Below are 72,089 nucleotides of genomic sequence, written 5' to 3' on the forward strand. Positions count from 1 at the left end.
CAGAGTATCTCTGAAGCTGACTGATGAATTCCCAAACATTAGAAGTATTAATTGTGCCAGGTTTTTATCTGGAATTGCTCCATTTTCTTTCCCTATCTCTTGCTGTCGTGTGGTTCAGATAGCTTTTGCCACCAAGAACATTTGGTAAGTGAGTGGTCCCGCTGAAGGAAAATTATCAGGCATGAAGTACAGTGAGAATATTTTAATCCTCATAAGATTAAATACTGTGTGGCTCCCAGAAAAATATGAAGCGGGCATAGCGTGAACTTAATTTGATGTACACTAGTCTTGCGTGTGGTTTGCAACTCCAAGTGAGCAGGGGCTCCAAGGATCACACACCATGGCAATGGTGTGGGGCCATTTCATCCACCCTCTGCTCAACCCAGCAGCATGCTCAAAAATCAGTTGTGTCAACATAAAGTTACATGCATACCCAAGGAACTCGCTACAGGATCTGAACACCCAGCTCTAACGCTTCTGAAAATTGCCACGGAATCACACTTTATAGGTATTGTATACTTCTTAAGTATACCTCCATAAAAACAGAGCAATCTTTATCACAGTAATAAAAGCATAACTACAGTATCCTGTTTTGCTTTTGTGTCATGAAAGAAGGAATTTGTAAACACTCCCAAAACTTTCAGAAAAGCTTCAAGAAGTTCCCCAAAAGCTAAGCATTTAAAATGTTTTCATTCCTTTCTGGAATCAATTCCTTTTGCCTACAAGATTAAACAATCTGAGTTATCAAATATATCTATATTGGCTGTTTTCACAGTTGTATATAGTGCTCTTCCTAGTGAAAGAGTGGCAGCAAATCTGAGAAGGTTTTTGTAGGGAAGCCTTACAGCCAGATCACCTTCACTGCAGTTTGTACAAGCGCTGAGCAATAGGTGGCTGCACCTCTGACTATAACACACGGAGTCAAGGAGGCAGATTTAACAGTTTTCTCTGGATTTAGATATTTTTTACAAAATGGACCTACGTGCTTGGCTAAGGAGTTTTTACAAGCAGCTGTATGAATTTAATCTCTCTTCTGCGGATATTGTGAAAAACTTGGCAAGAACTTAGACAGTAGCCAAGGCAAGCGTTACAGAGCACTACTGTGGGTCAGGGATTATATAGCTGCTGCTGGTGGCCAGAGACAAAAGATGTGATGTTTTAAGAGTTAGCCCCGAATAGAAACCACCGTGCTTCCATTATTATACAAACAGGGCTTAAAGTCCTTGTCTTTCTTCGTGATGTGTTAAAAGCAATTGCACTGATTAATAAAATTCAGGGACAAGTTTTGTTTTTCTCAGAAAATGGAGTGGATGGAGCCTCTTCAGAAAGCTGTATGATGTAATTTTGCTAATATCTGAAACTTATAGCTAAGAAAACTAATTCACATTTCCCATGTTACAACCAGAATGGCCAACAGAGACTTTATAAAAGAGGCAAAGGGACAAAAACAGAGGGGAATGTATAAAGGAAGATTTTGCTATGGGAGCAACAGCTTTAATATACAACACACACGTGGCCAGCAAATCTTCCTTTTTTTCTTCCACTTTACTTTGATTCAGTGACCTGACATTTATTCCTAAACCTAATCTGCTTCTCTTGTTCATGATATCAACTACAGAATAAATAGATCAATGTCGGGAGTCGGCGTGATGACACGGGAGCAGTGCTTAAAGTGGTGGGATTTATAGGTGGTCAACAGAGGCAGATATACAACGCGCAAGTGAGGATGTCAGCAGCAATACCAATGGGCTGGGAACACCGTGACTATGAGGCACCTATGAACCCACGATAATGTAAGGAAGAGCATTTTCTGTTCTCCTTCTTCAGATACCCCGAGACACAAAACCAGCAGAAATTGCTGAAATCATCTTTTGTTGTCAAACTTACAATGTGAACAGCCTTGTGCAATAATCCTTGTACACATCTGAAAGAAGGTTGGTTTGGAGCTGTGCAAAATGATTGCCATAAAATCTAAACAGTGCCAGTTTTGTTGGGGTTTGGATTCCAGATAACAAATTAGGCTCAGTTCAGTGAGAAAACTTTTGAGGTTTTAAATGAATTCATCATTTGCTTATGTTTCTGTGTTGAGAGTAATGTGTTTTTTCTGTTTGGCAAAGAAGCTTGTAGACAAAATGTTTAGTGTCAGCTTAATCATTCTGATGTTTGAGAGTCATTCGTTTATGAAATCCTCAGGTTGTTCATATCCTGCTCATGCAGAAGTTACTGCAAAATTAGCATGAAATCTCCCAACAGAAATCAGAGGTTTCATGGAGCTTTTGCTATGAAAGAATAATAACGACGATCATTTCTTGAAACCTGTTCAGAATGTCATACTAAGTTTTGGATGTGTTACAAAATCGAATAGACCTTACCTGTCATTCAGTTCTCTCAGAATAAATGGTGAGAGCTCCTCTGGTAGCCTAATTCAGAGCTTGTGTCTTTTTTACCTCTCTTACATTTTGGTGTGCTCAGGCAATAAAACCAATAATCTTCCCCATGTAAAAATGTGTTCAATAAGATATAAAACTACATTCTGTTCCCTCTTCCCTGTTATGGGGATCTTTCAGCACCAACACAGAACTGCACATACAAAAATGTACACAAACGGAGGCTGCAGTGAAAATCAGATTTACGATCTTCTTTCACAAAGAATCATGTTTTTTCAGGCTGTCTACAGATTTGTCAGAATCCATTAAAAACAGAGGTCCTCTTTTACCATCCATGGTCTTTAATTTTTCAAACGTGAGTAGAGTGGTTGTGCCTTCATAATAACAGTTGCAGTAGTTGTTTGGAGGGAAACTGCACATTTATGCAGACACCTTAATGCAAGTTTTTATTCCCAGTTTATTAAAGACATTTTTGAAAGCACACTTCTTAAGAAAAATGGTCTGTATTTTAGTTGTCCATGTTAACAGTTTCTTTATTTGCTTATTTATTTATTTCAGCTGCTGATCTCTCTCTAACTGTTGCATTCCCAATCACTTTTCTTCCATCAGAGGAGGCAATCAGAAAAAGCTGTCATTGCCCCTCAAGGTTTCTTGTTGGCTAATTGGAGTTTTTGGCTCTTTATCCTGATGATTAAAAGAACAGCTGAGTGGAAGTCAGAATGCATTTACAGAGCTGACACACCCAGCTCTGCTCTTTGGTTTACTCTGATTAATTTAGCAAATGAAACTCCTGTAAACTCACATAACTTTTTGCCTATACAAAACTACTGTTGCTCTATAGTTTAAGTAAGCCCTGGGTAAACTACCCTGCAGATAACCAAATCAGTATAACAAAAGCTTTTAAAAAGCTTTTTGTTGGAAAGTTTTTCTGTAAAGTAACATTTTGTGCTGGGGCATATAGATTGTATGAAATGAAACGGCCCTTCTCCAGAAGCTGCCTTTATTTTAGTGTATGAGAAAAACAACTGTTACTGTTTACACTCCTCAATCAAGGTAAGCATGTTTGTCTAAAGTATTACTACAGCTTGGCTTGCAAACACTTGAAGATTGCTTACCATTTTTCTATATATAGACTGCTCTGTGGAATTGTCTTTATCAAAACTTTTGGGAAAATCTTTAACAGAATCTGAGAAACTTGCCTAATTTATGCAGCCATCTATTCTCCTTCTATTGATTCCCTCCATGATATATGTTTATCCTCCCCGCCTGTGAAAACCTAGAATTAAAACTGAAGCATTTCTATTTTATGCCTGTAATTGCTGGTAGAAAGGAGATGTTTTTTACGGGTAAAAGCTGTAATCTGTTTAGTGAGCTTTAAACAAATCATCTTGTAAAACGGAATGCAAAACTATCCCAGGTTTACAAGAAGAAATTTCCAAACAGTAAAGCCTTACTTCACCGCAATTTTTAGAAGCTGCTTTTAAAGAGCTAACCATTCCCACACCTTTTGTAATGAAAGAATACAAAGTGGACCAGCCAGCTCCCTGGTTTTGAGAGGGGAGAGAGTGTTGGGGACCTGGTCCCCACATCAAAACTATCCTGGAGAGATCAACCATTGATGATTTAAGTCTTCACTACTTTATCTCTTTGTTTGCTGCTTGGAATGCTATTGATACCTTCTTTGTCTTTGTAATTGTTTTAATTAGCCACCCAGCATGGGCCCCTGACAGTGCTTGTGATAGAGTATTATGGACAACCCAGCAGGACAGTGAGCCTGTTAACATGAAACACAGACATTATGGCAAGCTTAATTTCTTTTATTTGTGTCATTTTTTCCCTGTCTTCTTTGTTTGTGTGTGTGCGTGCGTTATTCCTTGGGAGAAGGAAAATAACTTCCCGAGTACTTTGCTGTTTAGAGGGGGAAAGAAGCGTGAAAACGCCATCGCAAACATTTCTCGGGGATTGTACAATTAAAGCTGATATTACCACGTATCATTTCTGGAGTCAGACAAAGAATGAAACATTGGCCATATTGATTAGTCTTTTCATGCATCGTGTCTTCAGCAATTAGACTGATATTTATGTCATTTACTGTACTCTCGACTCTGCAAATTTCTTCTTAACTATTATTTTTTTGGCTCTGTAATGTTATTTGTTCTTGTTGACCACATCCTTCTTTTGTAAATGGAAATCTGGATGTTCAATTATGATGCAGATCTGCAACTCATTAGCAGTAAGCTTTGGTACTGTTGCCATTTGAAGACAATTCTGTCATTTAACTTGTGGGAACTTTTGGCAGTGTGTATATTCTGGAAAAAAAAGCAAAACCCAAAAGTTTGGTTTTAGAGATAAACAATTCAACATCATCAAAACCTCAGATCCTTTCTTAGTACAGGAGTTTAATAAAAAAAAATAAAATTGTGCTTGGGATAGAGGAATGTGAATAGAGAGAGAGGTGCTTCATGAAAGCACAAGTTTCCTTTGAATTTGGTTTGTTCAAATTAGCCCAAGGTCAGTCCCTGCCAATTATTGCCCCACTTCAGCTGTTCTCGGGACATTAATAAAAGCATCTGCTTTATTAACCAGGAATCCAGTTTTGCACTCTCAAGGCAAGGAGTTTGGGGATTTTTTCCCCCCGCTGTGTTGAATTTCTAGCTCGTTAGCCTATTTGTTTCATTTTATTTGCCTCCTTGAAATATATCTATGACAACGTATTAGTCTTGATGGACCAGATTGAAATAATTCTCTACTTTGACAGAGTTCAATGTAAATCCTAAAGGCCTGGGAATTCCTATGTTGTGTTAACCTAGAGGCACTGCTTATTTTCAGTGTTGGCAACTCTTGCACTTTTTCACATCCCTCAGCCAAAAGGAAAAGGTGTGCAGTGGGGGAGCCTTGTTTCTTAAGGAAGATTTTAATCACGCCTGTTTTGAAGAGAAGCTGAAATACAACCTGTGGTGCCCACTGGAAGCCAAAGGGAAACGCGGGGGGAAGGAGGAGAGGGAAGGGGGCTGTGATACTGGGTGGCTGTGCTGGGTGCTGGCAGTGAGCTCAAGCACCGTGAGAGGTGAATCACTGTACAGTGAACCGAAATCTTAAAATCAAAGAGCATCGCCCCAGCGCGGGGGCGGCCGCACAGGAAGCCTATCTGCTTCTTCCACAGTTTGCAGCTCCGCAGCTGAAGGTAAATTCTCATCCTTTTCTGTTTATGTTAATCCAGCAGCGATGACTCTGAGAGGTGGAGGGCTCCGAGTCCTGGCTGGATGAGGCCGCAGCAGGAGCCTGTTCAGCTTCTGTGGGGACAGTAAATCAAAGGCATATTAGCTGTAACTCCATAATTCAATATACTAGAAAAATTACTTAATTTACAGTGGGAGGATGAGAAATCCCCGTTGCCATTAAAATAGTGAAAGACGATTCTTTGTTACAACAAATAGACAAATAATGTTGCCTTATGTAGAATGTGAGGGATATGGGTTCCTTCAGGGAAGGAAGCAGTAAAATATTCACTGGCAACGTTTTATCCATCTTCAAAATAGCCTAAAATGCAGTATATTAAGTTTCTGTGCATAACCACCCCATTTCCTTTGCTGGCAGATACGAGGGAAAGAGACACATATAGTTTTTCTCCGCACAGCTCCCTTGCATTAGCAGGGTTGGGGTATGGCAGAAATCAAGTTGTCTCGAGATTTCCTGATTTTTATTCGAAAGGTACAAGTCATGCAGCATATTGTCTTGGCCACAGATTTCTTGTTTGACCTTGGGCAATGTGCACAGCCCACGGTGTGCTTCGGCCGCCTCCCCCATGAAGGAGGTGCGGCTCCTTTTGCTTTTCTAGAATGGCATAGGGCTAAAAAGCCACTAACGATTGCAAAGAGCTCAGAGCCCGCTTTAAAGAAAGCTGTTGGAGCTGAATGGAAGAGAACTGATAGTATCTCTGATGCCAGTGCTCAGCCATCCTTTACAGAAAAATAAATAATCTTATTTATGTCTGTTTATGTCTGTTTCTCTTCTTCAAATAGAAACATAACTCTTTAGTAGCACTCAGATTGAATAGCTGTGGCATGCCATGTTTGCCAAACTGATACTTACGGTTATATGTGATATTTTAGTATTTTAATCAAAAATAATTACGCTAAACATTGCAAACGTATTTGTGCCATGAAATCGTTCACTCGCAAACCTTGATTTTTATATTTCTGAAATCTCCATTCTGATTACTTTGAATTTGGATGTGCATTTACTTGCAAGTAGCAGTGGTGGCACTGCTGATTAAGTAATTACACTTAGGTTTTGATTTACTCATTTCCATATGTATTCATGGAAAATGCATGTACAAATTACATGCATGTACAATTTGGTGTTTGACACTTATTATATCCCAAATACTGTGCCTACTCTTCTTGATAAATGTGTCTGATTGTAAAGTAGATACTGCAATTTATGTGATACCATAAATGCAGCTGGCTGTGGGCAGCATGAGTTCAGTGACATGGCAAGTTAAGAGCCAGATCATTGCTTTAATTAGCTCAGACTCAAAATTACTTATCCAGAACCCTCTAAATTCAGTGGTGCTCCTTTCACTGATCCCACTGTTTTTCTTGTTGGCACCTGATGGGTGCTGAGGCTGCTCGGGGCACCTCAGCCAGTGCATGGGCACTGCAAGGGCAATGGCAGCTTCATCAGCTCCTGCTTCCCCTTCCTCCACTAGCCTTTTCTGTCTCGCTGTTGTGTGCTGGCTTCTCTGGTAGACCAATATAGTTGTTGGGCTGCTTTGTGAAGTGGTTTGAGGGGAATAATTTGGTCTTAAAAATGGTTGTTTTTTTTTCCAGTGTCTTGGTTGGGTTCATAGTGCAGCTGAATGGGAGGGATGGAAAGCTCTGGGGCCAGGTCCAACACAAGAGACAGCTGGGGTGGCAAGGCTGTAAGCTGCTTTTCCTTGCTGAATGCTTTGTAATACTGGACCCCAATTTAAGGTGGGCATCCTTCGCAGGGTGAAAGTTGAATGCTCTACAAAGCCAATGGGAAGAGATGGATGCCCTCAGGGAAAGTGGTTGAGCACCTGAATTAGATGCCTACCTTCTAAAGGCATAAGCAAAAACAGAACAAACTAAACCCCTTGCACTTCTGGAAAGAGGCAGAATTCCTCCAGTTTAAAGGAAGTTTGACATGTTATTAGGAGATTAGTGTACTCTCTGTGACTATGATGGAGCCGTTGGTCTGGAGTTGATTTTATTTTCAGATCAACAAACCTTGTTCACTGGTTATTAACTAGATGATGAAGGCTCCTCTAAAACAGCAGTAGAGAGCTTTTTGTGTCCCTCAATCTGACACAATTTATAAATAATAGCTGTGTTTACAAGTCAACCATGAGCAAAACTCTCCTGGGTGAGGCAGTGTCTAAACAGAGACAGTTTAATTATTTCTTACTCAACATTTGGTAGGCAACAAAGGCTCATCCCAATGCCAGCGGAAATTGGTGGCTGTCTTCATGGGATGCTGGATTAGTTATCTGATTTGACCACTTTGGACAAGGAATTTTATTTTTATGTTGGAATACTTGCATGGGAAAGCTTTGTAAGTTATCTGTAAACTCCAGACATTGGCATGCAGTAATGTAGCCTGAATCACGTGGGCTTCTCCTCTCCCCAGGCAAACTCGTGCGTAGTAGAATTTAAAAAGAAAAATAGTATCTTCTGCATCACGGCTTGAAGTTCTCACTGGCAAAACCTGCTAGAACATATTTAATTTTATATCCATGGTTTCATACTGGTTAATATTCAGGCCCCACTGCACAGGCTGCCAGTGGCCAGCCCTGGACTGGGGACATGGAGATGCCCTTCATGGGGGTGCGTGCGTGGGGAGCCACTCTCGGATGTGGGCATGGAGGGGTGTGCACCTCTTGGAGAACACACCCCACCTTGGAGAGACCAACGGTGTAAACCCATCCTGATGGAGATGCCGTGGTGGGGAGGGGATTTCTTGTACCTCAAGCAGTGAGGAAGGTCATTGTAAACCTGCCAGGGAGAATGGACTCATGTCTGAAATGGAAGAAATACATGATGTAGATAAAGCTATTCATTTCTTACACAAGAATTCTTGTAGTAACGCATTTACCAAAAGGCAGCTTGAGTGTAAACAACTAATTGTAAAGGTCGAGTGATTATTTTCTAGTTTTCATTTTGAACTAGATGGTGAAATGTTTACATCTCCTATAGATATGATTGATGTGGAGAGCAAACAAGAAAAAAATCCTTTACTGGGTCAACAGGTTACTTAGAAATGTGTGGAAAGGTTAATCCCAAAGTTTCTGTCCTTCTTAAATGACCATTGTTATTTATGTATTCATAACCCTGGAAAAATCATAAAGACCTTTCCCCCCACGCCAGGAAGTTATACTCATGCATTTACCTGTTACAAATGACTAACTAAAGTAATCCACAATTTTTATGACCTCTCACTGCACTTTCAAATGAGTTTGGCTTTCTTTTTTTCTTTGTGAGAGCTTGGTGAGGTATTACTTTCTGCTCAGGTGTAACTGAAATCCTGGGTCATCCATTCAAGAATGTTGTTGCCTGCAAGATATTAATTGCTTCTCAAACCTTAGAACTATTCCAACTTCCAAAGGTTAATGGAGCAGATAGATTTAGGACATGTTCCTAACCACACAGGTTATCCTCCCTTCCAGAAATATGACACTCGCTGGAGATGGGTCATTCATTTTTATTGTTTAAAATGTAATGAAGCATGGCATTTATAATCCGCTGGCTGGGAACATCTTACTTGTGAAAAAAGAGGCCACGATATATACTGCTTTTATGGATGTTAGCACATCCATCTTTGTTCTCATTCTGTGGAAACTGGCCACAGAGGCACATGTTTTAGTTAAAGATGCAGGTTACCCTTAAAGGGCAAACCTGGTGTGCCTCACTGGGACACCGGTGCCCACAGCCCTTCCAGGGCTCAGTGGTTCACAAAGCCGCTGAGAGCTGCAGAAGCTACGCTGATGTGAGTAGCTCAAAAAGGTACAATAAGAGAACGTGCCACCTAGTTGGCAGCAGTGAGAAGCAGCTGGTTCAGCTTTGCAGATTGTGAATGCGGTGAGTCATGTGCTTTGTTTATGCGTGAAGTCCTCCAGCATCGCTCTTTCAGAAGTTCCCGAGTTTCCTTGGAATAGCCTCACACCGAACAGTAGCATGCTCTGGGTTACATTACACTTGGTTGACACAAGCTTGCTTTTCTGCGGTGTAAAATATACTCAGCTGAAATTTGGAGTGAAATGTTAGTTTCTTTAAATATCAGTAGGCCAGGACCCTTGAACTCTGTGCCAGACGACACTCTTGAACAGCAACAACAAATTCCTCATGTGAACTTCATTATCCACTCCTAATTTTCAGAAGTTATCTAAATTCTATCTATCATAAACCCTTGGCAAAACAACAGCTAAGTTTTGATAAATATTTGATAAGCCTCAGGATTTACTAGGAAGATTCATGAGAGTTTCCTCGTCCCTCCCACACACACTATGGGCTTTGGAATTTTAAAAATATTTGCACAGATTGTGTGTGAGCAGTGTGTGTGGACACGTGGCTACCCATAGCATGGATAACCTCCAGCTCCTCCTCTTTGTCTTACACAAATGGATGCAGTAGTTTGGCTTGCCAGGTTCTCCAACCTACTAGGTACTGAAAATATGACTGAGGAGGTCTAAATCTCTTTTGTATCAGTTAAGAACTATGTCTCTTTACCCCAGTTAAGGTTTTGACTAATAAATATAATCAATGTTCTGTGCAAAAGGACAGAAATACTTCTTCTGGCTTTCTGGTGTACGTCAATGAAGTCAGATATTTTAATAGGTTGAAATTGTGATATAAAAATGCCATACCTGTTGCTGTTATAACAGGCTGTATTAAAAACAATGATGAAAGATATGTTCAGAATGGTAAGGAAAACAAAAGAGAACTTTGATCTTGGTTTGGGAGAGATCCATGCAAGCATTAAGCTTCAGTTGCCATCCCAGGGAAATCAGTCAAATTCTTTGCAAAGGCAGATGTCATCCAGACTTTTTTCTTTCCTTTAAAGATGAAGGCTCAAATAAATACTGCCCTCAAAGCTGTCAGTGATTTTTCCTTGGGAGCTAGTGGAAAACTTTATGCTTTAAGTTTTGATCTTGCAGAAGAGCCTGTCCAGCATTTCTGAGTGCAGTGTCATTGCACTCCAGGCTGCTTTACACTAGTCCCAGGTTCTAACTATCTCAAGATAGTGGCAAGAGTTTTTCATGTATTACTCAGTAAATCTCAAGAATATTCAGTGGAGTCTTACTTTGCAAATTTAATTTTAAAACTTTTGCTTTTTTTTTTGTTTAATTTCTTTAAATTTCTGAGTTCTGAGTGTATTCACCTTTTCCTCTCAAAAATAGGAGGCTCTATTTCTTTCCTCCAGTTTCTCAGTAGGGCTCTTATGGAGCAGTAGCTCAGCAGGTTGTCAGTCAAATATGCATGCACATTGCCCACCACTTCAATGCTAAACTGTAGTGGCTGGAGACTGCAACGTCTGTTTTTTAAATTCTGTAGCAGTTTACCTTCTGCACTGTTGCCAAGCATCTTTAAAGACTCAGGATCACTTTAAGACTCCATCTCTGTTGTAATAAATCTAGCATTTAAGGAAACTCCCAAGGAACTGGGATTAGCACTGCAATTCCAATATAAAAGAGCCCGTAGACTTTTTGCTGGGGAATATCTGCCCCCAGCCAAGGACATTACCAGTAGCAAGACCGCAGTGATCTCATTTGCCCACAGAGAGGGATGGTAAATTATGTGATGCTCCTCATGCTGTGGAAACTTAACTTTACAGACTGCAGAGTTGAGTACCGCACTCCAAAATATGAAGGGGGAAATTTTACAGCTTCATTACAGAGTGATATTGAGGATGAAATGATTTCAATACCTAGGACAAATAGCAAGTGGGAGGTCAGTAGATAAAGAGATTAAGAGCACCCAAAAGGTCAGCACATTTTACTGTGGAGCCAGGAAGAAGGCAGATGAAAGAGATAGGCGTGCCAAAGAGCGAGAGGTTTGCTGGCTCCTGATACAGTATGGGCTGCCTCTGCAGCTGCTTAAAACGCACTCCCGTCAGGCTAGTAAGGGGCTATATACATCACAAGAAGAGAACAGTTGTTTAACAGAATTTCTTCACTACTGCATTTGGATTAATTGAATCCTGTGCGAGGCCTTATCAGGAAGAGCTGTCAGCAAAGAATTCCAATAATCCAATCAGGAGGTCACGAGTGCAAGAATAAGCATCTACAAATCGGATTGAGAGAGCCAAACCTGAAGCCAAGCAATATTCCAGAGATGACAGAATAGATGATTTCACCACATTGCTGATATAATTAATGGAGACTGATAAATTCATCACAACACTCACGTTTTGTTTGTTGTGCTGGAAAGGTGATAATCTAAAATCCTGATTAAAAAGGCAACAGAACAAAACAAGAAGTGTAAATTGGGTGATAATAGTAGCTAAACAATCATGTCTGCCATGTTACAGTTTGTGCAACATTATGAATATCAAGTATTTTATGCAGGTGTCCAATGTTAACCACCACATCAAGTACAAAGCCAGCTGATAACCGTGAAACAGATGAGTTAGAGGTTGTTTTAAAAAAAAAAAAAAAAAATCATTGGTCACAGGACTGGTTGTGTCAAACAGTCGCCTAAAACAACTATTTTGCACTTCAGATATTCAGGAATATTATCTGTATCAAACTGTTCTCAGGAAGAAATATTTCAAGTGGATGACGCAAACCTTAGTCACTTCTTGTTGTGTGTTTCCCATTGTATTTATCAGAGAAGTCTCTTAACACGAGCTGTCTTATATAAAAATAAAGCTGTCTATAGCTACGGGAAAGACAGTAAGTCCAACTTTCACCCTGGTTTCACATCTCAGTCTATGGATTTAAGTTTTTTGGTTGGTGGTTGTTGGGTTTTTTTTCTTGCAGGAAAGCATAGTCTCAAAAAGAGCAATGCAATGTGTGCTTAGGACTAGGTCTTGACTAGGACAAGCATTGCAAATGCGTGTATAATTTTTAACACATATCTTGGCCCAGTTGGAAGCTGGTATTCGGCCAGGACAGACCTGGGGACTTCTAATTCTCCAAAAGGAAGGAGTCTATGAGCTCTCTCATTCAGGGCAACATTAGGGCCATGAATTAGTAATGTGAAAGAAAATGCCATGATATGTGCTGTGAATAGGTCTTCTCCCACTCTTGCTGAAGAAGTATAAAGTACTGTTCTTCAGTTTTCTGACTAGTGGTGCAGAGGTGATATATCTACATATATATATATTCTTTGTTTTATTTCTGTTTCAGTGTTATAAGATCTTAAAATCTGCATATACCAACAAAATAAAAATGAACTGAAGATGAGAACAAGTGAAACATGCTAAGTTCAACTTTCCTACACAGGAATGACTGAGGGTAACTTTGTGATTTAACCCAGTGTGACTGGGAGTTGATTTGGTCTATTGCTGACTTCATAAAGGCTTTCCTGATCCAAGAGATGCCTCTGTATTGTAAAACCTTGTATTTCTAACCTTTAACATCTTACCAAGTGTACTGTCCATTGCTTTCACATCATTATCTGAGTTTAAATACCTCTCATCTGAGCTTGTTCTTCCTTAATCTTTAAACCTTGCTTAGTGCTACCTTCAGACTTAATCATTCTTCTGCTTTGCAAAGCACTTGGGGATCATTCCGATGATAAATTTCAGCTTCATCAGCTACTGACCCACATATGCTCTGCAGCCAGACTGCAACTGCTTGTCCCTATAGGTCCTGGGGTAACGTTATAATTAAAGAGCAGCTGCTGGCTTATATAGGCTCCATGGACTCTGTCATCAAAGGGCAACTGATGTCCCACATTAACTGAATGGATCTCTACGGAATTTCAGTGACAGAAATCAACTTTCCGCCCCAGCAGAAATTACAGCACATCTGCCTTGTCATAACTAGACAAGACGCTGCACTTGTCCTGATGATTGTGTCCCATCCAATACTACAGTCGTGCCTACAGGTGTGGTGACTGAGGTTTTGACAGTACGTCGGGACCTCCGTCCATCTTGCTAGGGTTCCCCATGAGTACCAGAGATGCTTCTGTGCATGTCACACAGTAAAGTTTTGTGGTTAATTACACTTATTTACCTGTCTGATGATTAAAAATAAATGGCAGTCAAATTTAAAATTTCCTTTTATATGTCAACAAAAATGGATAAAAGAAAATAATCTTGTGTTTGGTATATGATTAACCTGTGGAATTTACTGCAGTAGGATATTACTGAGGCAAATAGTTTAGTAGGATTTAGGGATTAGACACATGAATAAGGACAGCATTTACTAGTTACCTTCTCTAGATTTAAGAAAGGTAATTTCTTCCCGGTGCAATTGGATACATAAGGTCAGCAAATGATCGCTAGCATAAGGATGGGCAATGTCTTCTCCAGCCTGTGACTCCCAGCAGGTCTCCAAGACAAGGTTCTTCCTTCCTGGAGAAGGATAAGGTATCAACGTGCTTGTCAGTCAGGGCAAAATACTGTACTGAGTGCACAACTGCTCTCCTCTGTTGAGGGATTATTTTGTCCCCGTGGGTCAGGTCAGGACTATTTCACACCCTCAGCAGTTTGGGGTTTTACCCTGACACCTTTTTTATTCCTTTCTTAATATCAGAAAGCCTGACAGTGTGGCCAATGCCCTTCCGCAACAATCATTATAACTAATGGACAGGCCTATTTATTATAAAGTCTGTTAAAGAGTAGTTAACAAGCCCTGATTTCTATTTAACAGTCACTCTGTAACCTGCTTGAGAGCAGATCTGCACTCTAAACATAATCACCTCTTAATGCTTCTTATTTATTTATTTAGAGGCAGTATAAACACCGTAGGCCAGAACCTCTGCTGATACATCGGCATGCCCCCAGCAGCCAGGATGTGTTGAAATCAATGGGGCTTTACTGATTTACATCCCCTGAGAATCTCCACGTAAAATAAATTCCAGCCAGGAGGTAGGAGATATATGTATATGCAGAAGTCAGATAAATTGGTGTGTTTGTATGACACACAGACATTTCAGGGTCAATAGTATGTACAGAAATCAGAGTTCCTTTAAAAGAAAACTTAACAACTAATCCAACTTATTAAACCTGATTTATGTTTGTTAAAAACCAGTCAGGTGACAACTAACTGATGCATATCTTTATTTGCTTTGGTGTAATCCTGCATTTTTGTTTTGCACTCGTAGATATGATGTTTCACTGTTTTAAGGTCAGAGTCTAATTTCAGATGTCACAAGAAAGGTAGTGTACAAAGCAGCACACTGCTGCTTTGTGTGCATGCAAAGAAAAAAAACAGATATTTTGCAACACTGAACTCCTCTGCAGTCACAGTAGCTATAAACTGCCCCGTCAACTTTAAAAACAACAAAATACCTTTAAATCAAGAAGTTGCAAAACGCTTTTCAAACTGTCATCCCACCCAGCCAAGTTTTTACTAAGTTGTGATAGTCCTAATTTTTTTTTCCCTTGTGGAGGTTAGTCTTCAGAAAACTATGCGCAGTTTTTGCTCCAAGTGAAATGAATATGCACCCAGTTTTCTGAGGCCGCAGTCCATGGTGTGTGCACAATGGGAAGTTGGATTAAGCTGAAATAGGTGGATTTCTATTAAGGAATGCTAGTATTGCATATTTTAAGTACATAATCTTAACTAACTCATTTCTCTGCCACTTTTCCCTCTCCCCCAGGATGGAAGAACAAACCAAAACTTTTGACACAATTATTTTTGTGTTTTTAAGTGAAGTAGCCTTGTCCCTTAAGACATGACTACTGTACTATCACTTATCATAATGCTGTGCCATGAAACACCTCATAAAAATAATGTTATTTCCTCTGCTTTCTTCTGAACCTTTACAAGAAAATTGCTTTCAGTCTGCTTAAATCCGGTTACTTTTCATAACAACCTCTTACAAATAAAAGCAGTATAGTTAACTAGGTTGATATGAACAAACCAGAAAAATAATGTTTAATTTTTTTCCCTCTGGTTTGTTTATTGCTTTGTCACTTACCAAAAGTTGGAAGAAAAAAAAAAAGTAATTGGATGTTTTATAATTTGTGACCATTTAAAAGAATAAATGACCTGAATCAAAGGTCAAAGCCTTTGTGCTTTCTGCAGTAGAGAGGTTTTTGTTTTGTTTTCCCCTGAATCTTTTTATACTGGCAAAAAAAAAAAAAAAAAGAAAAAAATTAAAGCAGACTAAAATAAAAATCTCCCCGGTGCATTTTCACACAGAAGACGATTCCTAAAGGATCTTTACAGCTTCTGATTTAACTGCCTTTTTCCTTAAAGCTTGCAAATATCAACAACATTCCTGCACACTGTAATCAAATACTTTCCCAAAAAGCCATGGAATGTGCCATAATTTGTCAAAGATCCTCACTGACAAGTTTTTAGTAAAGTCCACTACAGCAAACCCTCCTCGTCCCCCTTGACCCACGTAGCAAGAGACCTTTGACCCTATTTGGGCCTCTTTTATGAGCTTCTTTCACTCTGACCAGATGGCTAAACTATCAAAGGTTTTTATGAGTAAAAACTGCTTTTCAAACTCACAAGTTGTATATTTCTCTCCATGTTAATGTGAACTATCAACCCAAAGGCTTTAAATTGAAAACACAAAAGGTGCTCTGCAGCTGCCGGCTCTGCAGCGGCACCTCGCATTGTGCCGGCTGGGTGGGGATGTTTGCAGAGTAAACAGCTGATGTCCAGATGAAGACAGTTTAAGGCCAAATAGTTTAAAAAACCACCCATCGAAACCCTAATAAATTATTTTTCCCCAGGATATTGTTTTGAGCCTCTCATGTCATGTTTGCATATTCATTCACAGCTACTGCCAGCCCACCCTCCCTCTTCTGCATGGAGACCACTAACCAGAGTGGCAAATTAGGACTAATTAGACCAAATCGTGTCAGAAACAAAAATAGAGAGATTACAGACATCTCAGTCAGTTTGAATTTCAGCGCAAACATCTCTGTACACCTGGACATCACTTTCTTAAAGCCAACTGTACTGTCTTGTCCCTTGCTGTCCGTGTGCTGTCAGAGTAGCACTGGGGAAGATTTTTGATCTAAGATCATTAGTGGAGATTTGTTGTTACTGTATATTTCATCTATGCAACATTTTTTTTTCTTTACAGAAAAATTCAGTAGTTTTTTTATGTAATATACTCCTGTATATATCTTTTATATATAAACTATTAATATACTACATGTATTTCACAGCATTTGCTCTTCCTATTTTTAACAGGTATTTAATAACTTTCAAATCAAGATACTATAAATCACAGAGAGATTAATAAAGAAAAATCATACCCGCATAGGCTTTCCCAAGAGAGCTAGGGAATATAATCTGTTCTTCCTCCTTCTCGCAGGTTTCCAAGAGCTCTTTTTTAACCCTTCACATTCTGGCATGCCATTCTCGCCATGGCGTATTTGTTTCATTAATGGAAAATTGTATATTGTCAAAGTTGCAGAACTGTGCATTTGGGAACAACTTTAGTTTAACATTAATAATCAAATGACTCTTATTCAAGGTATTTCTTTAATTCAGTTTGAAATGAGAGTCTTAATTGGTTTTGTATCTTTTTAAGTCAAATATCCTTTCCTCTCACTTTGTTTAGAGGAAAACAATGGTGTCCAAGTAGGATAAAAGATAAATATTGGCAAGAAGTCTCTACTTTAGTGAAACCAGGATGTCAGTTAAGATCAGGCTCATAGATCATACGGTGATCCGTGCGTTCTGAAATCACATAGGCCAGGGCTGTGTCTTCTCTTCAGTAGTCGTTCAGACCTACTGTACTTACAGCTGTCAGTCATGCCGGTGCATGTTACAAGTGAAGATAACACACAGAAAAATAGATGTAAAAATATATCAATTTTTCTCTTACCTCAGAAAAAAAAATTCAGCTTATCCTTACCTTCTGTCTAAAGCTTTTCACTTTCTCAGATTTCTTTACATGTGACTTGTTAATCCATCAGTCTTGTTTATCCAACCAGGTTTATTAATGACAAATGTTGCTGGCCTTGCTGAGTTATGACTGTAAACTGAAAGAATATGAGGGCCAAGGTGAAAAGGTGATTTCTTTATAACAGCTGTAATTTATCCTGGGCTTTGGCCAGGCCTTTGATTTTGGACTGGCCCTGGATATAGTATTCCTACTGATTGCATTAGAATAGCCCTCAGGGGTCATGCTGAATTCCAGGGCCCTGGAACCAGTTAGAAGAATGGAAGATGACCATATGTGCAGGGTTAGAGAATGATAATAAGGTGCAGCACAATACAAGCCCGGGTGTTGTGGAAATCCTCTGCTATGCCTTCTGCATGCTGTCATTCATATAAGCATTGCATAAGAAATGCATCCCAGCTTGGTCAGGAGGAGGAGAAAAGAAAGCAGGAAAAAATAAATTAAGTCTTTTAGTTAGTCCTTGGGTTCATTAAAGGTCTCCTGCAATGAGAGGGTTTGAGTGTATCTTGTTACTTCTGTTTAGATTTTGAAAGGACAGGAGAGGCCAGTGCCATCTACAGCAGCTTCAGCAATTGTTGTTTCCAAGTATCACTTCTTGTGCAAAAGCCACCTGGTCCTTGTCCCACAAAGCAGGACGAGATGGAGAATATGAGGGCCTCATCTGTGGTTTTCACTTAGTTTAGGAGTCCTGAAGTCAGGTCACGCAGACAGGCCATGTCCTGTTCTATTGCCAGCGCTCATTTCGGAGACAGGGTCTCAGTCTGTCCGGAGGTGATCCTCCCCTCCTTCCCACCTGTGGTCTCTGGAGTTGGAGCAGTCACCCAGGTGTAGGAGACCTCTTCATCTGTTCCTTTTTCAGCCCAGGTGAATGGCGTATCTTAATCAGGAGCGAGTTCTCAGTCTTTCCTGTTGAAACTGTTTCACTTTTCATGGAATAATTAGAGTTTAAAATGGAGTTGTAAGGAAAGAACATATACATATAACTTTCCTAACTAGGGGTTAGGGCACTGTCTTGGGAGAGGTAAACGAGTATGGGGCTCTGCTCTAGCAAATATTTGCATTATTTTTATTAAGCAGTCATAGATGAGTTACCACAGGAACTTTATTTGTCTTTTAATGTTCCATTCTGAACCATAAAATCATAAGAAACTACAGGAAACAGGAGGTCTGGGCTCACCTGCCCTCAAGTCAGCTGGATCGCAACTTTGTAGGTGCAAACAGATGATTATACTGCAATAACAGTTGTACAATTCAGTGATACATACTGCTATAGACAAGTTTTCACAGGTGCAAGATTGCCTTTGAAAAGGGATCAATCCAACCTCTTAAAGTAGTTTTATTAACTGTTGACAATTCCCATTATTTTTGAGGCATGGCTGATTACACTGTCACTTTTGGCAAATGCTAAAATAGCTCATGATCTCTGCTGACTTCAAAGGCGTTGGAGTAGGGCAATACTGTACCTGAATTCTACAAAATACGTCTGGCATCTCAATAAGGGCAAAACTGTTAATTGTAGGAATACAGGTCTGGCTATCTGGCTGCACATAAAACTGTACCTAGTACTGCTAATCCTTCTACCTGCCACCCTGTCATTAAGTGCTGAAACTGTGATTTGCAGCCAGACATGCTTGCCATGACTCAAGTGACCACTTTCACGTGAGATCAGTACCGCAGTCATTCTCTGTTAAGACACAACATGGCATTAGTTCTTCCTTGTATGTGTGCCTTTTGGCCTCTGCAGTGTTTTATCACTATTATCACACATTAACTTATTAATGGTAGAGATTTTACCTAACAGCAATGTGAACCTACTCTTTGCAAGTTCTCATGTTGTTCATCTTGTCAGGAAGCATCTAAGCATCTTCCAGCAGTGCAAAAAGTGATGTGCCTAATCAATGTAGTACACGTTTGTCCTCCTCCCTCAAAGGAAAAACCTATGTGGTGGAGCAGCTTGCTTTCAGCGGGGAGAGACTGGAATTTTTTGAGAGGTGGGAAGGAGAGGGTGAACATTCATAAAGCACGTACTGCAGTAATTTAACGTACAAAGGCATTCAAGCCTCTGGACAGTTCCTAAAAGAAATAAAAAAGCAAGCTGCTGCCCACATACCGCTCCAGCTGCTATTCTGGTCTTGTGATAGGTGTCAGTAAATGACAAGACAGAGATATGAGTGGGAGAGCTGTACTCCGAGAGGCATGTGATTGCATGGGCAATTGCATACTTCATTTGCACAGGATGACTCTTTCAGCTCCTGGCAAAACGATCGCTCTTGCAATGTGCTGGTGGAGCAATAAACAGCTGAGGGAATTGTTTGGGCCAAATGCTAGCGTTTTGTTGTTCTTCACGGCCAATATTTCAGAAAATACAGTTTTAAATTCCTTCATGTTCAGATGGCAAAATTAACAGGAAGGCATCAGTCTTCATTGGCAGAAGCCCTGCAACTTATTTGAAGTTTCATTATTAAGTATATAGAGGCTATGGGTTTTCATCTCAAAAAACACTTCCAATTTCTAATGAAGGAAACTAGAAAAAATAATAATCTTTATTATACATCCTTGTTTCTCTTCTCTCTTCCATATCATTGTCTGTAGTGCTCACAGCCTAAAGGCAAGGCTATAACGTATACCTGAGTATTTGGGGAGTGGGCACAGAATGGTCCTGCTAGAAATGCTAGGCAGGAAAAATGTATAGCTCATCCATACCTTATTAATTCAGAAGCATTAAAATCTCAAGTCAAGCATCATTTTAAATCATGAGATTTAAAAAAATGACTCAATAGTCCTTTTTTTTTTTATTTCTCTTACTCATTTTTGAGCGCTTAGATGACATATATCAGAGTTTTTCTTTCCATCAGGTTTGTGTAAAAAAAAAAAAAAAACAACACAAAAAACAAAAAACAAAAAAAACAACTTTTTTTTTTTCTTAATGAAAACTAAAATTTTAAAGTCACTTCACGTTTGCACCAATTCTTAACATAACTAGAGTTGGTAGTGCTTTGGTATAATGCAGCTATATTGCCAAACCATTGCACCTTTGTGGCATAAACAAAAAGTACCTGAACAAGAGCAGGCCAGGACGGGATGAGAGCGCTGCAGGATGTCGGCACAAAGAGTGGCGACTGCCAGATTCTTGCAGGTCTGGCTACTGCAGCTCAAGAAGTTCCTGCCTGCCGCTGTTCATTACTGACGCTGGGTTGGTGATAACTAGTTGAGAGGTGGGAGCAAACAAGCAAGGGTGGTAACTTAAATTGTTCCAGGTAGATCCATTTACAAAGTGTCAGCCTGCATCCTGAGGTGTGCTCAGCCTATTGAGACTGCTTCTTGTTCGGCTAAAATTTTGGTGCTACTAATTTAAACACAGGCATTAAAAAGAGCAATAATAAAAATGCATTTCTCAATTTGGGCCCTAGGAGGGTTGGGCAGAGCACTGAAAGGAATGAAACGAAATGAAACCCCTTCACAGGTAACTGCACCTTGGGCTCGCGTAATGCAAAGCTGTGGTTTTATCTTCACATCTGACATGCCACTGGCCTTATTTGCAGAAAGCTGACCTTGTGTCAAACAAGATGATCTGACTGACATTTTCTATTTCTGGAAATGATTAATCTGTTTATAAAAAGTTCAGTTAAGAAAAGCCTTGAAGTTTCCTTCTACATTTTCATTGATTTCTTAAAGACGGAGTTACATTTTCCATTTGTTAGAAGACATAGATCTTGCTATTCAAAGAAATGCTGATCCAGGGCTCTGGCACGAATGATGACTGGGCAGTTGCACTCTTATGGGTTACTTACCCAGAGCAGCCAGCTCGTTTCAGCACCGTGACACACCTCTCCATAACCAACAGAAGCTTTGGGGTTCTAAACCTGTTTGAAAATTTGGTAGTGAAATACTAACAAAACCCATTCCCCTTCCACAGACTTGTACAAACCCTACGCAGGAGTTTCATTTGTGTGAGCCTGTTGGCTACGCTGAAAAGTTCACAGGCATAGCTAGATCTCCTGGACCACATCCTCTACAGAGAAGCTCATCTCTTGTCTGAGGCTTACAGACTTGTGTAAGGCACAGAGCTCTTGCAGTATTTGTGAGCAACTGTAGCTGCATTTTTACCTTCATGTACAGTCTAGATAACAATCGCAACAGCCATGCGATGCCTTCTTTGCCCCACAGAATGGCAGTATGGCTTCTCTTCAAATTTGTTTGCCTTTTTATTTTTTTTTCAGTCTGTTCTGAGCTATAAATACTCTCAGGATCCATTAGGCTCATATCAGATACATTCATATTTCCCCTTCTTTTGGCATTCCAGTTCCCAGTCGAATCTGATAAGCAGATCAGTCATTGCTATGTCAGCAAAGAGGAGCAATGTTGTACCTTAATATTTGTCATCATTACCCAACACACCCATGCAGAGCAAGCTGTGAGGAATGCAGGTTTTCATGCTTTATCAGCTGTAACTAAACATCTGGTTACAAAAAAAAAAAAAAATGAATCACTCAAAGTTAATGAAGGTTATGATTTCATCTAATCCTTTTCAAGCAAAACAAATTCCATTGGAAGAATATAATAGATTAACTGTGGAACTGAATCAATTGAGGTTTTGACATCACTGTTATTTACAACCCATCCATTTTCCATTCTAAGCTCAAACTTTGTTTTGTCATTGCCAGCAGGGCTTTTGCATTTCTTTTTAAATGCACTCTAAAATGCCTTCATTCTGTAGTTTCCTAGAAACATAACCACTCCTCTAGCTGTGAGTTCAAACAAATTAATTCAGTTTGTATTACTGAAACGCTGATTTAACAAATGGAAAAAAATACATGTATTCTTTAAATTCAGGTATCATATGCATCATATTCATTCTTGATGTAGGGTCCAGCTGCAGAGGTGGAGTAGTGTGGCATTCAGCAGATCTTAAATATTTCACAAACGGTAGGAAGATCTTAGCAATGCCGTGCCGGGATGAGGAAGGAAGTCTTAATTTCCCTTCCGCGGATGGGGGAACTGGGGCACACACTGCAAGTGGTGTGCAGTGCTGCTGGCGGGGCTGGGAAGAGCTGAAGCGAGCAGTGCTGTGCTAGGCAGGAGGACATCATCCCCAGGGACACACTGTCCCTGAGCAAAATGCCACCCCGCTCCCCGGCCAGGCACTCAGGCATCCCCACAGCTGTGCCTGCTTTTTTCCGTACAGTTCCCTGGCCTCGCTGGCTTAGCCCGATTTCCTAAGGAAATGAGGTTTACTTGATTATACTCCCTACGCCTCTGTGTGCCTCTCTCCTTCATCCCCCTCCCCACTGCAAGAAATTGTCCAATTTCAACCAAATTTGAGAGCCAAGTAGAAGTCCCAAAGGAAGATCCATTTCCCAAAGTTTGTGTGTGTGGAGTGGAGGGAAGGAGATAACTCATTAGTGTGCTGATGGAGGCAGGAGCAGCTGCCTGGGTTTTCCTTGGTAGAAATAGGAGAATCCATGCAGGCAAAAAGCAATGGAAAACCAGCTGTATTCCCTGTTTGTTTGTTTTTGTGTTGTCTTTCGTTCGTGACATTATAATGTTTTAGGTGCTGGAGGAGGGAATGAAAGGCAAAAGCCCAAGTGACTATTGACCAAACCCATCCTCCAACTCTACCCTATAATTCCATTCCCAACCATTGATCCTCAGTCCAGGAGGAGCTGGGAATAGGCAAATTTGTCCAGACATCTATCCTTGATTTTATCAAGTAAAAGGAGATTGTTGTGAGATGGAGGCAGGTGAATGTGCAGAAGTGTGGTAGAGCACCAAGGAAAAAGTTCCTATGAATGCACACACACTGCTGGGAAGCCAAGGGCACCCCACCATTACCAGCTCTTCAAGCCATCAGCAGAAATAGTGGTGCATAGACCACTAAACGATGGAGCTTCTCTTTGCTACCCATCAGTACAAATGGGTAAGGGAGGGAGATATTTCATGCTGGTCCTCTCTAGGAGATGGCTGGAATTGGTGAAAGAGCAGAAGAGACGACAGGCAGTCTGACAGCACTGCCCTGGCCTGGGCAAAAACAGTAAACCATAGCAGAGCAAAATAACAGAACAGTTGTCTTTTGAATTGAAAAGGGATGCACAAGTGCTTTAAAATCACTAAACAATTTTTCCTGGCACATGGATGATGGAATTTTTGGAGGCATGGCAGGGAAAAAGTGCTTTAATGCTTTAATGAAACCCCTGACTTTTATTCACTATCAAATTATGATTTACCTAAATGTAACTTAGACTATTAATTTCATTTTTAAAAGCAAAACTAGAAAAAAAAAACCCTGCCTGTTTTTTAAGAATGCTGCTCTCTGCACCCCTGAGTCTGGGATTTAGCAGACTAATGGGATCAGTCATCCCCTACTTAAATACATCCTGGACAGCATTCACAGGAATGTTGTTGTTTGTGTCCAAAATGCGCTGTCATTCTCTTTTTAATGTCTCCAAAAATAAGTGAAGATCATAGCAGCTCCAGACGGTGCCAGGTCTTGCTTGGCAGGCTGTGCCGTCCTGGTGTGCCTGCAGGGACATCTCTCCCATCATGCTGGTCCATGTCCTAGGAGGATCTGCTCTCCTTGACTCATCCCTCTAGCTCCTTCTAGGCTTGCGATTTAGTGACCCACGTTCAATGTGCCCAAACTCCTCCCTGCCCATCACTAGTGACAGTCTCAGGCATCAGCCCTGCACTATGCTGGTCCCAGTGCTCTTGTCACAAGGGGGTCGTGCCAGATCCGCTTGTGTCGGGGTGGGCAAATGACAGTCGTGAGCGCCTGGGTTAGGAGATGGGCAACAGGCAAAGCCTCCCTGGGTAGCAATGGGAGCAACGCGTTGGCATCCAGCCTGTTAGAGTCTGCTTCTTGAGTCTCACAAACTCAAGTCAGCTGAAAAGACAGATAATTTATGTTAAAAAACTGTTAGTGTTGGACACACAGAAATTCAGCTTCTGACCCCTAGTAGTAAACTGAAACTCCTAAGTGGACAAATCCCACTGGGCTCAGCTCTGTCCTCTTGTGCTGTGATATAAATCCAGGATAGTTTGCTTTAAGGAATCTGAGGACAGAATGAAGCTATTGAACAGTAACTGAAATTAATCGTTTAGTGGGGAAGTACAAAAATAAATGGATTCAGGATCTTTCTGGAAGTAGACTATGAGCCACAAAAATAGAGACGCTTTGGCAGCCACCTTTTTGCTGGATAAAGTTTCACATCCTTCCAAATGACACCTAGTTGTCTTCTCTGCGTAGCAAAGATCTCCCACTTCTTTTACAAAGCTTCCACAACTTACCCATTTTTGGTTTTTCCCAGCTGTTGTTGTAAAATCTGTTATCTTTAATGTATTACCCTGAAAAACAACACACCTTTGAGAAGGCCAGTGGACTGTGACATAATTAGATGCAAAATGCACATCTAAAAGCTGTTTACTTCCTGTAACACTAGGATAACTACTAATGAATCACTGACTCTGGGGATTCTCAGTTTGTAACTGGATACTCCACAAACTTCTTATCAGATCAACAATGATTTCTGTCAAAAAAGGGAAAAAAAAAAAAAGAAAAAGTGGGGGTGGGCAGGGTTTTTTTTCCCCTGAAACCAGAGTTTAGCCTATATGCACCAATTCTAAAGCATTTTTAGCATGTCAGGCGGAGTAGTCATGGTGAGTTTGAAGGGATAAGGGAAGATAAAGTGTATCAAAGCAGGATCTGACACTCGTGATGCTATGCAGACCTTTCTTTCTGAGAGCATCTCGCAGACTGGACTGACAGCAGGGATTAATCCATGCAATGGCAATAAACAATAGTTGAAGTGGGGTTGAGGCCTAACACCTGGATGTTATGTTACCATCAGCAAAGAAGCCTGTTTCATGCTGGGGATGAATATATATGATTCTGACACTGTTGCTTCCTCAGCGACAGGTAAGACTTCTCAGACCTCTTTTGTGAAAGGATTTTTTTTCTTTTTGTATGTGAGAAAGCTGCAGGCTGTCTGGTTCAAATTAAATGCCTTTTAGCATGTTTTGCATATGATCCTTGTTGCCAGGTATGAACAGCTTAAATGCATGGACTGACATTTTATGTTTATCTATAGAAGCATATTTATTCTTTCTAAATCAGTCCTGCTAAATCAGAGGACCAAGTTTTCCCTTGCTGGCATTGACATCTCTAAGTTGTTGAGGTCGTCCCAAGAGGTATAGCTCAGTTTCCCACACAGGATGGCGGGGACGTCCTCCCAGCAGCTCAGCGGTGCCAGCAGAGGGGTGAGTCCTGCACCAGGAGCCACCAGGGCCATCACATTGCATTGTCCTCAGCAGAACCGAGTTTGTCACGTCCGCTCAAGCGTGCCGGCACCACGGAGGGGCAAAGGAAGGAGAGCATGAGGAAATCTTCCCTTATCGGCCTCTCTCTAGGGTTACCCTTTTTGGCAATAAACCTTGCCAAAAAATTATGTAAAGAATCTGGAAGGCCTTTAAAGGACACAGAGAGGTTGAAACTTATCCGTGCACCGGCCGGTTCTCTGGAAGTCGTGGTGCAGCTCAACTGTGCTAGGAAGTTCACCGTCGGGGCTTTTCTCCATTATTGACCTCATTTACTCTTGTGTATTATCTCTGACTCCTCAGGGTCAGCCTATGTAGGTCAGGGATTCATTGACACAGATGTTCATCTCTCTTTTTTTCCACAAAAAAAAAAAAAAAAAAAAGGCAGGGGAGAGAAAAGAGAAAGCGGGTTGGACAGACTGACAGAAGACCCGAACAGCCGTGTCCAGAAAGCTGCCTAGTGAGAGGCCATGAGTGCAGGCATGAGAGGGGGCATGAAGGAAAAGAAAAATGCTTCAAGGGACCCTTTGGGCCAAGTAATGGAAAACCACACATGTGGGAGCTATCGCACTGATTTGGAAGTATTTCTCCTTGGTCTTCCCAGTACAGACCTGGTCTTACCAGCCTGAGAGCAGAGAACTGGAGGCATGGCATGCAAAAAGCTCCAGCTCTCTCCCCTTCTTCACTTGGCAGACTCTGAATTGCTTTACAAGTAAGACTTTATCAGCCAGAGAACTTCCAGGCAGAAGTTTCTGTGGAGAAGCAGAAATGTCATTGAAGGTTTCTCAGTGAAACACTGCCTCCTCTTGGATCTGGATCTGTGTGCTGAACTGGGAAAACCGAAAATGTTCCCACTTTGAGTGCTTTGACTCAGATGAAGAGGCATGTATCTGAAGGTGCCATAGGGTTTGAAATCTCAACAGCAGGCACAGAAATGGCCTTAAAAGGACTTGTCATTTTACAGTGTGTTTTCCAGGCAACAGAAAGGAAGCTGATCTCCTACAATGTGCTTTATGAGATTACTCAAATGGTGGACTCTGGTCCACATCCAGACTGCACCAAATTCCCAAATGTAATTTCTCATGTAGTTCATTTCCCAGTCTCTCAGCAATGAGCTGCCACTAATCCTGGCCGTGGAGGTGGCACTCCCTGCCTGGCTGGCCAAGCAGACCTGGGGCTAAAGTTCTTCCAGCTAGCTGGCTTCAGTAAAGTTACTTGGAGAATTTAATTATCCTAGTCATGTACTAGGATATCCCCTGAGAAAATAAAGGGAAACACGATGTATTTACCAATTCGTGCTTTGTTGCAAACATGTTTTGCATTCAGCAGCACTAGACTATATGTATTGAAGGTCCGATTGCTAAGTCACTTGGCCAAGACCAAGAAAGATTTTGCTTCGGAAAGCAGGGAATTAAATCCAGATTTCCCAAAGCCATATGCTAACTCCATCCTGCCATTCTGGACTCATCCACACTGAATATAAATCAACATTTAATAAGGGACAAGATCACTTTTGGCCATAGTTATCAAGAGGTACAAATAGCTATTCCACTTCCACCTATCTTATCTAGCTCTTTATAACTACACAGTCCTTCATCAAAAATAGCAAGGGGGAATATCAAATGTGACTCCTTTGTGAATTAACTGTTCTGTCTGTGTCAGCTCCTGTAGAGCCATTCATTTAAATAAGTAGCTATGATTTTTTTTTTTTTCTTCTATCCCTTTCTCTGCCTAGACAGATACTTAACACAATTCTGCCTCCTTCCTCTGCTAGTTGGCTGGTGTATTTAGATGTTACAGAAGAGATTTCATACACTTTGAATGCTTGCAAGGGCCAAAGTCTGAGGTTGGTAACCGGTGAGGTATCTGGAATACAGAAGTCAGTCTGTCTGATTCAGTCCCTCTCATGTGTTACTGGAAGCCTTTCTGCTAAATTCAGGCTTACGATCAGCCTGTTAATGTTTACAATGTGGCTCTTTTGGAATAGATGGGAAGGATTTGCAAAGTGAATGTGCCTATAAAATCTCTTATTTACATGCATCATTTGAGTGATTGTGTGTGCAGAAGGACAATGACGTGAGTTGTTTCCTATGCAGTGTATTCAGCAGTCTTTTTCATGCAGCAGCGTGGGCACAATGGGTTTTTAGGGGCATTCATCAGTGCCCTCCTCTGTAACCTGCCTCACAGAGTTTACAGCAACTTGATTTCAGAGAGTGTTACATTTCCAGAGGAAAAAAAAAATGCATCAAGCAAGGCTTGGAAATCTGGCCAGGTAGGGGATTGCTGTAGAACCTGGGCAGCTGCTCAGCCTGGCAAAGAGTCTTTGGAGCAGCGAGGAGTCCCATCCACTGCTCTCTGTCTGATGTTTGCACCTCTTCTGGGTGTTGGGGTATTTTTTTGCCCAGGTCCTTTAGGCATTTAAAAACCTGTTTCTAGAAACAAAGGCCACGCTTGGGAAGGGAATGTCCTTTCTATGGTTATGAACAGGGAAATATCTGCTGCATGAGAGCCAGATTCAGCTACAATTAAGTAGGAACCATATTGTGAAAAGTCTAACGGTGAAGCAGAAGGGGGACCCCGTCCATGTGGGGTTTATCCTTGGCTGTTTACTAAAACACACCATAGCTTAGGTACCAACTTGTGCCTTCCTCCTCTCCTAGGCTTTGCCTGTCCTGTTCTTCCATGAGGACATGAGGTCGGTGGCTTTTTCTCATTTACGTAGGCTGAACAGTGCCCAGCGCTCACAGGCTGATCTGAAAACTCTAGAAGCTACTGCAACAGATAATGTATTCACTATGTTGGCTGAATGCATAAAGCCGTTAGGCTAAAGAACACCTAGCAGCAGAAACATGCAAATCTTGCTCACAAAATTTTATATATGATTTATTTCTTCATCCAATAATAATATTGCTTCACAGGTCTACAACATCTTTTTATCCAAGTGTTCCAAACCGCTTTCAAAATATTAATTCCTAAGGTCTCACAGCAGCCCTGAATGTTAGCTACCCATCTCGTTCACTTATGTTAATTAAAATACTAGATTAAAAAGAGCAAAGAAAATCTGCATTCAGTTTTACTCAGTGATGAAACCCGCTTGTCACTGCAACAGAAATTAACCTTTTGTCAACAACTGTTAACGGGAGGTTTGCAAAGACCCTGACTTCCTAAACTGCGGAAATAGCTAAGAAGCAGCAGTACTCTGACATGTGAATTTTAATACACTAACCCCTTAGGAAGCTTATCAGAAGGGTAGGGGGAAGTATTTGTGCAAAATGCTTTTATTTGACTGTTTTCTCCCCATTCAGGAAGAGTAGTTGCCCTAACAATGGCATGAATCTAGTGTATCGGTGAGTTGTATCCCTTGAACTCCAACTTACAGAACAAAAGACTTCTAAGAAGCATCCATGCAGCAGATGTTTAGTTATCTGAAGTGTCAGAATGCCAATTAGATATTGAACATGGCAGGAGGAGGGTGGAGTTTCCAAAACAAATGAATGATGAATAGGAACAGTTCCCGAGTTTGGTCTAAAGTCCTGCTGTTCTTTTGTAAAATGATTTGTGGCAAATTTGTTTTGTCACTGAGGCATAGTTCCCCTTCAGGATTTAAGTGATTTTTATAATCACTCCAAGGAAACTTTAAAAAAAAAGAAAAGGGGAAAAAAAAAAAAGAGAAAGAATATGAGGATAAAATGCCCTATTTGTTATGAAGAACAGGCTCTAAAAATGAACATGATTTAAAGTGTAACCAAATAATCCTGTCTTCCATGTGGCTCATACATAGGGACTACTCCCCCACAGTGAAATCCTAGCCTTGCATTGAAATAGAAAGGGGATTCTTTTTCAGGGGGGAGCGGGGGTCAAAACATGAATGAACTTAGTGAAAATTGTTTGTTTCAGAGATTAAATTTTAAATTTTGTTGTTACTCAGTGTCAGAGTAATCTTGTACACGGCAGCATGAAGGGGGTTAAAAAAAAAATCAGCTAGGTTACAAAATGCCTCCATAGCTGACTTGCATTTTTATTGTCATTGACCTCAGTAAATCATTGTTAGAAATTAATATAACGTGGACATTTTTAGTTCAGCATTTTACATGGCGTTATGTTTAAAATAGTCATTTTTGACTTGCAAAACGCTCTAGGTTATTCTTGCTTAACAGTTGCACGCAACTTGTAAATGTACTTAGGACAACTGATTCTGTGTGTGTGTCTGTCAAATAAGAATAATACTGGACAGTATAAAATACCAGGCAAAACAGCAGAGAGGAAATTGGACTTGCATTGACTTAAATAAGCAAGTGCTGTGACAAAATTGTTTAGTTCTCTTTTGACCTTTTGAGGTCACGTTTGACTATTTATGCTATCTCCTAATGCTCTACTTCTCCCTGCCTGGTAACAATTATGTGTTTATGCTGTTCTTTGCCTTCCCAGTTGGTATATTAAACAATCACTAATTACTGCATAAAAATATACATTCCTATTTTGGAGCTTCCTGTAAACACCCATCTACTTCCAAATACTCTATTTAAACAGCTGAATGAAAACCCGCATGTTTTAGCCATGTTGGTTAATTTGTTTAAAACAAAGGCATAGAAACCAAAATATTAAAAATTGGCATTAATTGTTTTTCCATCCAGATATGGGATATATAGAGTGAATAACAAAAACTGTTTTGGGGAGGAGGGAGTTGAATGATGTAGGTAGATTGAGAATTTGTTTACAGTAGTGTTAACAGAGGAAAAGCTCAGCTGAACACAGTATTAATAGATGTTTTGTGATCGTCTTTAGGTGTAGTATTTGGCCCTTTTTTCTTAGGTGGGGTATTGCTAAGAAAACTGAGTATAAGACCTCTCCAACTGTCCTATGTACAGCAATTCTTGTCAAATTCAGTGGAAAAGGCAATAAGAATTAGGAGTCTCAGGGCTGTCTTTAAGAACTTGATGTTATAAAGTGCTGAGTGAGTTCTGCTGCTTTCAGAGCTTTCCCCATCCCCACTGAGTCCTACAGATGTTACTTAATTCAAAAGGCCACCAAGCCAAAGTGTAGCTAATTTAAAGTTGGATCCTGATGCTCATATCTAAGTACTTGAGTGAAAGAGATTTGATATTTAAGATATTTGGAGATTCTGTCTTCTACTAACCAGCAGTTACCAAATACTTTCAGCAAATATTGATGATAAGTTTTCATGGAAAGTATCCAGCCACTGTAAAACCTGTTTGATTTCTTTTTTTTTTTTTTTTTTTTTTTTATTGTATGTCCTCTAGTTCAGTGCTGCAACTTGAAAATAATTCAGGCAATTTATTGTTGCTACCATTGAGAGCCAGATTGAGCAATTCCACCCAACTCAGTATTTCAAAGCATTTCAATAAGGCTGTTAAGCACCAAACAGGTCATGCACTTTGCCCACCTGGTTCTTTGTTGTAGTGCTTAAAAGCATTGAAGTCTTAAGGAAAATTATTGTTTATGAAATACAAATTCTTTTCTTGCACTCTTAGTTTATGAACTCTATTTCCAAACTGAATATTCCTTTAGAGGAATTAGTTTGTGAAAATGGAAATGCCAGTTGAATCATCTGCTTCCTGGGTAGACTTGATCTTTCTGCTTTTACTTTTAAAAACGTATGCAAGGGCAGATGGTTCAAAGTGACTGTTAATTGTATCTAACTAGCTCAAACATGTCTAGTTTTCCAGTTAACCACATAAGTGAATAACCATTGAAATCTGAACATGTTTCTTGCTGTCTTGTACTGAAATTATATCAACACTGTATCCTTTAATAGATCTTCTTGGTACTCCAGAAGCAGAGAACAAAGCGATATGGCATGCACACCCCAAATTAAGGACGCCAACATAAACTGACAGAATCTCTGCACTCGATGACGTTACAGTACGTAAAGCAGTGAAACGGGACAGGAAAGCCATTTCCCATGCTATTTCCTGATTTCCTGCTCTCTGCATTCCTGCACATAAACCTTTAATTCATTTCAGAATGCAGAGGTCATGACAAAAAGTCAGAGGATAAATATACCCTTTTGACAAACAGAAGGTTGACAGCAATTTTTGCCCAAATGTTTCTGAGGCCAGGTGTTTCCCATATACTGTATTGAAATGTGTACCTCTAAATGTTTTGTTAGTATTTGAACTGTAAACATTCTTAAGCATTATGCTCGAAAATAATTTCGTTGTGGCAAGGCAGAAACATTCACATCTGTATTTGTGCAAGACCAATGGTCTGTCTAACCAAAGAGATTTGGGGTTCCAGTAACCTAGGGACTCCATGGTGTAAAACAAATGTCACAGCGAATGGCAACTAATGTAGAAATTACTTATTTAATATTCTCTTATGATTGCATAATGCAAATATTTGCTTTTTAGTAATAGAGCAGCCAAAGATTTAATTGAGAAATCACAATGGAGAAACTAGTGTTGAAAAAGAAAACACCCTGCTCCGCCCCAGCATCCTACCATCCCTGGGATCCACAGGAGACAACGCAAGCTCTAGAGCAGAGTCCCACAAAAGTGGGCTCTCTATACCTTTGCAACCTGAAAAGCCTCGTATAAATGCACAGAAAATAAACTTTTAATTGTGGAGGTTGTAGTGGCTACAAGGCTTCCCTGGGTGTGTTTGGGAGGCCAAGGCTGAAAGCCATCGGGAGAGTGTGCCAGAGCCTGGAGGCAGCGAGGGGCACTGCAGGGTGTCCTCCTCTGCAGCCAGGTTGTTCAGCCTGGACCTCCACCCATTAAATCTTCCTTCTCTGTACAAAATTTTGGAAACCTTTGCCCTCGTGTCCTCCACAGCTTGATATCTCATCAGTGCTGCAGATAACTGGTCATTATAAAACCACATTCACCTCCCCCGGGAAAATATGGCAGGGTGAGAAAACATTCATTTTGTCAAGACTGCAGGTGTGTATAGGACACGTGTGTTTGCAGGTGTCAGCAGAGACTTGCTAAAATGTTTTCTCTGTCCTTTGCTAGAAGCAAGCCAAACCCTGCCTGTTCCTCAGATGAAGAGGAATTATACACCTTATTAATTTCAATGTGTGTACTCTCATGTTTCTAACGGTCCGTTCAGAATGAAATCTTCAAAACATAGGAATGATCAATCTGTGTGTGCAGGAGTGGCCACAAAGCAGGTGTGATTTCATTTGTATATAGCCAACTCTTCTGTGGAAAAATTCTCAACTCTTCAACCTTTGCTCTGTTTGCAGAATGTCCATGGATTTAATTACACTTCCCTAAATTAATTTTTTGTAGCCAATTCCTAGAACTGGAGCCAGTAGGTTTACTGGAAATATTCTTTTTCTGTGATATCCATATTTAATTCTACTAAGAGCAACTGCAAGACATGCTCTCCTCAGTCTTTAATTTTCTCCCTGTTTACAAGCTCTGGTACTGTCCACACCTGCAAAGCATGAGTGAAAAATGGGTATACTAATACCAAATCCAAATGAAGGAGAGGGAGCAGGTAAATGTCTGCTGAAATTGTCTCACATGGCAAAGAGCTACCAAACTCTTTTAGAATATTGATCTTCTACTGAGTTTCAGCATAGTGAAACAGATTTAAAGAATATAATGTGGGATCCCCGAATCATTATATTGCAATTCTTTTTTGTCACTTTTTATTATAAGAACAGACGGAGCTTCTGCCTGAGAGGAGTTTTATCACCTGTTGTACAAAAGGAAATAGAGGGCTCATAAATGAAGGTAGAAAATCTAATGGCTGGAAGCTGGCCAGTGGAGCCCGGAACAAGGTGCAAACTCCTGACTGATGGCAGTTCATTGCCCAGATAATCTGCCAGGGCTAAATACTGCAGTATTCCTTACAGATATTTTAAAAATAAAGATTTGAACTGTTTAAATGATGAAACAGAAGCATGATGTGCACTGTGATGTGCTGGGAGTCGCGCAGTGAATCTCCCAGGATGCAATGGAGAGCGGCAGCAAAAACTCTGCAGTGAAAATGCAGAATACACACACTTTAGTAACCGCCCAGGTAGACTGCACCCCTAGATAATAAATGCTGCATTCCCCAAGGGTGTGGTGGTGGTCCACGAGTCCTAGCTCAGACTAGCAGTTACGTGCCACAGTCCAAGTCAATAAAGTGCATGAGTTTAGTTTAGCTAAAGAATCTTCAGGATTAGATGGCTCAACTTCAAATGATCCCCTGATAAGCAGAGAGAAAATACACACCATCAATTTGCTATTATTTTGAAAAGAAGAGCCTAAAGAGAAAAGGGATAACTGTAAGTGACAGGGAGCAGTTGATGTTCAGTGGTATTACAGATGGTCCTTATAACAGTAACAGCCTACAGGGCTTCCCTGCTGAGAAACTCTTAAAATGACTTTAAAAATATCTCAGTGTACCTTTACCTTTTGGTTTTTTTCCCCAGAGCAAGAGGAAGATTTGATCATTCAAATAAAAATAGAATAGGACCTGCCTTTAAATAAATCATGAAAATACGAGGACAGAAGGTCAGCCTCCCTTCTGCAAGTGCAAGATTTTGTGTTGTACTTTGACTTGCATGAGGTGTGGGACTTGGCAATGATTTGTTGGTCCAAAAAAATTCTGGACTGCTAAGTGGGGATAGGAAATAGCAAAAAATTGGAGAGAGAATGGATGGGAAAAGAAAAGTCAGTTTACCTTTTTCTGCTCTATTTAGCTCCCTTTTCAACCCTCGCAGGCATGTATGTTTGTAATGCTACCCCCACGCCGAGGATTTACAGCCATACACAAGATACAACTGAGAAACATACACCAAGGGAGGGGTGGGTGGCACTGAGGAGCTGTTACTGCTCAGATCAACGTTTCCTGCAATCCAAACCACTGTACTTTTCTTGAAATGAATTGATTGCAGTTGTCCGGATGTCATTGGCTCCCTGGCGTTAACCCTCCTAGCATCTTCCAAAGTGACTTCTCCCCTTGAAAAATTAAAGACTATTATGTACTTAGCCTCATACATTAGGACTCCCAAGGGGCATCTGTGCATTACTATGCCTTATTTTGACAAGGGTGCTTGCAATGGCTGACCTACACAAACGCGCTCTGCAGAAGGTAAATCCTATGTATAACCACAGCCTGTTTCAAAAATTGTTTGATAAAACCTGGAAAATACTACTGAAAAATAAAACAATCCTCTTTTTGCACATAACAATTATTATTTGCTTTAGAAGTCAACTTGGTTTCATTAGATACCAAAGTTTGAAAGCAACCTTCAAAGACAACCCTCCTTGCCCCCATCCCCAAATAAAATGTGAAGTAGATGATAGATAAATAGATTAGGGTCCTGTTTGCATATTGATAAGAAAAAGTACATTACATCAATGTAACCAAATATCTTATCACAGCCATTACAGACTTCAAGGTCTCTATTAATATGAGGGCAGGGAAAAACTTTAGTGGTGAAATCAGTTCGTTAACAGGGTGGTTTTGGTCTCCTTCAGGTTTTATGATGTGATGTGAACTACTATGCCTCATGGATTTAATGAAGTCGTGGTATCCTCTCAGATTATTCAGCTGACCTAAAGCTCCTTAAATTCCTCATGTGTTATAAAATGACTCACGTACAGAAACGTTTCCCTTGAATTGTACCAAGAGCACTCCGATGTCTGCAAGATTGGGCCTGGTGTTTTGTTTGTGCTGTAAGGAAGAACTCAGAGCATGTTCCCACAGTGGTGGGCTTTGCTTTTTAAAAGATATTCAGCTAGTAGGTGACCAGAGATAGACAGAGGAAACATATATGATAGTGATGCCCGATATGAAGTTCTTGCATGTTTCTGGCAATTTTTAATGGACTCAAGTGACTGTAAAGCAGGAGGTGTAGTGTTATTTTGGTTTTCTTTTCTTTCTTGTCTTAAGGTTTAAATCCAGAACATTGAATCGTGATGGAATGGCTTGAAAAGTATTTTTCTAGTGTTGCGTCAACTTCCATGACACTGGGCAAATTAGAGAGGGAGAAGACCTACTAGATTAAGAATTTCCCTTTCCTTTCAACACCACCTCCAGTGACCTGGCTAAAGAGGTTTGAGGGGATACGAGGAAGAGAACTTCTGCAGGTGGTTTTCTGCAGCCTCCCTGGTGATAGCGTTATGCTGAGGGCTAGGAAATATTTTGTTTTCTTCAAAATATCTTCCCAGCTACTTAGACCCAAGTCCTTCAGGTTGCTCAGACTCACCAAGCCGCTCCTGCAGCATCCTGGCCAGTGGTGGAGATGCTGCCTGGAGGTGGCCCCTAAGCTCCTGGCAGAACTGCTGTGAGAGATTTTTTCGCAGGCTCTGCAGAAGCCAGCACACTGGGTGGAGATGTCCAAGTTAGTCACTAAGAAAAGCCACCTTCCTCTAGGGACCAGGTGCCTCCCTAAGCACTGTTTGCATCTTGTAAAACGAAGAAATCACTGTAACCTCTTTCCTAAAATATGACATTTATAGAGGAACAAGTCCAGAAGGGAACTTCCTGGTATTATGAGGTCTCTAATGTGAGTTTGCTCTGGGCATGCAGCAATCCCTGACAGCCATTCTCATTTGCTTACTGTTTAACGGTCTATTCTAAGACATTGACAGTCTCACTCTAACTCCTGTGTACTATATTTTTATTATTGTTGTTGTTATCGGCAATGTTATTAAGGAGTTTCTGGAGTATTAAGCAGCTTTCTTCCCAGTGCAGACCTCCCTGGGACAGGACAAGTCAGACTGACCTTATGGACCCTTGTTATTTCTAGGTACATAGTGCAAGTTCCATCTTTAAGCTGCCAGTTTAGCATCTTTCATCGCCATCAGTTACCAGCTTTTTTTGTTTGTTTGTTTGTTTGAAACGTCTGTAATACAAAATACAGTTACTATCGGACCCCAAGCACCTCTGGAGTAATATGTAATTCAAAGATAGTTACAGGCTGTGAAACAGGTCTGCTGATGCACACTGGAATAATAACAAAAACACAGGGAACGCAAGTCTGAGATTTTTTAGGTACTACCTGTAAAACTGGCATGACAAGGTGGCATTTTTCATGATTGGAATTTGATGGCTTGAATGTACCAGTGCAATAACACTGTCGTGAAAATTGTGCCAAGGGCCCACTTACCGCAGAGCATTTGTTCAGCTCCCAAATTGGCTGTTAACTATGAATAAACCCCGGTGTTTGCCCCTGGCAAACAGCAATTTATGCCCTTGACATAAACCATGAAGCCCTACCTGCTACAAAGAAAGGCAAAATAGATTTTCTTCCCTTCTTCTGCAGACTGAATTTGGGGATCTGCTTCCTTCTCTGTCTAGCCTTCAAAGCAGAGGTGTTGGCCCAGTTGCTGTAACTTCATAAACTATTCTAGTGCTGAGGACAGTTGTCCTGCAAGGCTAAAAGGAGTAAAATTGTCTCTTAGCCACTGGAGTAATCAGGTAGGACTTTAAACATGTACCAAAAGATGGATCTTGTCCTGGACTACATTTTGTCAGGAATAATTGTGCTGCCACCCATGGAAACCCACTGAAATGAGAACACCACCTTGTATGTCTGAATCAGGCCCAGGAAGCAGACCTGCATGGCCCAACAATGCCTTTTGCATGGTCACTTCTCAGAGTAGAAACCCTGTAAAGCAAATTCTTCTGTTAATTTGTGCAATGCTATAAAGTAATGTCTGGTACTGGGTAAGTCCCCAATACTGTAATTTAATTTCAAACTGCATTTGGTTTATTTCTCTGTAGGAAAAGTATCAGCTGTGCACAGCTCTCATCCCACTGTCACTAGGGCTAAACGCAACAAATTATCTTCTCAAGGAATAAATTTAGATTTGCTTTACATATTAGTGCATTTCAGATGATTATCACGTCAACAAAAATTCATTTTGCTGCACAACTTGTGTTGCTTCTGTTGGCTCCAAAAAAGTCATTGGGGTACTGTCTCCTTCACAAACTCTTTAAAGGAAATACTGTGTCATTCAAGAACAAAAATGCATGGGAACTAGCAATACATGAGTCTTCACAAGCTCGGGGCTTGTATTCACTGTAGATAAGTGTGTTTTTCCCAAATCTCTCAACCTCCTGAGTTTGCAGAATTGGGACAGAAAATCTCGTTTGAAAACAAAAACTTGTGATGTTTGGGTTTGTTGTTTTATTTAAGTTTAATAACATGTTTTAGATCCAGATGAAGTAGCTTTCTCTCATCAAGTTTCAGAGCATGCATAAACGTGAAAGCGGCTTATACATGGGCTAAACCAGAGCTGACTGAAATTGTGAAAGCATGACAGCAAAGACTGATTGTCTTCAGAGGGCGTTGGGATGGCGCTCTGAATTTTCAGACCTCCAGGGTAGGCTGGCAGTTTCCTTCCCAAACCATGTAGACATTTACCAGACCAGTAAATGGGGAGGGAGAAGGGGAGTGCAAAATGTTGTTCTAGTTCAAACTACAGAAAGCCAAAAGGGGGACAGGGAGAGAATCTCCAGTTCATTTCTATTTCCCTTTCCCTGCTGAGGTCTGTATTATTTTTGGACAACCACTCTGTGAGTCTTGGCATCGAGCGTCTGTAGCTCCAGGGCAGACCTACAAGGCAGGCTGTAGAAGGACTAGGGTGACCAGTACTCCCAGCTCCTTCCCAGCTAGCTGGGAGCCAGGATGATCCCCAGATCAGAGCAGTTGTCTCCCAATCTCCTTCCCCTTTGCTAGAAACCAGGAGTATTGCTTCCACCTGAAAGGTGGCCTGCAAAGCAGCATCTCTTTCATTCAGCAGCTACTGGGGACTAAGGGAGCATATTTACACACTCAGGATTTCTTTTTTTTTGGAAGCTGAAAGGAATTAAATTGCTTTGAGAAAGGAATTTCTAAATTGAGGGTGTCAGTGTTGCAATGAGGAAGCTGCGAGTTTTGTTCAGCGCTTCACCTGACTTGGTTTTCCTGTCCAGCCACCTCAAAGGCTTCTGGTTTTGTTCTTGTCTCTGGACAGCAGCAGATTTTGGTGTCCTTTTTGTGCATTATCTTAGCTTCAGTGGTGCAAACTTCATGCAGCATTTCTATGCAGATGCTATTTTGTAATGTCAGCGATGATTTCTTTTAGTCTTGATTGTCGTCTGCCTGGACCAGCCACTGGGGTCTGAACAACGGCAGGTTTTGTGGTGTGATATTCAACACACAGGCTGTAAAGAAACTGCAATCTAAGAAATGGTCAGGCACGAAAGTACGCTTTGTGACCTTCTTTCTTCCGCTCCTCTTCACCAATTGGGTAACACAATGAAATTCAACTTGGGGCTTGCACTTTATCCATTTGTAATGGATTTATCCATTTCCAAATTTTCCCTGGAAAATAACAAAGAGAGCGTAGGAGTGTTATGGGATCTGACACAAAGAAAACCTGCAAAATTGCACTCAGGTAGAGGACGGAAAAATATGTAAAAGCAAAACTTCTCTACGTTTAACAAGGATCTAGCTGAAAATGTAGAGACCTAAAAAACCCAAACCCCGTGTACCAGCTGTGAGGCACTGCCAGCATGTCCTTCCCAAAATACCTGTGAGTGAGGAGCTGTCCTGGGGAACAGCAAGGCAATGTTTTCAAAGTTTCTTTTTTCTTTCCCTCCTCAGAAAATCCGGGACTCCAACCTGAATGATTGTTTCATGCTAAATAATATTAGCATTTAAATAGCTCAGCATTGTAGTTAACAACTGGGTGAGAGTAATGGGAGGATGGCAGTGCTGGGTTCACACCTCTGGCCCTGGCTCTTATTCGGCTGGGGACCGCTGCCGCCTCCTACCCTCAACTGTGTTAAGAGGAGGCAGCCCTTCTGCCCGCTTTGTTTAAGATCTTTGCAGGGGTAATGAAGGTCTAGCAGCAGCTATAAAATGGTAAAATCCTAGGCCTGTCTTCTTGGTTTTGCCTACAACTGCGTATAAGCCCATGTCTTCTGCTTGAAATATTACCCTGATCAAGTAACTCTCAACAAACTGCTTGAAACACATTTAAAAATTCTCTTTTTGTTTCATTTAATAAGCTTGACATGCTTTCGCCTATAAGGAGACTGCACAGAATGTGTGTATACTCAGGTGTCCTTATTGTCCCAGTTGATATGTTGCCATGGAGGAAGGCTATTAATGAGAGGAAATTAAATTAGATCACCTCTGTGCGCATTTATCTGCACACAGCACAGCTTCAGTCTTAAGGAGAGGGAGTTCTTGTGGGAAAGCAATTAATAGATGCAGGTGCACAGAAAAAAAAATGCATTTCTTATAGACCTCTGAAAGATGCAGATGGTATTCAGGCGTATGTCGCTCTTTGGCATGCTAATCACCAAATTTCACAGATACGAGGTGATTTATTTTGCACAAATTTCATAATTAGCAAAATTTATTGTTTTTCCGGAGTTCCTTTCAAAAGATAACAGAGATGCAGTTGTGTAAGGTAGGGGATGTACATCATTTGCAGCTCATGTAGAAACCTGTTAAAGATATAGTCTTGCCTGATGCAGTGTCCCATAGCAGTTTGTCAGATAAAAAGGAGGTGTCCTAATGTCAGAAAATCCTGGGGTCTTGCTGCAGCTAAGGGTGATGAGAGGCAACCTAGGTAAGACGAATGTGTGTGATTAGCGGGAGGAGAAAAGGCTGTATTTAAAAGAAAATGATTTTTCTGAAAGAAGGACAGGAGGCCATGGGAAGAAGGGCCTTTGTGTCAACAGGAACTTTCTGCCCCAGATCCATGGAAATTAAGAAGAGGAGACATGGATAAAATCTAAACCACATCCTCAGTACTGATAGATTTGTTGGTGGGTAGAGTGGGGGTTTTTCCTTCTGTTACATCTTTAGCAGCATCTCAGCCCCTAATACAGAAGTGTAAAGCACTGGAAGAAGAATTTATCCTGTAAATGTACCAGTTAATGGGCTAAAGCAAAAGATGACTATCCTGGTGCCTGACCCTGAGAGCAGAGGCTGGGAGCAGATGTTGTGGCCACCACTGGGAGAGAAGTGTGGGACAGTAACTGAGCACATGGCTGTGTATTAGGGGTTTTTAGACAGTCTGGGTAACAATAATCCCTGACACAGAGATTAAAATAGCAAAGATTATGGCAATCATTTCTTTAATTATGTATTTTTTAGTTACTGAGCCCTGATTAGAGTCCAGTTTCAGATGACAGCTAGGCTGGCCGGACACTGGCAGCCATGGGAAGAAGCTGAAGTGTGACTGCAAGGAGTCACGGTTCCACAGGGACCACTCTGGTGGGTACTGGGACAACCAGCAGCACATCCCGGTCCCCTGTGTTGGGAGGAGGGGGCTATGGGGTGTCCAGACTACAAACCAGATTGGGAATTGCCCCAAGAAAACTAACCTGGCATTAGTAAGAGTTTTAATATTTTTTTGCTGTCATACTGTAATTACAGGTGCCGAGGTCTGGGCTTTTGCTGCACAGACTTGCTCATGAGGTCTCCGCATTGCCCCCCACGGTTTTACTGGAGTTGGGTTTTATGCCAACTTGAAGGAGTTAAATTTGCCCCTGGAGGAGTCCAGAGCCAGGGCAGGGTAGGTGGGCAGGAGCCGGCCCTGGGGAGCTGGACCCTCATGAGTACGGCATCACAGCCTCTGGATTTCCCTCCTTTTGATTCGGTTAATGAGGAAGGGAGACTAATTATTAGCCTTTTGAGTCTCTGACCAATCAATTCGGACTCCGTGACAATACTTAGCACTTATTTTGCTTCACGGGGCGACAGACGAAAGATTTTATAACTGTAGGTAATTGTCCTCAGTTTAAAAACAAGAAAATTGAGCCCCAAGGTCACCAGAACTACAAAGTCAGGTACAACACACGGTATTATCTATATGTGGTAAAAATCCGCGTTACTAACCATGAGCTCAGTAGAAAATGGCACAAACTGTTTATTTTGGAAGTAAACTCAGTAGATTATGACAAAACTGTAATTCAGATCAAATATATGAATTACATATTAACAATAAACAAATATAATGTGTCTAGGTGATTTAGGTACCTATGTCACCCTAAAAATTGATGGGATTTTTTTTAAATAGACCTTGGACTTCTAAATTTCTTGAGAGGTGTATTTAAATTAATGTGGTTTTAAAAAAAAATTACAGTATATTTTCTGAGGTTTTGCCACAAAGGAGAATTAATTAATGGCAACTTTTCTTCTTTTTCTCTGCTCAGCCATAATCCAGACAAAATCTGTACAATAAATTTTGCTTCTGGGCTGAAATCCTGTATGACAGGTTGCAGCCCAGAGCGAAATTTCAGAGATGAGCCACGTAAGCCCTGAAAATAGGAGCTGATAGTGATAACAATCACTGACAAACCTTTAACTGTGCCTGTGCTAGTGTGTGTCACTATAATACAATTTCGTATGTTAAACAACAGATGTCAAACAGAAGAAAGGAAAGAGGCCTTTGCTTTTCTTCTGTTGTGGACCTTGTTCTTCCAAAGCAGCCATTTTTTCAGTTGCCATGACAGTGTTAATAGGAGTTTATCATTTTCCCATGCCTACTGCATACTAATGAGGGATCAATTCATGAATGTTATCTGTAAGGCTAAGAAGGGTCCAGCACCACGATCTCTGGCGCATTCAGTACTCGGAACGGCACCTCCATCCGCAGCCCGGCGGTTGCAGCGCAGAGTTTTATAAGGAGCAGAGTTTCTGCCCTTCACTTTTTATTCATCACTGCATGGGGATACACAGCAGACAGAGCTAACAGCTGAATGTAGCGACCAAAAAGGTTGATTTGCTATTTCCTGATTTATCCCAGGGAAAAACGGCTGTGAAATATTCACAGAGATAAGGGAATTACTTCAGCTGTGTGTCATGGGGAAAGCAGAGATTTCTGTGAATTTGGGTTAACTTTGGGACCTGGAAACTTTTTATTTGGAGCACTTTGTTTTAGGCAGTTAGTAAAAAGGCAAATCACACCTCATGCACGAAAGCGCTGGGGCCATGCATTTCGGCAGTGTATTGTGTGTGGTGGGATCAATCCTGCCCCCGCCAACCATTTTCCTCAACACCCAGTGGTGAAAATAGATGAAGAAACTGAGATTAGGAACTGATTGGAGAACTGGCTGAGGTGTGGTTAAAGTGATACTAAACAGTTTTACTCTGAAAGTTAAGGAAAATATTGCTAATTGCATGATACAAAATACAGTACAGCATCATACACTGGAAGAACTCGGTCCCAGACGTAGAGGTTTTTCCTCCTCATCAGTTCATCAGCTGCACTGGGAAATATGTTTTTAGATTGGTGATTATCCATCTTTATGTTATGATTTATTACAGGTAGCAAATTGAGAGCCAAACAAGGTCTTATTTGAGCTATATAAGACTTTTCAAAGACCTTCTATACCATCACACTTATTATGCCATTGGTTCCTATATGTAAATCTTTCAGCTGTTTTCTTTGTTCAGCTTTTTGGATTTGTTTGTTTAGCTACTATAAAAGGTCAAAGAAATGAGGGAATAGTGTTTCCTCCTTTTCTCCACCCTGGCAATTTTTTTGAAGAAATCTGAAGGCATTTCGGGCTTTTCTTTTTTTTTCTTTTTTTTTTTTTTTTTGTTATTTGCAGTTGTTCTTTTATCATTATCTTCAGGAAGCAGCATTACGGTGTTGCAGATAAGAGGCACATCCAGATGTGCATATCAAAGGATGAACAACTACTTATTAAGAAAAACTTCTTTTACACCAAGCAAGGTTCAAAGGAATAGTAAAGTCTATGGCATAAGCGACAAAACTGTCTGGCAATTCTGTGCATTGTCAACCTAATGCACAGAACTGGGGGAGAAAACACTTTCATCAAAAAGAAATGGTGGCGAAATGCATGTAGAAAGGCGAAAAGGCACTCCGTTTAAAGGGCAAACACCCTTCTAAGCAGGGACAATATCACCCATTGCTTTAATTCTTGCGCAATAAAAAAATATTTTTTAAAGTTGTTGAAATATGCTTTTTTTTTTTTTGTAACCTGTTTTTAACAAAATGTTCCCAAAGTATTTGACCTTGTTCACGGCTATATCAAAAGATTTGTGTTGCACTCGCTTTGTCTATTCAGAATATGTATTCGTTTGGGTGGAAGGCAGATTAAGACAGACTCGTGTTCCCATTTGTATAATGCTGGGAAACGTATGAGCGTGCAATGGATGTATAGCAATATATTCATGTATTACTCATTATCTTCAAAACAGATTCTGCTTGCTCTTTAAAACTAAAGGAAAACTGTATTTAGTTTGCTGTGTATCTATCTGTGAAGCTCTGTAATCAAGGTATAATTCAGAGTTTGGATCTGGACTTGGAGTGATCTTAAGCAGGGCGATTCCTTCTCTAGCTAAGGTGAGCACAAGCAATGCCTCGAACGTCCCTGACTCTGCCTTGCTGAACAAATACCGCAGAGAGACAAGCTGCTATTAAATGGTTTTACTGATAAATTGGCTGCAAACACAATTTTTCCTTTTTTTTTACCTTCTTTTATAAAGCCACAGACAGGGCAACCTCCTTTTTTGTGGATGCATAGCACAGAACATTAGGGGGCCAAAAGAAGATTTAATGCAGTAAATGCTGTTCCTTCTGATTCAGTTCCAGGATTTGACCACTAACATGGTGCTTTACTTAGCACACTCCAAGCTAACCTGGAGAAAAAGTACCAAAGTCATCACTAATGCCTATTCGGTGGTGGAGCCATGGGTTTAGATCTGCTGAAGTGGGTCAAAATCAGCTTTTTTTCCCTCTCTGTTTCACTGTACTCTCCCACCAGAGGTTGGGAAGATGTTTGCAAGGAGGGGTTATATTGTCTTAGGTGGACTCACTGCTTTCTGATGGTCCTTCTATGTCGGTGCAATAGCTGAACTCTGAATATCTGAAATTATATGCCACTTTTAGGATTTAATCCATGTAATAATGCTGCTGAGGCTCTTTTGGGGTGGAAATGTGTGTTGGGGGGAGCAGGAGGTACTCAGGACTCATCTTGCAAAGTGTTGGGTGAAAATCAGTTGCAAGCAGCAATATTTTTCATAGTTATTTGAAAAGCCTTTTGATAGATTGATTGTTCATAATCAATCTTTTACTGTGAGTAAATTGAAATAAAATCATACTCGGGTTCACATCCTGGGAACAGCACAAAGCATAATAATTTAGCAGATGGCATAATCATTCCAAGTTTCCGAGCTTTTTTCATTTTTGGTCTGTTGAAAATATGAGATTGCATAATGCACTACGGTTTATATAACAGCCTCACATGGCTTTACATTATCATTTCACATCAGTTTTACCTCAGAGTTTCTAACAGGTCAAGTAACCTTCTGATTTCATTTAAAGTTTCCATTATTCTCTCCTGAAAGGGAAAATCTAGCTCTTGTTTGGACAGCTTTGGTAACTCCAAAGGAAAAATTGGGCATTATAGTGAATACAAAAGATTCACTTTCCATGCATTAGGCTTTTCAATTGCTTTCTTAATGCAAAGTTGGACAGGAGAGTATAGGCAAGAAAAAAAGATCATTTTGTGTCCATGGTCAGATGTCAATATTGACAAAAATAAATGGAATGTAACAATAGATCCTTGCAAAGATGAAGGTCATATGACTAAAATGTCTAACTAGACCTTGCACTATAGCTATATCTGATTGCTGTTTGTGATAAATTGTTGGGGTTTTTTTCCCCCTAGTTTAAAACATGCAAAAAGAGACTAGGTTTGGAATTTTAAAACTAGCCCATTTTAGGCAATAATATTGAAGGTGAATCAGAAGTGAAGCACTTACTTAGAGAATTTAAAAAAAAGAAAAACAAAGAAAAAAAACAAAAGAAAGCAAGAAAAAAGCCTAAGGAGGTCAAAAGTGTTGGTCTCACTGAGGTCTGTGCACATCACTCGTACTGCATTTTTCAAAACATCTTTCTTCAAAACTTAGATGATGCAAACTGCTCCCTCTGCCCAGGGCAGTGGGCTGAATTCCAGTTTGTAAATGGGGTTAATTAGTGATAGTCTGTAAACTCATTGTGTCTTAAACTGAGAGTTTTCTTCATTTCAGATTTTCTTGCACAAGTCAATCCTTTTATGATATCAGCCTTTGAGATTTTTCTGGTTTTTTCCTAGTTAACATTATTGTTTTAAATGTAAAAAGCAAAGAAATAATTTAGATGCTGTTCAGCATTGAAGTCTTTTCCCCTAGAGATATTTCCCAATATGCTGCAGCAAAACACCGCCCTGCACAGCACCATCAAGCTGGCTCACATGTGCATCTGTGCAGATAACTTGTGACCACACCGGCAGTGTCACTGAGAGGAGTAACCAAAGACTAAATGTCAAGCAAAACCTGCTTTGGTTCACAGAGGTAATAGAAAACTTCATTTGTATTTGAGACCTTTGGCTTGGAGACTCTTGGGAATTTTGAAGTGCCGTCATTTATACAGTCTTCAAGCACAGTTTTCTCCTTACTGCAGCATCTCACGTCACTGGTGTTCCTACCTCTTTCTGTCTTATTGTATGAAAGTCTATAATACAGCCATTACTGGTTATCTGAATGCCTGGAATATCTCTTTTGAGACTAAAAGATAAACTCTTAGATTCCCATTTTTCCCTGTTCAGAAATATGGACAGATACCCACTTTAAGCCAATTTAAAAAAAAAAAAAAAAACAAAAAAAAACAAACAACAAAAAAACTTTAGTTTTAGTACTTTAATAATTTGTAGCTGATTTATAGACTTGATGAAAGCTATTTTCTGGACATGAAATAATTTTTTTAAACAAATGACTCATTTTTTTTATTACCACTACAATCTGAAAAGTTCCTTGTGTCTTGTCTCGTATGTGGAAAAAAATCAACCATTAACTTAACTCCAGAAGACAAAGCAGTAGACAAAGGCTTCCTAACCAAGGCATTGTCCTTCCAGAATGCTGAACAGCCTCGCCAAGTTTGTTTCAATTACACTGCCATTTCCTAACTGAATCCAAAATATTTCTTCAAAAGGCTCATCTAGTTTAGGGTCATGATCATAGGTGGAAGGTCAGTTAGTCATTTGCTGAGACATTCATTTCTCACTCAAATAATCTTTCATAAATCTTAAAGGAATGCAACACTTTATGCCAGAAGAAGCAGGAGAGGTGGATGGCAGGAGAGGGTAAAAGATATTTGTACAAAATGCATTTCTTCAAATACAACGTACGTATTTGTTTTTCCTCTTTGTACCTGTGAAAAATGAAGTTGTCTCCCCACCTCCAAAGTCAGGGAGCTACATTGCTCCCAAGCACAAGAGCGTTCTATCCAACCTTGGTGCAGGGTCTGCCAGGAGACCTAGGTCAATGTGCCTACATTCACAGGTTGTATGCATATGTGTGCATATAATAATGCTGGTTTTAGCCACTCTTGCTTCCATATGCCAGCACAGCTGTTGTGGGGACATGCAGAAAAAAGACTGGGAAAGATCCTCCTGAAACTTCAACAAAAAAACCCATGTCAAGGTTGTTACATCTTCTGATTAGCTCAGTTCAATACGTGGAGGTTGTGCATAGCCCAGGCCATATGAAGGGACCTCTGGACAAAACCTGAGATTTCCAAATGGCTCTGGCAGACATGGGGTGGCCTTGGCAGACGTGGCACTGTGTGCCTACTTAACTGGTGTCCTTAGTGGCCACGTTCATCTGGCTACAAGGGGATGCTCTGAACTGCCATTTCTCCACCAGCAACTGGACCTCAGATGCTGCTTTAGCAGGGCTGCCAATACCTCTACTGGGGAGAAGAGGCTGCCTGGTCTCCTCCTTGATGGGGAACTTTCACGTACTGCCAATTTTAGTGCAATGCCAACAGGCTTTTGTAGAGATTAGATTCATTTCTCTGATTCTGAATATGAATAGTAACACTATGGGAAATTCTTATTCTAAATGCGATCAGTCTGGCTCCTAGACTGCAGTAAGTGAGCCTGGGGCTTATCTGATCTTCGTGTAAATAAAATGTGCCTGTCCCAGAAAGCCAAGAGTACTGCCACTGAATGGCAAAAGAAAAGTACGTTAAATAGATGGCAAAATAAACTATTTATCAGATGCAAAGAGCAGGGGAAGAATTCCCAGTGTACTGTCAGTTGTGCTGGAAAATGTACAGAAATTGTCTCAGTGTTTTAGTTTTCTCATGTAGCTAGGTTTAATTACACTTGTTCCACAAGAGTGGTTTTTCTCACAAACAATTGTTTGTGAAGTTTGTTAGATGAAAGCTGCTAGAAAAGATGTCAAGTATTAGTACCAATGTATCAGTATTGGTTTTGTTTCTAAAAAAAATACTGACTTCATAAATCTATACTATAGATTTATCCAGTGAAAGCAGAATTTTTAGTGCCTCTAATAAAAAAATATATGGGCTGATTCTCCCCTCATGATTATTGGTAGAGCACAACAAAAGAGTTCTCCGCAGCGTTTCTGAACATGGGTTTGATGATGAGGTGTGAAATGTGTCAGTGATTTGTTTTGTGTTTGTTCCTTTCATTTCTAGATCACTCATGACAAACAGCAATGTATCAGCAGGACGAGACAATTTACCACTGCATGAGCTAAAAGGTGAAAAAAGTTCCATACATTTTATATCCCTTTTGTAGTCACTATACTGCACTAAAGATGACCGTGGGTCACAGTGCTTGTACTCAGCATAGTTAATGTGTTAATAACTTCTTTGGATGATCTCACCCTATTTATTTTAGGGTCCTCAGATAAGGATGACTGTTGCCTGGGCTTTCTTCCATAACACCCCCTTTCCTCATGTGATTCAGATAATTACTTTCTTATTAACAAACAAACAAACAAACAAAAAAAGAACACCAAAAAAACCCCTTATCTGAAGCTTTTCCCCCTTCTCAACTGAATGGATTTTTCCTTTGTTTGTACATGACAATTTGGGGGGGAGAATTTTGTGCTTAAACTACTCATGTGACTGAGTCACATGCATATCAGCTACAAAAGGAGCTTTGGCATGTTATGCATAAATCTCCATTAAGAGAGAAAATAGGAAAGTTTTACGTGACTGGTATCTCATTCACAATAATTAACTCATTCACCATCTCAAACTACTGTACGATCAAGGTCAAAATAACCAGGCAAAAGAAACATTTTGGTCACGTTGTGGTACCTGCAGGAATAGCTGGTGCTAGTATTCTCAGGCTGTAGTTCTCATGGTATAAAGTCTTTATAAATTTAAAGCCTTTTGTCCTGATTTATGCAGGAAAGGAGGCCTGTGTGATAATGTGGTGTCTGTCTTTCTGTAAACATTTCTCCTCAAGTAACTCCAGAATTTGTTGCCTGGTCTGGACTAAATTTGGTGGGGAGGCAGAAGTCTCAAAGATCATGATGCATGTCATGAAAATAGCTGAATATCAGAGAAGGACATCTGTATTTCCAGACTGCAGGAAGGCCTGTAATGTGTTCAGTCCTTAGTGGATTGTAGAGTATCCAGCTGCATAATATGCAGGAAACCTTCATTCATTTCATTGCTCATGCAACAGAAGATACTAGAAAGATAAAAAGTTGAGTGAAATGCTGTGGATACATGTCCCTTTCCAGTTTTGGGCTTGCTAATGAGGCTGCAGCTCACGGCAGCTTGTCTTGGAGGTCCTCTGATGGAGCTCACTGCTAATCCATCCTGCCCCCGTGAGATGGCTCGGTGTGAATTGTAATAGCTCCCCAGTAAACCTGCTTCATCCTGCGCCCACCTAGCTGCGAGTGCTGATACAACATGGCTATTCTTCTTCCTAAGAGGAGGAAAAATTCTTCATACAGAAGCTCATAGAGGGCCTGTGCAAATCACCCCCGCAATGAGCGTGTGACCAAGAGCAGCATGAGTGCTTGGTGCCTGGAGAGCGGGCACGAACACGCAGGCACGGCCCCAGCAGCAGCACCCTGGCCTTTTTTAACTCTCTGGAATATGCAGGGCCGGTTGGATGTTAACCTGTTAGCTGATGGGATCCAGCCCTTAGGGAACCTCTAGTTAGGTGTTGGCTCACCTCCTCTAATCCCAGCGCAGCAAGGCCCTCGCGCTGTGTCTTCCTTGACAACATTTTATTTTCCGCGAGGGATAGCGGGCAGCAGGAGCTGAGCTGCTGTAAAACCCCAGAGGAGACAGCGCTGCTTTAGCACGTGGTGAGTAGGTGAGGTCAGCAGCGGCGGCGAGTGGCGATGACCTCACCTCCTCGCCGTAAACACCAAAGCACCTTGTGTCTGCTTAGTTATCTCACTGTAAAATCCCCACCGCAGGCTCATCAGCTGGTTGTAAAAAGACACCTTTGTGTCAGTGAAGACAAAGCCTTAAAGGTCCTGGTTCAGAAAAGATTTGAAACATGCAAAGGTCCAGAGATGTGGAAGTCCCTTGATGTCAGAGATTGTGTTCTTCCCAAATTAGACCGTAATCATGTTTCCAATGTAAATTATTAATTTAAAAGTTGCTTTCCCTAAACATTCTCTTTCATCTCAACAGCTGCTCTTTCTGCAAGATTTCCCCCAGCAAGCAAATCTCTTACAGGGGGCAAAAACACAAGGACATGGGGACAACCAAGTAAAATTACTATGATTTTTCTTTTTCTTGATTTGAAACAAACCAATATTGAAGTTTGTTCCCAGCCCTCCATCTGCCAAAGACACACAAACCCCTTCATTTCCCACCACATAAAACCAAAAAGAAGCAAGTTGCTGAAACAGCCTAGCAATCTTTATTTCATCGGCTCGCATTTTATGTTAATTTTGAGTTAAAACTCTGCTGAAGGCAGTTCCACTCTCTGAGAGAGCGTATCCACTTCCCTCACAGTGTACAGGGAACTTCTTTTTTAGAAACCCAGTGTAATTCTGCTGTAGGACATTGACTACTAGATGCCTGCTTTAATATTATGGAACCTCTCGGAAATGTTCTGTGCTCAGTCAGGGCTGAAGAAGCGCTCGGGTGTCTTAGACTTACTGGTTTGTTCCCTCTGTTTCAGCCAAGCATTTACATCAGTGTGCGCTCACATCTTGAGGTGCGGGGAGGGGGCAAGAGAGGCCTGAGAGATGTTACTTTTCCAGATGAAGAGAGAAGAAGGAGGGTCTCAGCCAGGTACCCTGATTTGCTTTCCCTTCCCTTCGCGGCAGAGACGCTGGAGCTAAGCGGTTGTTGTCATTAAGCTGTAAAAGCAGGAGTCCGCATGAGAAGGAAATGGGCACATAAAGCCATCCCCTACAAAAGGCAACATCCCTGAGATTATTCTGCTTTTAAGAGGCTTTTTAATTTGTCGATCAGTGAAAGGAAATGCAGCCTTTGTGCACAGGTTCTGACAAACCTTTTTATGACAAGCAGCACTGAACGTGTGGCAGGGGCAGGTTCTCTACAGGTGTGAAAAGGCTCTGCGGCCAACTGAGCCGCACTGAGCTGTGTCAGCTGAGGGTATGATCTCTGCCCATGAGACGAGCAAAGCGTAACTTGGCCTCCAAATAGCTTTGACAACACAGGTTTTTTTTCAGTATCAGCCTATCTGAGAGATAGGCTTCTCTTTTCATGACATGTTAATAATGTCGGAGCAAGGTGGAATCAGGAGATGAAGGTGAAAAATAACGAGTAGGTGTTATCCCAAGAAGCCTGTGTCAGTGTCTGCACAATTTCCACTTGTGATGAGTTTGCTCCAACACTTACAGCTGTAATTCATTGACAGTGGTACGACCCGGGCTGGCTGTGCGTCATCCCCAGTGGGAACTGTAGGAGACAGCACACCCTTTGGGAATTGTAATGTTCCCTAAAAACTTGGGGGACCATGTCCACCCCCCTAGTCTTTGAAAGTGGAGCTAAAACATGCTCCTCTGAGGGGGAGAGGGAATCCAATGGGCCAGTACAGGCTATGCATACCCACCTTGGCATTCCCACGCATTGCCAAGCACCAGCGAGCCTTGAATTTACAAGGTCGGTCTGAGTTGCAAATTGATCTAGACCTGCTTATGCACCTTTTGAATCTCCTGACTTCACAGTTTTGGTCCTTTACGCTTCATTGCGTGGAGTCCTTTCTTTTTGGAACAGTATGAAACTCCTGCTTGCATTTAGTACATCAGCAAGAAACAGCTTGACTTCGTGTTCTGGGCAGTTTATAAAGGAAGTCTCACTGAAATTGTTGTTTATAGTCATAACCGAAAGGCACTTCCTTTCATGCTGTATTTTAAATGCAGCTCTTATGCTTGCTAATCGTAAAATACAAACTAGTCCCTGCAGTTGAAAAAGCTAGTAAAGCACATAAGCGATCCTAGGATTTTCTTGTTTCCATTAAAAATGCCCAATGTCCCGTATTTGCACGGTTGCTAAGATGATTTAGGTCTGGCCTGCTAAGCTCTTTTCAGTGTACTGTAGGTCTAATTGTACATTTTTTTCCAAAGAGGAACACCAGCTTTTTCCCTTTCTATGGCACAGAAACGCTCCTGCTGTGAACCTGCAGCCGGGCTCAGCGTCCCAGCGGGGCACGGGGGGGCACTTCCAGCCCCACTTCCTTCGCCAGGCGGGGAGCGGGGGTCCCCAGGGCTTCCCCGGCTCACCTCGGGGCACTGCCTCTTTGGCGTTTGCCAGCTTGCAGCCACACCTGCTCAAGGCCACTAAACTCTTTTATGAGAAAAACGCCTTAATACCTTCCAGTAAAAATCATTGCCGAGGTTCCCACCCCCTGCGCCTCCCTTTCCGTTCCCTTCTGCCTCTCCGCTCCAAACCCAATTCCCTGCTAGCGTGAACAATCCCATCTCTGGTTTTTATACATTTGGTATAAACATTTCCTGAAGCCCATAAACACCTTTGTCATTTATCAGTGCAGTGAAAGATGTTTATTGCCTAAATACAAAAACTATGATGGGATCAGAGCTTTGGGAGACTCGCTGCCTGATCCTGTGTCGTGATGTTCCCCAAAGGAGGGCAAAATTTGGGGCCAGGTTTTCATTTTGAATACAGAGGCCCCTGCTTTTTAATTACTCATAGTGATGATTGCAACTTCCAGCATTAAACGGTGAGCACTGTCTGACCAAAGCTCATTTTACAGCAGTTCTGGTATGTACCAAATTGAAGGAGGTAAAAGAAAAGGGTCGGGGCGGTGGGGGAGGAAGAGGAGATCTATAACTGGCATGTTAATAAAACTCCAGTTTGTCACTTCAGCAGCACACCCTGAGTGTAATAACTAAGCTTCCTTTCTATACCCCCTATGAGTTCCTTTGTATTGACAGATGCCATTTGTTCATTTACGACGTGATAATAAAAACCTTCAGTTTTACTGAATGTTGTTCTTTTCCTCCCCTGACACTGGGGCACCAAATGGTTTGTACTGCACTCAGCAGGCACTTTTCATTAAAGATCATGGCATGAAAATGAACTGTATTTGAAGACCATTTAGTAGCAAAAGTTCTGGTATTGAATGGCTGCGTATAAACCTTCCCTAGCTAGGAAGCGGCTTCCCGGGTGCCTCCGCACACCCTAGCACACATTTACACATCCCTGCTGAAATAAGGGGTGGCTTTCGGTTCAGGCAGCGGTGCTGCAGTTGAGCGTCCAAGTGCTCAGATTCCTGTAGCAATGATTGTATGGTGGTACCAGTTTTCTGGGATTTTTTGTTTTGTTTTTTTTTTTTAAATCTCTATCTGATTTCAAGTAGCTCAAAAATTTTTATTTTGCCCTATTTATACTGCTTTGAACTTGTGATTTCAAATGTTTCCAGAAGTTTTTACATACACACACGAATTAAGCTAAAACTGTAAATTCGGATGGCTGGAAACTAGCATTTGAATTGCTAATTAAGCCTTTATTCAGAAATAGTTGTAACCATCAGCTCAAACTATATTTTTCAGTACTAGTCAAAATTCAGGCTTACAGCACCTAAAACGTGGCTTGATTTTCAAAAACGCCAAATGCTAAGAATACCCATTGACCTCATAAAAATATAAATTCATAGCATTGGGTTAGACCCACCTTTGAAAATTATGCCCCTAAGTTTGCAATGCTTTGTCCAAAATGTAACACTATAGAACGAACAAACTATGCAAGAGATAAGGAAAGGAACAAACAGCATTTGTTCAACACATTTTATTTATTTATTTTTATCCTGAGGGATAAATAGTATTTATCTCTCTCACTCTGTAGAGGAGTCAGTTGTAAGTTTAGTATTTAGCTGTATGTTTTGTTGTGAGTAGTAAATTTAAGTTTACGATAACTAGTAATATATAGCAATAATCTGTATTAATTATTCATAATTAAGCCCAAAAAGTAATTATTAAAGCAAAAGTGATTTGGTCAAACTGGAACACAGCCACGTACTGTACTGTCTAAGTACTAACAGAGTACACTCTGCGTTCTTCCCAAAGCAAAGCTCTAGCAACACATCACAAGCTTCTGCAATGTTGCAATAAGACAATGTTAGGCTCTTTTTTAGTATTATTATTATTTTAACCCCTCATATTTCATTGTATTTGGCAAAATATCTGTAAAAGAATTGTTTGCTAACCACAAAAAAAAAGTTAATAATAACCGTTATCATCCTTCCCTGATCATCCAGGAGAGACTTTTATCACTAACATTATCACTTGTTGCCAAACAAGTACAGAGATGTTAGCCCGGAGGATGAAATAGTTTAATCATGGGGAAACAATTTGCAGTGCACAGATCTCAGCTGGTTCCCCTTTCATCTGCTCTCAGTTACTAAGCGACTTCTGAAAATCTGTTTTGTAGCTGTAATAAAATTCATTCTATGGTCTCGCACACACACACCAAATGGTTTGCCTAATTCAGAAGTGTTACAATCATCTGGAACAAAGAGAGAATTCATAAGTTTTGAGGGGAGTATTTTGGTTTTTTAAATCACGTAAACATAATATTTGTCTTCTAAAAAGAAAAAAAAAGGGCTTCTTGCTTCTGATTCCTTCTGGAAAAAAAAAAAATGTGGTCAAGTTAGACAAATTGTTGCAAAGATAAATCAACTTCAAATTTAAAGTGGCATTAAAATCTCAATATTCAAAACTCATAAACTGTCATAGTAACACAACATTTTTAAGTCTGTATCCACACATACCTCCTGGAGTGTATTCTCCATATTAAATAAAAACAATTTTTAATCTCCAGAAATTTTGAATAGTCATGTTCCTAGAACTCCAGGAAGAGAAGGAATTTCTGGTACTAGCACAGGTAAAAGCCTCTGTGAAATCTCTTCCCAATTTGAAGTCTGTGGGATTCTTCACAACTATTTTGAGTCTCTATTTTTGTCCTTGTGCTCTTGGAGCAAATCTAGTGCCAAGACATCTTCTGGCTCAAAGGGACAATATATTCTATTATAACATTTGGACTTCAGATCACAGTTCTTTGTTTGAAGCACATAAGTAATTTCCTTGCTTAAGCACCTTGCTGGATTAGTAACACCCCAAGAACATCACGCTGACTTCAAATGACCAGAAACTGCTTCTGTTGCATTGGAAGTGAAGCTTCCCTTGGACTTCATGTGTTTGCAGCCCTGAAGTTAGTTAGCATAGTTATATCCATTCAGTGTGCGGTATTGAACTCTATTTCTCTGTCTTCTCATGTGATATTGAGAGATAAATGCTACAAAATTATTTTTATGCATTTTTTCTTCTATGTTCTGTATCATTCAGATCCCAACTTGTAGCTCGACAGCTTGTGCATGAACTTCAGACTTGGTACATGGCTTGCAACCCATGGAGTTTTGCTAAGTATGTGGGAAGTGTAGATAAAAGTGCAGATAAAATGAGGAAATGGAAATGGAGGACGTGCTCATGGATTGTGTATCAGCAGGTAGATTTGGGTTTGGTTTCATTGTTTCTTAATGATCTTCACTGAAAGCCACCAGCCCTGATTACCTGCATTGAAACAGCTGAATGGTGGGCTCTGATACCCTTAATCACATTGAGTACAACTTCGTGTCAGAAGCAACCGTGCTGAATTAAAAACCTTTTTTCTTTGTTTATTTGCAGAGAGAGTAAATTGGGATTATTTATCTTTTCATTTTTTAGGAAGGCTTATGAAACCCGTGTTTGGTTGGTTACAATCAGCTTCCAAACTTGATTCAGGAGATGACAGATGTAGAGTCCAGATTTACCTCTAGATTTACAAAAGCCGTTTGGTCATATAACCCATATTACATGTGTTCTCACTCTCTGTATAGTTATGGTTTTGACTATTAGAAGATGACAGGTATATTTATTCAATAGCCCCTTTTTCGTAGTATGCCCACAAACAAACAATTACTTATTGGCATGTTTTTGCTAGAATACAAATCATTTCAACTTAGCTGGAAGTGTCTACCAACTTCTAATTTGCTGCCTAAGTATGCCTGTTTCTTAGACTTTTATTAGACTAGCAATATATAAAAATGTCTTTTGTCATACATCTTAAGACAGTGCTCTGTAACGCTTTTTAAACCCCTGTACATCCGAATATAAGAAATGGAAATAAATGTCTAATGTTTTTCATATTATCTTATCTCTTCCTCTTGCACAAAAATTTCTTTTGCTGAGCCTGAGCAGCGACAGATAACATCTCTCTCTAAGCACAAAGCACTGGGGTTAATTCAAAGTGTTCCTCACTCTTCTCAGGCTCAACTGCTCGTCAGAGTAAGGTAGGCCGTTATTGTGGTCATGCAATAACCAAAAAGAGAAAGTGCTTGGTTCACCCTGAAAAAGGAACTAGTAGAAACCTATCTACAACAAATCACAGATACAACAGTGCAGGTAGGGCCGATGTATAAAGGAAAGCAAAGGGAACCTTCTAATTCTTGCGAGCAAAAGCAAGGAAGTTCAGTTAGCTCAGGATGTCTCTCCATCATTAGCATGTCAGATTGTGTCCATGAGTTACATCTGTCCCTGAGAAAGATTTATTGTTTACTGCTTTACAAAGGAGATGTGTCAGATTCAAATGCTCAACTTCCAGCCAGCGAGCAATGGTGTAGAAGTTAGTCCCGACGTGTGGGGTGAGTTAAGCAAGGGCAGAAGGTAAGAGGTGAGACTGGTGATGGTCAATGGCTGGTTGGTTCCTAAGAGCATTGTTTTCTATCAGTTACCACAGTATGGCTGCCTTTACCCCATGCCTCTTGTCTCTTTATTCACTCTACTTACACTTTTGAAATCCTGCTCTGTGAACCTCCCAGTGTGATGATTTGGACAGTTTACAGTGTGACACAGGGCAGCTCCAGTCCATGATTCACTCTTGCAGCTGTGTTAAACACAGACAGCCAAGTACTGACAGCTGAACAAGAAGGTAGAGCCTAGCTACCGGTCTACATGAGCTGCCGTTAAAGTCCATGATTTGTTCACCATGGCATGGGAGTGAGTCTGCACGGTTCTGTACGGGGCACAAATGGGGTGCATAAGACAAGATGGGAGCCTCTTATAGACTTCTGGCAACAATATGTCCATCAGATATAACATCTCCATGTAGTTTACACAGCTCACTGGACACCATCATTAACGAAAATCTCACAAATCCTAATTTAGACAGGAAGAGCTGTGCAGAGGGTAGTGTGTTGGCTGAGGACCCTGACAGCACATGTTCGGGTCCTCCTTCGACTGCAAACTTCCTTGGCAACCTTGAGCAACTTAGCTGCTCTCTCTTTGCCTCGGTTTCACCCTTTATACAGGGAAATGCACAGATTAAAATGTTTCCCAATGTCAGCATGATGTTGTGACATATCATATTCAGATACTCTGTAATGGGGACCATATAAATTCCATAGCTACTTTATCTGATCCAGCAGTCATGAGTCTGCCTGTCTGAAAGTTGCTGCTATTGATAAGAAAACATTCCTGCTCTTGAAATTCCTTTTTGAGAAAGGACTAAGGAAGGTCTCAGTCATGTTCTGGTGAGCAGGTGCCTGGGCTGTAGCAGAGTATTGGTCACACACTGTGTCCTGTCCCAGTGCTGGCACTCTGTTGGGTGAGGGTCTCTGTAAATGTGCATGGTGGATGCTGGAGAAGGGGGCAGTTGTTTGGCAGGGACCTTCTGCCACCTTTCTGCAATGTTAAGGTGGCCCTGGAGCCCAAACCGTTGTGTCATCTCTTTTCAACAAAATATGCAGGAATTGTAAGTTACTGTTCTCATGGTTTTGGTTTGTTGTATTTTTTTTAAACAGCAAAACAATGGAAATTTAATTATTATCATCCCATTTGAAAATTAACCTTTTTATGTACTTAAATATGCATAAAAGGTCTTGATTTTACCCACTTGTGAATGAAGCCAGTTTGATTAAATTTTATCTATCTGTAGCAGTTTTGCGCCAAGTTTTAGCCTGTTGCAAGACCCTCTGAATATCTTTGTTCATTACGGGGTGACAGCTGACTCTTAACTCTCATATGGTGCTGTATTATTTATCTTCTCGTGTCAAACTTGCTAAAAGAACTCCAGAACACACACATATATTACTCCATGTGCAAACAAAAAGAGGTTTCCAGGTTACAAATACCAATGGCAACACTGGAAGCGTCTCAGCTAGGCAGACATCATGACAGTGTCCATGCAAATCCTTGGAGAAATGCCATTAGAGCTACTTCTGTGAGCTCAAAGACTCAGCAGCTCTAATGCTGTCTGTACACGTGAGCTTCTGATCCCATGGCAGCAAAGTCAGAGAGACTTGTAATTTTTGTGTGTTTGTTACCAAATTCTCACCCTTCCTCTCTACCTTTTCATTTCATTTCATCGTCATACAGTCAGTCCTACAGGGTTAATTTAAATAACATATTTATTACTTCAGCAGTTCACAAGAAACCTGACTTGTCTAGTTCTGTTTATAGAGCATGTAATCATTAGAATAAAATAACAACAAAGATCAAAACAGTTAAATCACCATCTGTATATAAAACTGACCTCAAGTCTTTCCTGTAACAGAAATACCGCTGTGAACACTTCTGAAGCTTTTGGGACCTAAACTACAGTATTTTCAATTTTTAACAATTTACATCATTATCTTTTGTTATGGTGGGTTTTGCTGTGTACATTTATTTATATTTTGTTGCTATGGTAGTTGCTTCTGGTTTTGAAAGGTAGGGATGTATTATCAGTCAACTGAAATCAGATTAATTGAGCTCCTTCTGATATAAAGATCTCAAATCAATGCAGTGTTCACCTTGTAAAATGCACATTTTTGTTGGGTTGGTTTTTTTTTTTCATGCCTCCTCAGATCAGATGCATTAAAATCCACGTGGAGCTAACTTTTCTTTCTCTTCTCACCCCCACACTTCCCCATATGTGGTTCTGATTTTCCCCTCAGGGTACCTATGGGAGGTCTGGAAAACTCTTGGGAGCTTTCAAAGAATGTTAATATGTATAACACTGCATTTTTAGTTTTAAATAAAACATGTAAAGATTTTTCTTTTTGAGGATAAACAAGTAAAGCTGCTAGTTAAGAACTATTTGTAAGAAAAAGTTCCCTCTTACCATAAAAAAGCTTAATAACATTTAATTGTATTTCATAGCATTTGGCACCCATGGTATTAAGCATTTACAGTTCCTTGTAAAATGTCTGGGCAACATTGACTTTTAATTCTCCTGAGTTGTTTCCCCCCCCCCCCCCCCCCCCCGACAAAAATTTTCTACCTAATGGTCCAGTACAGCGTTTGCTATTCAATCCTTAAGCATTTTGTTTGCCTAAGAGCAGAATGTGGTCCCTGGTATCTATGCTGATCTTTACAAACCTCATCTCTCTGCTGTGATACTTACTGTGAGTACTGTGATTGCAATCACAACTGGGAGCAGAGCTTTCTGCTATAAGTAATTCTACAGATAACAAGAATAAGCATTTATAAAAAACTCTCCAGCTCAAGCACACATACCAGCACAAAGACACAAGCACCTTTGGATAGATGGCAATTTTCTGGCGGCGATCAACATGCATTAAGTTATTGGTTATAGCTGCGCTCCCTCATTTTACCCTCACTCGAAAAGTTAGCTAGCCAGTGCTTCAGATAAAGACTGTGAAATTTGATCACTGGAACTAAAATGGATGGCTTAGCTGCCTAATCTCCTCCATCCCGTTATCATCAGCTCCCAATCCCCTCCCCACACCATCTTGAAAATTGGGAAATAGCCCCAGACTTATGGGAATATTCTGCTGAGTTAAAGTAAACAATTCTCCGAGACTGTGTGGCCTCAAGCACCAGCCACAGGTGGACCTGGTGATGAGACCCAAAGAGGGAAAATTAACTTTTGGAGAGATTATAGCACGTTTGTCTGTCAGATCGGTTTGTTAAAGTTGATAACTGATTGTGTTGATAGTAATACTATCTGAAAATATCTGATAATATATTACTAACTTGTATAATCTGTCTTTATTCCAGCAAATTACCTCTGAAGACTAAATCCTCACAGACAAGCTATGCCGTTTACAGTAAGAAGCTTAGCACATGCCAGGAGAATTAGATCTCTCTCATCAACACAGTGCAGCATATAGACAGGGTAAGAAGACTGTTTAAAGCACCCCTTTGAATGAACTCCTGCAATGGAGACCAGGTTTGGTTTGTTTGGTTTGGTTTTTCCCCAAAAGAGACAATTTCTACATAAGTGTAAATCAAATTCATTTTCCTGCACCATGTTGCAGGATCGGTTATTGCTCCCTTCCCTGTTGGACACACAGAGAAGCCAGAAGTGAGGTGAAGAAGCAATCCCAGACATGTTTCTTTTGTGCTGGGTTTCTGAACTTTACTGGAAGGGATCGTGTGCTGGCTCCCGTAACCTGGTACACTCGTGCTTCTTCCAAAGCAAACTCTTCCCAGCTTTGCTAAATGCACACAGGCTTCCTATCTTGTCAGTGCATATGTTTTGTTAATGGAAGTTCCTTTACCAAAATCACTGAGCGAGAATGAAAAATAAGATTACTACTGACATCACATGTCCCTTTTACATCCATAGACCTTACTGAGCTTTACAGAGGGGGAAAACAGTTATCTTGATAGTACAACATTTTCTTGATATCAATTGTAAAGTACAACTAAAATCCTAGTTTAATATGAGGTGTTTGTTCCATACTGCAGGAGCACATAGGCACTCTCATAATATGCCAGATTTGAACTGTATTAGGTGCTGGAAATAATTCTAGCAAAAAGGGTGCTTCCTTTTCCAAATTGGTACAATCTCTATGTGAGAAAAGATAACAAAGTGGGACAGAAAGCAAATGTATTGGGTTAATAGTCTAAACCTCTGGAAGGTTCAGCAATATATGTTTATTATTAGGTTTTAACTGAATGCCTTATTGGGCATGTTGATAAAGTATCCCCTTCTGCATTCTATAGTAATGCATTTCCAAAAGATAGGAGCTGCTGCTAATTAAGCCAGTTGTGATTACCTGAAGTGTTATACAGGAATGTCATTTTTGCCAGTTTGCCACTGGTCTGTCAGATCTGGGCTCCTGCTTCTGGATGGGAACAACGTCTGTGCTCTGGGCAGCAGTGAAAATCTCCCAGGCAAAGGTGTAATGTTGTACATGGGACTGGGGACTTGGTTTTAGTCCTCACAATGTGGCATAAGGATTACTGTGAGAGTAAGTAAATGATGGTCTATTTTAATCCATAACTATTCTACATTATATATTTCTTCTATTTCATTTCAAATTAAATGTCCTCTATCCAAAAAGAGAGGTATTTCCGACTCTGTGCTCCCCATCCCCCTTACACAACCAAGGACATATTTAAAACTTAAGGGCAAATGTTCCATAAAACACTGCCCAACCCTTTGCAAATTCCCTGCATAACTCTCACATGCATCCTCTAACTTTAGTCCATCCCGACTCCAAAGTTGTAATTTGCCCTCCAGTCCTTTTTTTTCTCTCTCTTTTTTTACAATCTTTGAGATGGCAATTAGCTCAAGAGATGCACTTAGAGCTTTGCTTCAATTACAGATCCCTCTGTCTCAAGCTATATGCTCTGCTGTTTTATGCTAATTTGAATGTCCTTTTGCATGAAACATCAGTCTGAATTCTCTAATTGTTCCCTCCTTATCTGAGATTTGTCTCATGCTTTCCACCCCTGGGTGTGGTGATCTACATCCCACATAGTCCCAAAGGCTAACTCTTTTGCCTGGGCCGAGGTTTTGTTAAAGAAAATCCCTTGAGGCAGAATCACTAAAGCTAAAGAAAAAATAGCAGTATTAGTGCTGACCATTAATACTGTCTTTTTGTCTCTATACATCTCACAAAGCTTCACAGAGGAGTAAACGTTGTCATCTGCATTTTACAGGTACATAAACTGAGGCAAAGCGCAGAAAGTTACATCTGATAGATCTGGACAAAGACAGATCTGATAGGGAGCCATAGAGGGTTGGAGTATTTGTTGGGTTTGAAGAAGTTATGCCCCAATTTTCCTTAACTGATGATATGAAAGGGTGATATAGCTGAGCTACAAGGGTTATCACGATTTTCCTTTCTCCTGCATGTCCTTCAGGTTTTGTGAATTTTGTCTTAAATACATGCAGGTGATAACTTGAAGTAAATGTAACTCCTGCTGTGAACCTCAATGCTTCTGTCTTCAGTTTAACTCTATCAATGCTTCCCATCCCAGCTTCCAAAGGTACCCCTTCTTTCTTTCCATGAAAACATTTTGGTACAGAACAGATTTAAGTAGTGTGTTGGGGGAGAAATATTAGGTTGAGGTACCAGATATTGGGGTACCAAATGCTCTAAAGCTGTCACTTCAAGAAGCAGCACGAGATGCCCTTGAGAATTTCAAGGAAGCAAAGAGTGCCTGTCTTCATGCTAGCAGTCCTGGCTGAAAAATGACACTGGACTTAATGGCTGCAAAGGCACAAAACTGTATATGACACTTTCATCCTTGGTCTTACTCCTCACGCCCCAAATTTCTGCTGCTGTATATTGAGCATCCCCCTTGTGAAGTTAAAGTAGCTCATAAAAGTGTTAAGTAAAAAGTCAAAACTTACATGGGAACTGTTACATTTTCTCTGTGTGGCCATAATGAGGTTATTTATGGTACATGTAGGAAAGATTAAAGGTTTTCATAATAAAGGAAAGCAAGAGCTCAAGAATTGGGTGCCTCCTAACAGCACTGACTCTCAAGATGGGATAAATCACCCAAGTAACCATTAAAACTTCAAGAAGATTGCTTGTAAACCTCCAAGCAATGCCAATAAAGCATATTCCTTGCCATATAGCAGTCCATATGGTGGAGCTCAGCAGTTTTTCAAAACTAAGGGCTATTCACAATTTAACCCTACTGTCTTTTTCCTTAGAGGGCATAGTGCCAATGAACCACTATCAAATCAATGCAATCTTTAAATGTGGGAGGGCGGGGAACATGGAGAGCCGACTCAGGAGAAGTTAACTTACCAGGCAGCGAGCTTCTCAAGAGCGTGGAGATGAGTTGGATTCCTGCACTTAAGAACTCAGTGCCATTTTTCATTGTGCTGCTTCTTGGGGATCTCCCATCATAACGCAATGTTAGAGACACATTTTTATGGGCTTTCAGGAAGTTAGGAAAATATTCCAAGGCCCCTCAAGGTTCTGGTTCATTTGCATTTTAAAAAGTCAAGTCTGCCTGTCTCATCCACTCTGAAAGGCCAAGGTAATGAAAACTGCAATAAATCACAGTGTAAGCTTGCGTGTGGCTTAACATCAGCAACTGTATGGGACAAAGCCAGAAATCCCTCCTTGAGTTTTACACTGGAGAAAAAGCCCCAAACCAAAGATATATTGTTTCTTTTTTTTTTTCTTTTTTTTTTTCCTTTTTCTTTTCAGTTCTTTTTCAGGAAAATCAAACCTAGATGTAGAGATATGACCCTAATGGCTCAGACTGTACAAAGGTAAGTGCTGAAGAAAGTGATGTAGGTGTTAATATGGGCCAGAACTGGCTCAGGAGTAATTCCCAGGGATGGATCCTGTCCAGGCCAAGTTCTGCAGCCTTACCCAGTAGAATTATCTTTTGTTTCATTTCGTTTTCAAGCCTTACTCAAGAGAAGTTACCAAGTCTGATCTTCATGTTAATTCTTAAGCTTGTTATAAGAGAGAAGAGCAAATTTATCAAGAGTCCTAATTCTACAGACTGCAGGCTCCCCGTGGCGATGTTCAGTGAGCTTCTGGGGAATTCTGGTAACGGACTCGTTTCCCACACCGACAGCTTGATTCTCACTGGGGGATTTCTAGTGTTATTACATAAGAAATAACAAATATTATAACAAAGACATAGAAAACCTACCACTATTCAAATAATTCAGATTTAAGCAAATGTTCAGCTTTCAGAAAATGTTTTTTTTTTCCAGCCTGTATTATAAGAAAATATTTCTGGGAGGGAAAGGAAGTAAATCTAAATCTCTCATAAATACATTAATATTGGTCACTTGGGTAAATCAATTGGACTAGTACATCAGCTGATATAAATTGTCATTCTGTTAGTTTTCACAGAGTTATTCTCAAGCTGTGCTGGAGTAATTGTCTTATTCAGTTGAAATTAGTGGACATCTTTGTCCAATGACTTTGGTACGTACGTGGACTGGGATTTAACAAGAGAGGGAGATAGCTCCAAAGTGCCTGTCTGTACAAACTAGACTATCGCAGTCTCCAGTGCAGCCTTCAGATATATTAGTGATTGTTACCATAGACTACCTGTACCTGCAGACCTAACTTTAAGAAGTAATGCATTCAAGTCTCCTGGTAAAGTCAAGGAAAGCTTTGGGCGTTTTAACATCTCTGAAAATTAGTTGTGAACATCATAGGCTGTTCAAGCCAGAATCCTGCATCTTCCTGGGGAGAAAATGAAAGAAATAGCAGTGCCAGAATTCATCGGCCTCAGCACATATTTCTCTCACAGGCAACTCGGGTACCAGCACCTGCGCTCAGACATGAGTGCTGGCACTGTACCTGATCCAGCGATGCTGAAGGCCGTGGGGGGCTACCTGGGAATGAGCCTCCCAAGCAAGAGGAGTCAAGCGGGAGCACGGAGGTAGTGAGGCAGGAGGCTGGAGGGAGCAATAGCCGTGAAACTCCAGCAGAAGCTCAGACGTGGTGCTCCTGCCATTGCTTGCACTAATCTAGGAAATTCTAGTCCAACACTTAGCATATAAATGGGGAGAGAGTTTCCTGTCTGGGGACAGCAAATTGTGTTTCATGCATAGCCAAAGTGTATTTTCTTTGTCTGTGGGAAGGTCAAAAGCACTAAAGAGTCAGACCTAGAGTCAGACCAAAGCAGGGGAAGTGAAGTGGGAACTAATATTAACAAACTGTGGCAAATGTGATGGAAGTCCACTAAACTCTCATTCTATTTATTTCTGCTCCCTTACTCCTCAGAAATGTGTATGTTGCCAGTACGGTGTCTGTCTGTATCTGATTTTTTTTTAAGTGCCCTTCTGAATTAACCATCTTATTTGCAGAGCAGAATAATTCAGCAATCCACCTAGAAATGCCCATGAGATTTGAAGTTAGCCTGGAAATCTTTCAAAGGACACCAAAGATAACTGCACTGGGTCTTCTATTGCATTTCCATTTTATGGCATCTTTTTATATTCTGTAGTAGGCTTTTCTGAATAAAAATGAGACAGCCTCTTAAGAGGCCTTTTTATTATTTGCATTTGGCAAAAACAGCCTTAATGAGCTGTTAAGAGTCATTCCCCAGTCCTATTGTTGGCGATGCATGGGAGCCTGTAAAGTGTTGAAAAGCCAAAAGACAATTTATGATCCCTGATGCTATCCCTTCCTGAGACAATTCTTCAGAAAGGAAGATATCTGGGGAGTAGGAAGTCCCATTATTTAAATGCCTGAGTAACTTTTACTGGAGTCATAACTCTGGAATTTGCTATTTTCATTTCAGAACTGTTTCCACTCTCTGTGTTCCCCTTTTAAAAGCAGAATGTCATGCCTGTGCTGCCTGCTCATTGCAATCTGCAGCACTAGAGAATAGGAAGATGACTCAAGGAAAAGTCCCCATTCATTCCCAGGATTGAATAAATAGCACCAAATTCCAAGCAGACACTAATCAGTTTACAAAACACTCAATTTTTTTTCCAAGCAGCTCTCATACTTAATATCTGGAGGCAGAAGTCCCTTTGTCAGCATTAGCCTGGTCCACACAGATCTGGGAAGCGTAAAGCAACTCAAATTTACTGCCATATGGGACAGGGGGGTTATTCAGCACAGGGGGAAAAAAATGAAACAAAGAGTTTCACAAGTTTCTGCAGCAGAGGGATGTGCGGTTCTTGGCATTGTTTTCGCTTTGAAAATGGGCATCAGTCAGTCAATGTCGGAGGTGTTTGTGAGTGACTGCGGGTGCTGAAGAGACAATCAAATATTTGTGACAAAGGCAAAGACCTTGGATGTTATCGTTGACACCCAGACGTCTCAAGAAAAGAGCAAATATTGCATTCTTTGCATTGTCTCTTACTGTAAATGACAAAATGACATCTTTTACCAGGCTCATGTGTATTGATCGGTGTCACCCCTCACTAACTTAAATACTGTAAATGGATGAGCGATAGGTTTGTCTGTTTGACAGTAATTAAGTGATACTCTCACTGGCCGAACAAAGAGATGGCCCAATGAGGCCTCACACTAGTGTGATTTTTCCTATTTTGAGAGCTATAATCACTTCTACTATTAATAAAAACGGGGAAGGCATTAAAATAGTGAAAGATTAAAAACTCTCTTCAAGAAGTCTGTTTTTATTTGGGAGATATTCTCTTTTCATAAAACCAAACAGTGTTCTCCCTTTGATATTTCCATCATATGACTTGCTGTATAATCTCAGCACAAATCAGGTGTACAGTGAACATCCCACACAGTCACCCAACACCTGGAATTGAAGCATGATATTTAAGGGGAGGGAAAAGTCATTTAAATGGTTAATTAAAGCACCTGGGGAAGCCTGATATAGTGACTGCCAAAAAAAAAAATCCACAACCCAACCAACAAATGGCTCCAAACGCTGTTGTGCCTCTGATAAGAAACTCTCTGCTACGATCCATCATTCCAGGATACCTGCATGTCACCCCAAAGATGCTGAGTGGCCGCCAGTTAAAAAGAGAGCAGAAGAAACCCATAGCTGCCACAAAAGAGGATTTGTATCCACCTCCAAGCCCCCTAATCTGAAGAGGAGGCAGCTCATTCCCTGATTTTGGTGTGCGGCTCTGCGCTCAGTGGGACAATTATATAGGGAGCATGATGGGCTCGGTGAGCGGGACCCCCATGGGGTGCATCACCACACCCCGGCCCGGCATGGGGGGACTCGTGCCTTCCCTTCCTTTCGTCCTTTGAGGGTGGTGGAAACCTCCAAGGGGGAGTTGAAGGGAGCAATCTCTGATTTTGGATACCACCAAATTAAGGCACAAATAGACCCAGGCAGTGAGGATTCAGGCTGTTGTTACATTCGGCTTTCCATCTGGTTTCAAAGGGCACGCCATGTGCTTTATTTGGATTTGGATGTATAATTTAAAAGCTATTTTTTACTAAATATTCAAGCATGTGTAATTTGATTGCCTTCCTTTTATCGGTACATGTAATAGTCAATTATGTTCTACTGTAACAGAATAAAGTGTACAAAAATAAAGCAACTTGGTTTTACTAAAGGTGCCAGCACGGGTACTACTTTTTGGTCCTGTGTCTCCTAGGAAGCATGATAAAGTCTGAGATCCTGCAGTGATTTTTCCAGATCAAATTTCCATTGATTCTAGCCTGTGCCTGACCTCTAATTTTTTCAGGCACAATCATATTTTTCTGTTTGAGTTTGATTTTTGAAATCCTCTTGAAACATCAGGGGCTGATCCTGACCTCACATCCTGAAACGAGTAGAGTGACTTTAAGACTTACTCCTTCTTCCAGTAAGAGCTATATAACCACTGTATAATTTTGTCTTCCATCAAGGAAATATTGCCTTGCTGTTTTGTTCAAGCCCGAGTCCTTTGTCTGAAATGTAATCATCAGCAATTACCCATGTGCAGAGCGTTTTGTCACAGTTACTCCCTGCTCACAAGCCAGCCATACATAGTAAACAGCAAGATGCGGGGCCAACCTCTCGCTGGTGTAAGCGGCTGTGAGAAGTGTGACAATAAAGCGACACAAATCCACAACAGCTGGATTCTTGGCTCCTCACTTGCCTTCTGATTATTTAAAAATGTTCTTTCCTTCTGTAATTTTATTTGCATAAGAACACAACACAATAATTTGACAACTGCTCACCCTCACGCTGTGCATAGAAGCAAAACAGCTTAATACTGAACTGAGCAATCAATTGCAATTTTTTTTTTCTGAAATCACACATCTTTCACTTTCTTTCCTATGCCGTGCCTTACAAAAGTGACTTACAGTGCAGCTGGGTTATGTGGTAAAATGAGTAATTCGTAGTTGTTAAAAGAAAAGGATTCTTCTTCTGTTAACTCGGGGAACAAAGCTTCCCAATAAACGTCGTATTCTGCTATGCACTGAGTGCTTTTGTCCAGTTCATAGCACAAATCATACTGTTCCCGAGTGCTCATCCACAGCAGTATTCTTTAATGCTTAACTCAGTGACCTCACAAAAATAATTGGTGTGAAGCAAATTTACTTAGCCCTCCGCCTTTATTTGCAGACTCAATGGCTCAGAGAACTGTGCATATTGTTTATGGAAATGAAGAGGGAGAAAAGAAAACAGAACGTTACTCTCCAGATAAAGATGGGCCCATGCACAGAAGAAACACAGGGGCTTAGCATGATGTCCCTGCCTGCATTATAGACACCTAATGAAAGATGCTGATCGACTAATACAACTGCAAATCAGTTCAGGGACTGTGAAAATCCATTCCAGCTGCTGCGACTTAAAACAGTTAACATTTTTCTATGTTATTCTTAAGTTAAAATTTCAGGTTTAACTGTGAGCTTTGCCTAATAATTATGCCCCAGATGCAAATAGTCATGATGTATGAGCGGATTGCTGTTGATGTACAAGTGAAAGAATAAGCCCGATTCTCATTTCTCTGTATAAATCTGTATAAAAAGTCCTGTTTGAAGCTTTGGGGATTTTCAGCATGAGCTGGGTTCCAAACCCAGGCCCTTGTTTGCAGCCGCCTTCGCTCGGCGGTGCTGGCGCTGGCACACCCCGCGCCTGGCAGCGCCTTTCGCACCCAGCGTCCTTAGAGGAAGGCAGAGCGGGGGGCGCGAAGGGTGCCGAGGAACAGATCAGAACGCTGGTTATGTGTCCGCATACATAGTTATATGTTTATATATGTAAATCTTCCCCATGAAAAAAAAAAAACAAAAAACCACCAACAATCCCGTGGTTTAAAACCCGGTGATAGACATAACCGAATAGTTTTGCTTGATGTGCATGTGATATAACCATACCACAAAAGCAGCTTACCAAACAGCTTGCAGAGATTAGCTACCAAGAACTAAGCTATTCTTTTCAGAAGGTGTTATTAGCATATTTTTCATCAATACTATACTTAACAGCTACTACATAGCAGGAAGCGGTATTTAACCTCTTGTTACAATGTAACGAGATTACTTTGTATGGTTATGTTACATTCCATTCATAAAGGCCCTCCTGTGTCCAGTTAATTAGATTCACTGTTCGGCAGCATTAACTGGAAGAAAGTGCAACAAAATGTATTTGGAATATTGAAATTTTAAGCTCGCTTTGGGTTGGTTTGTCTTTCTTTAAGGCTATACTGAGAGCTATATAAAACTTGATGTTTTAAAACGGAGATAAATGGCATTCATTAGAATATTTTGCCATTAATTTAACCACTTAAACCCCCAAAGTTTAAAGGAAAACTAGTTCTCAAAGTTATAGTTATCTGAAATAGATGAACGTCACCTGATTTTTTGAGGCAAAACCAGGTGAAACTATTGCTCATTGATTTGGCTATAAAACTCTCTGAGCTAGGTAGGAATCTCTTGCTATAAGACTTTCACTTTTCAGTGAATTCAGGCTTGGTTTGGAAAAGGACAGGAGCGCTTTGCAGAAATTGTTCTGAATTTAGAGTCTGGAATAAAACTATAAAGCAGGTGAGTCTTGTGGGATGTTGTATTTCCGTTTTGAGCAGCTTCTATGGTCCTATAATTTGCTTTTTTTTTTTTTTTTTTCCCCCCTAAAGAATTTCTGGGTTGCAGGATGGGTGCCAGGAGTCCTTTTTGTTATTTGAATGATCTAACGTTAATTAACAAAAAATAATGTGAAGAAAAAATAAACTTTCAAAGCTGTATCTAGTTGGGCAGCGAGTTGCAGCAGCATCTCCCTCCTGTAGAAGCTGTGGAAGCTGTTCTGTGCTTCCACAAAAAAATCTTGAAAAATAGTTAAACAAGCCTGTTTTTCCATCTTCTTAAAAAAAAAAAACCCATGGGTTTACCTCTGCGTAAAGGAAAAAAAAAAAAAAAAACCTCATGAAATTCAGCAATCTGGCTTAACAATGCTGCTATTTTGCTCTTTGGCTGTACAATGAGCGCGCCTGGCTGTAGTATTACAGGCAGCAGCACAAAAGACACATCGGATCTTTTTTTTTTTTCTTTCTTTCTTTTTTTTTCTTTTTTGCCTTCCACCCACCTTCCTAACACTCATCAGCACAGCTCTTACCCTCTGTATTTTTTTTTTTTTTAAGCCAAAGAAAAATTTACAAGTGAACAGGGAAAATGTGTTTTCATACCAAAGATTAAAATTTGAAAAACAAATTAGGAAAAAATTTGTGCTGGGATTTTTTTTTTTTCCTGCTTGAAAACCTGAAAAATGGATTTAAGTTATATTGCACTGCCTTTTAAAAATATGCTGAAAGCATTAACATGCTATCATGAATTTTAGAGGGTGCCTAGTTAGATGGGGAAGTTAGATGAGCTAAAATCCGGAGGACAGCCAGAGAACAAAGTGTGATTCGTGTTTTAGGAGCATGTTGATGTGGATTAAATCCACAAGCAAAATCATGCCCTCAAAAAGGAGGGGGATGAGTGGCTATCTGGCTGCACCTTGGAGTCTGTCCTTGCTTTTCCAGGACAGGGGCCGGTGTTTGCTGCGGCGTGGCGGAGGCGTTATCCTTGTCCCTGCTGCCAGCTCCTCCCCGGCAGCCCCCAGCGAGGGGACAGGCCCCTCCTGTACACGCTCCTCATCCTTTCCAGTGCGAAGGCAGCTTTGCCTCACATCGGTACCAATCTTCTGGGCTGCTGAATGGATGCCTTAGAGCTGTGAGAGGGAATCGTGGCTGGCTGAGCCGCAGCATCCCACCAGTATGCCAGCGGGGACCCCGCCTCGTCCAGCGCAGCGAAAGGAACCTCCTGTTTGTGCTTCACATGCTGCTGCTGCTGGCAAATGTCTTAAAGCAAAGCAGCTCTCACCCCAGCTTCCCAGCCAGGCCTCTTCTGCCCTCCTTGCCCTGGGCCGGGGTGTGTGGGTGGGTGCAGAGGGAGCACCCAGGAAGGCCACCTCCCCACGCGATGGGTGCACTGAGCCTTCCAGGATTTCACTCTCCAGACCTTGCACCAGACAAGCAGTGCAGCAAATCTCAGCTTTGCCACTGCTGCTTCTTCAGATAAATTCTTTAAAACATTTTGTTTGTGTGTTCCCAGGCTGCAAAGTTAATTTAAAGGGACACTGTCAAGGTTAGCGAGCTCAGAATTTGATTTGACTGGTTATGCGTGTTTCCTAATAACTGTTTGAAAAGTCTGCATAGTTCTATATCTTTTTTTCTTTTTTTCAAGACAAAGATATTTCTCCAGGGAAAATATATCAAAGATGCAGGTCTGACTTCATGGACAATCCTGCTAAATCTGCCTAGTGTTCATACATAATACAGGAAAGGCAAATTAGAATGAAAGCAAACTTCCTTTTCAAGCTTTCCAAAGGAATGAGTTTATTTAAAAAAAAAAAAAAAAAGCTAAACCAAGAGGAGGATTTTATAAATGGTGTACAGCTCTTTAAGCAAAATGCTTTGAAATTTAAAAAGCAAACAGACATAGCAAGTATTTGTCAGTGGATTATGGGGCACTTATTGACTCCTACAGTGGTTCCCACACTTCCCAGGGTCACACTTAAATAGCCTCCCCTCACATCTGCTCCAGCCCCTCCAGATATAACTGACAAATCCTGACATCAGCCTTCTCCAGTGTAATTACTGTGTGCTGAACTTATCAATTATTCAATCAATAACCTGTAAGATGCATATCTTCCTATGTCTGCTTGCAGAATCTTCCTTTCCCCCCCCATTACTGTGACCTTGCTCAATGAAACAGAACATGGCAAAGCTTTGGGTTCTGTATGTCTTTTTTTTTTTTTTTTTTTCAGGGATGAAATGAGGACACCTGCCTGTTTATTCAACACAAGCCTTTTACTCATTTATATTCTTAAGTTATAGGGAGAAATGTAAATATGTAAATCTGAAACTTGTTCCTAATTTCAACAGGACTGTGCTTATTTTTTACAAATATTCCCAGGAAAGCGAAGGAAGCTATAATACAGGCACTCAAAGAAACCTTTGCAACA

At 40.7% G+C, this 72,089-nt stretch overlaps 2 long non-coding RNA genes across 4 annotated transcripts in view; both read left to right on the forward strand.

Moving 5' to 3' along the window:
• Positions 1 to 3,222: 3,222 nt before the first annotated feature.
• On the forward strand, positions 3,223 to 60,103 carry LOC148056526 (uncharacterized). The gene is made up of 3 exons (XR_015702852.1): positions 3,223 to 3,440; positions 48,187 to 48,251; positions 59,997 to 60,103. It is a non-coding gene; the product is annotated as an uncharacterized LOC148056526 (long non-coding RNA).
• A 9,437-nt stretch (positions 60,104 to 69,540) lies between these two features.
• LOC148056527 (uncharacterized) overlaps positions 69,541 to 72,089 on the forward strand; it is a 9,963-nt gene continuing 7,414 nt past the window's right edge. For 2 of the 3 annotated variants that reach the window (XR_015703012.1, XR_015703014.1), the window contains exon 1: positions 69,545 to 69,631. This is a non-coding gene — a long non-coding RNA (uncharacterized LOC148056527). Of the gene's footprint in view, positions 69,632 to 72,089 lie in introns of all 3 variants that reach the window. The other variant, XR_015703013.1, reaches the window with a different exon arrangement.

The sequence above is a fragment of the Nipponia nippon genome, unplaced genomic scaffold (assembly GCF_047370975.1).
Source record: "Nipponia nippon isolate SJK-2023a ecotype South Korea unplaced genomic scaffold, ASM4737097v1 scaffold_13, whole genome shotgun sequence".
Taxonomy (NCBI): domain Eukaryota; kingdom Metazoa; phylum Chordata; class Aves; order Pelecaniformes; family Threskiornithidae; genus Nipponia; species Nipponia nippon.